The 51155-nt window shown below is 38.9% G+C and overlaps 4 protein-coding genes across 5 annotated transcripts; 2 read left to right on the top strand and 2 right to left on the bottom strand.

The window, feature by feature from the left end:
• Positions 1-278: 278 nt before the first annotated feature.
• bpifcl (BPI fold containing family C, like) lies at positions 279-9484 on the top strand. Of its 2 annotated transcripts, none has more exons than XM_018688900.2 (16): positions 279-439; positions 539-672; positions 854-956; positions 1153-1284; positions 2434-2589; positions 2674-2737; positions 2883-2943; positions 3093-3184; positions 3438-3614; positions 3706-3765; positions 7945-8112; positions 8196-8263; positions 8379-8421; positions 8525-8585; positions 8922-8998; positions 9089-9484. In XM_018688900.2, the coding sequence occupies exons 2-16, from the start codon at positions 573-575 to the stop codon at positions 9146-9148; spliced, it is 1422 nt and encodes a 473-aa protein (XP_018544416.1). In that variant the 5' UTR covers positions 279-439; positions 539-572; the 3' UTR covers positions 9149-9484. The 2 variants fall into 2 exon arrangements, with proteins under 2 accessions (XP_018544416.1, XP_018544417.1); XM_018688901.2 differs by having other exon boundaries at positions 297-439; positions 542-672.
• Positions 9485-10046: 562 nt separating this feature from the next.
• Positions 10047-15007, bottom strand: LOC108891683 (PRELI domain containing protein 3B). The gene is made up of 6 exons (XM_018688949.2): positions 14852-15007; positions 13383-13551; positions 13176-13265; positions 12773-12843; positions 12516-12618; positions 10047-12391 (listed from the first exon to the last, which is right to left on the bottom strand). The coding sequence occupies exons 1-6, from the start codon at positions 14881-14883 to the stop codon at positions 12275-12277; spliced, it is 582 nt and encodes a 193-aa protein (XP_018544465.1). The 5' UTR covers positions 14884-15007; the 3' UTR covers positions 10047-12274.
• Positions 15008-16058: 1051 nt separating this feature from the next.
• Positions 16059-17810, top strand: atp5f1e (ATP synthase F1 subunit epsilon). Its single transcript, XM_018688956.2, has 3 exons — positions 16059-16161; positions 16508-16635; positions 17607-17810. The coding sequence occupies exons 1-2, from the start codon at positions 16130-16132 to the stop codon at positions 16632-16634; spliced, it is 159 nt and encodes a 52-aa protein (XP_018544472.1). The 5' UTR covers positions 16059-16129; the 3' UTR covers position 16635; positions 17607-17810.
• On the bottom strand, positions 17649-49714 carry si:dkey-11f4.7 (piezo-type mechanosensitive ion channel component 2). Its single transcript, XM_051071137.1, is given in 56 exon segments — positions 17649-18936; positions 19097-19322; positions 19431-19510; positions 19790-19906; positions 20480-20649; positions 20893-20985; positions 21304-21492; positions 21600-21747; positions 21951-22109; positions 22635-22849; positions 22977-23124; positions 23381-23513; positions 23635-23854; positions 23945-24133; positions 24961-25219; positions 25356-25706; positions 26339-26500; positions 26679-26878; positions 27331-27497; positions 27651-27722; positions 27932-28052; positions 28214-28326; positions 28452-28517; positions 28793-28890; positions 29047-29136; positions 29877-30036; positions 30822-30918; positions 31038-31281; positions 32878-33043; positions 33163-33264; positions 33717-33921; positions 34026-34226; positions 34792-34959; positions 35075-35251; positions 35445-35471; positions 35473-35621; positions 36257-36369; positions 36637-36669; positions 36890-36931; positions 37395-37559; positions 37747-37895; positions 39132-39191; positions 39721-39842; positions 40042-40150; positions 40796-41062; positions 41904-42058; positions 42272-42404; positions 42591-42632; positions 42837-42935; positions 43324-43501; positions 43867-44432; positions 44527-44686; positions 44954-44999; positions 45167-45268; positions 47883-47978; positions 49635-49714. Coding segments are annotated over 56 exon segments (8439 nt in total). The 5' UTR covers positions 49699-49714; the 3' UTR covers positions 17649-18680.
• Positions 49715-51155: the final 1441 nt, after the last annotated feature.

Raw genomic sequence — 51155 nt, 5'->3', positions numbered from 1 at the left:
TAAAAATGCGTGCTCCTGATAAAATGGACCTAAATCAGTTTACCTATGAAAACACTCATGGCTGCTACACTTTCAGTACATCTGTATATGAATATTTCTATGAACACTGAAGTTCCTATCTGATTTTGTTGATGATTGTAGTGAGGTTTTTTTGGGGGGGGGTTACACACTTAAGCTCTACCAACCACTTGGTTAAGAGACAAAGCAGAATCTAATTATTGTTCCTGTTCCTCATACCAACACACAAACCAACAGTAGCAGTCTATCCCAGGCCATTGTCAGATGTCAGTGAGTTTCACTTCTCAGCGATACAGGAAGCAAAAGCTGCACTATATAAATCAACAGCAGAGAAGCAGAGAAGACATTTGTTCTCATGTAGAACAAACGTCAGGAGCCATTTTCATCTTGGCAAATACATCATCATTCTGCAGTTATTCAGGTATTCTATATAACATCACTACACAGGGTTACAGTGAATAAATGTCTCAGTAGTTCTTTGAGTTTTGTTGCTACAGTCATACTCATTTGTTTCATTTAGTAGCTGCTGCTTGCACCACTGGGGACCTGGCAAGATGCTACAATCTGTGATAGTGGTGCTCATGCTTCTCCCTTGTGTCTGTGGAAAAAACCCTGCAATACAAGTCACTCTCAACGACAAAGGACTTCAGTACGGTAAGGCAAAGTGAGATATGATTCACTCATGTTTATCTCAGCACAGAATAATAGTTAATAAATAAATAGTTAAATTGCTTTGGAGCTGCACAAGTCTTTTCATAGAGTAATGGTGCAAAATCTCACTGTTGAGATGTGTTTCATTCATCAATTAAAACTTTATGCATACTGTTTATCGCAGGAAAACATGCAGGCACAGACTGGATTCAGGAGAAATTGGAGCGTGTCACTTTCCCTGACATCACTGGTGATGTCTTAGGCTTCATACACTACACACTAACAGGGTAGGATTTCATTTGACATTCTTTTAAAAATCAGTTCACATCCCAGTTTAAAATGACCTCTTTACACAGTTTACTCCTTAAAAGGAACAGGCTGCGATTATTGAATTTCAAGAACTGATACTGATTATTTTACTTGATTCAGATCTGTGTCACCCTGTCCTTTAACACCTATCTTTGCTCTCTTCATGTGCTCTAGCACCAGAGTGAAACAGTGTGACCTTCCAGAGCCGTCTGTTCAGTTCTACCCTGATGCCAAAGGAATCAAGACGTCCATATCAGGCCTGAATATTGCACTAACGGGGGGGTGGACGACACACTGCGGCATAATGTGAGTTTTCCCTAACCTCTGCCTTACATGTAAACTCCTTGATCATTTCAAGTCAAGTCAGTTTTTATTTATATGGCTCCAAGTCACAACAGACATTATCTTGAGGCACTGTACATACAGAGCAGGTCTAGATCATACTCTTTATTATAGAAATCAACAGAGAAATGTGCATCCAGACTTAATGAGGAACTGAAATCAAGGCTCAAGTTCAAAGGTACCTTTGTGTTAATTTGGGGTCAGTTAGAAAAGGAAGTGTCTCTTTAAAGGTGTCATGTTGAATGTCTTTAGTGCTAGTCCTGTGGTCTTACAGCTATGCAAAATCTCCTATTCACTTAAATTCACTTGCTCTTTAAACTTAATTTATCTTTATTTTGCTGTAAAATTCAAGAAGATATACAAGATATCAAACATTACACTGTAGGTGAATATTGTTAAAACCAGATCAGACCATACAATCCTGAATCAAATGCAAATGGTTTCAGAAAAGTTAGTCAGCTAATCTGTTCATGGCACACACCAGCAATATACACTTAATCTTAAAAATGATTGGGTTGTCTAGCACAAAATTTATAAGGCATATTTACATGACAGAAGGAATAAACAATGATTTTGGTGACTTCCTGTTCTTTCCCCAGGCCTCTTTGGATATCTGTGTAAAAACAAATGTTGAAAGTGAAAGTAACAGCTAACTGTGGGTATTGTTGGGCCTAGGCAGAGATCTGCAGTCTGCACACCACTGAGTTGTTTTAACATGCATAACAACATTACGGAGCATTAAGGAATAAAGTGACATGGTTATATTATCTAACTTGTAACTTTTCTAACTCCAGATTTACATGTATTATTTTCTTACAACTCAAGTGCCTAGAATTATTAGTAAGTTGATGTGCCTGTAATGATAAATTACCATTTTTTGAATGTAGTGTAAATATGTATATAAGGAAGGGGAAGTGTGAAAGAGAAGTAACTGAATATATTACTGATTTATAATCAGGAATAATTGTCAATAAAGAAAAGATAAACTTTAACTTGGACAAGTCACTCGGGTACAGTTTGTGAGCTGATTTTATGTGAAGGCACAAATACACACACATTGCAGAGGGTTTCTGTGGCTTTGGTGCTGTGTGACTGACTTGTTTGTATTTTCAGACATGATGGAGGATCATTCGACATGGCTGTATTCAGCGTGGATGTGGCCTCAGTGGTGGAGCTGGGGAATGATACTAACGGGCATCTGTCTGTCACCAGTGTCAAATGTGATGCTCAGGTTGGAGGTGTGGATGTACAATTCCACGGTGGAGCCAGGTACAGTAAAACAGAGAGAGAGAGAGAGACAGGGGGATGATGCTGATGTCGAGGAATAAACCCAGCATTTTCATTTGTCAATAGTTGGATCTTCAAGCCATTTGTGAAGTATTTCAAGGACCGTATCAGCAGCGAAATACAAATGAACGTGAGTGTTTCTTTACCTTATCATGTGTATCAGTGGAGGCATGGTCTTTCCTGTGTGATCATCTGATAAGGCTCAGGTGAAAGATATAATTAACATTTTCAGTGGTGAACATTGCAGGACATTTACCTTGTTGTTCTCTCCTCAGATTTGCAGTAATGTGAAGAAAATCATTGAAAACTTGGAGCAATACCTACAGGCCACAAATGGTATTGCAGCAGACTACATTTTCATAAGGGCCCCATTTACAAAAAAGAATATAAACACTGATAGGAGTTATGTAGTAAAATAACAGGCAGGAATTTAACTTTATGTATTGATAATAAATACATCTACAAATGGTTTCTGTTCTTTTCAGTTTCCTTAGATTTGGATCGAGTTCTTACTTTTGACTTCCCTCTCACTGGCTCACCTGACGTTAATGTTTCAAGTCTACATCTGGGTTTCAAGGTAAGGATACACACATAGTTTTGCAGTTTTTGCATATTATGGAAAACTCCTAACTTAAGCCACATCATTTCCAAGCTGTTCTTTCACTTCTTTGAAAAAAGTATATGCATTCAATCACATATCTTTAGATATACGCCAAATATACTCAAGGACTCATACCTTATCATGAGGGCTTGTGCATGTGAAAAGGAGTAACAACAACAAAAATGTGATCAATAGCTGCAACTGCTCATTTGCAACTCTTTATTTAAAGGGAGAATTCTACAATACCAAAACTCATGTGGAGCCTCCATTTGAGGCCCAGCCTTTCACCATGCCTGACCAGCAAGGCTACATGTTGTCGGTGGGCCTGTCTGAATTCACTCTGAACTCTGCCTCATATGCGCTCTACTCAGCTGGAGTTTTTCAGGCCGTCATCAATGACAGTATGGTAAGTAGACCTGAAAGGGTAAATGGATGTATACAGGACAAAAGCAGAGAAAAAATGTCTGTGGCTAAGATGTGTTTTTTCACTGTCACAGATTCCTCCAGGCTCACCTGTGCACCTAAATACCAGCTTAATGGGGCCCTTCGTTCCTGAGGTACATTTATCTGTATTACAGTAACATTTGGCTACACTGAAGACTTTTCTCAACTCAGTATATGAATGGCTTTATGTTTGCATACACTTAGTGTCACAGATCTAATGTCTAGCTATCCATACACTTGATTAAAAGTCAAGGTCAAAGGTCAAGACAAAACAGCCCTGAAAAGTAGCTCTTGCCTAAAAATGCCTGGTAAGAACAGAGCTGCATAGTAATTCACACTGTATCAGTGTTAAGCTTTAAACTCCATTGTGTTGAATATTATCTGGGTCAGACTCAGCACAGGTCCCTTGGAAGTTCTTTTTTAAATGTTTCCATGACTGCTGAGATACCCAGAGCAAAAGACAGAAAATGATTCTTTTTGAAACAATCCTGCTGCCACAACATGTGATTCACAAATTATGTCAAGTACATAAAAGAGGGGACATAGTCAGATGTCTTATTAACTCAAAATGTGGCTTCCATCATGAATAGGTAAGTAAAATCAAAAATGCAGGGCTTATTGTATTTTTTTAAATGTAACTATTAATTAGAACATCATTATATTTATCATATCAAAATTCAATGTCCATGCATGTGAAAAAGTTGTAAGTTGTAAAAAGCTGTAATGCCAAAGCCAGTAAGAACACCCAACTCAGCTTCCAGCCACATTTAGCTCATTGTTTTGGTCTCTCTGAGTTTCCACTCCCTAATGGCCTAAAACAGTATTTACTGTTACTAGATCATATTCTTATATTATAGAGCTCAAATGAGAAATGTGCATCCAGACTTAATGAGGAACTGAAATCAAGGCTCAAGTTCAAAAGTACCTTTGTGTTAATCTGGGGTCAGTTAGAAAAGGAAGTGTCTCTTTAAAGGTGTCATGTTGAATGTCTTCAGTGCTAGTCCTCTGTTCTTGTGTGCTTTATGCTGTTCCAAATGACAGCATAAAGAAACAGTCTCAAACAATCAGGTAGACAAAGCTTTGGTCTGTAGGAAATCAGAAGGCAGCTCTATGTTAATGATGTTAGCACATATAATCAGTCATGGCATGGGAACAGAAACATTTTACACAGATGTTGGACCTTTTTGAACTGAAGTCAGGAAAATGGACTCAGCTGATAATTAATTCATAATGGTGCACAACACAAAATAAACAAAAAGCATTAGAAACCTTGAATACAGACCATATGGATGATATGGCATATATAAAGAATTCAGAACTTTCTGTATTGTCTTGTTTTTGCTGATCAAGGAGCTGATTCAGAAGTTTATATATTTCCACTGTGCTCTTCTCTTCTCCTGAAGAGCTCGGCATCACAACATTGACTTTTTGAGTCACCACCCTCTTTGAAAAAGAAAATAATTTCCCCAATTAGCAAATATTTCTAACTGTTTAGCACTGATATGTTTGAGAAATAATTAGGAAAATGTAGTACCTCTAGAAAAAAGACTAGAAAGAAGAGAAGTGCTGCCATTACAATGAGGAAAACTGCAACTTCAAGTGGTGAAGCCACATTTTTCTCGCTTTCTTTTTTAGATGAAGTCTAAGAGGATACATGAAGATTAATGTAATGATCAATTGAAACTCACAAGTATAATTTGTGATTGATGAAAAGTATATGAAGTGACCAATCGTGGCATATTAAGTGTAATCAATACACACCAATCAACAGTTAAATATATTTCCCTCTGAAATATGCTCTATATTTACTTCTTTACTATTTGCGTTTCTCAACAAGGCCATTACATTTTTAGACAATGACAGAAAAATGACATTTATTGAAGAAGTGGGGGTTACATTAAAAAATCAGGTCCTCATCAATGACAGCACGGTATATTGCTGATATAATCACTGTAGTCCTCAGGGATTAATTTAAAAAATGCTGACATCTAAGATAATACTTCTTAGTCCTACACTTGACTGCAGAGAAGATCCTTACCATGGTGGTACTGTTATCCCTAAACAGGAAAAGATGATAGAGAAAAAGTTGATATTTAGTTCCAAAACAAATTTTAAAAGTTACTCTTAGTGTTCAAAGTAAAAGGTGTTCAAACTCTGGAAACCACTTTATATCTACAACAAATTGACTACTGCTGGCTCTGTTTCTATACATCCCTTTCTCTCTAAACCAAATGTTATTTCAAGAACAACTAACTACTATAAATAGACATGTGTGCCGGCTTTGACTCTGTCAGTTCTCATTCAACATCCTGGAGATAATGTGTTTTGTTGAGTCAGGAAGTTCATTTTTATTTTATTATTCAACAGATGAACATGTGACATTTATATAATGAATAAACATACAGTATAATAACAGACAGATAATTCATCTTCCATAGTTGAACATCTTACCTCATTGAGTCTTCTCTAAAATATGGAGGTCAATCTCTGGACCTGTTGCTCTCTGACCTGGTGTCCTCTGACCTGTGTTGTTGGTTTTTACTCTTCAAATGTGAGGATTTGCTGGTGGACAATGAAATAAGAGGAGCATATCTATTCTGCTGCTTTTTGGATGTGGATCATTTACACCTGCTTTTATTTATCTTAAACATGTTATGAATATGATTGTAGAAACAAAAAACAAAACACTGATGGATTCAAATTTGATTTGCACCTATAAGTCTTCACATTTTCTTATGAATATATAGAAAAACATTATCAGATGTTTAGTCTTGCTTAGCAGTGACTTGTCAATTTATATCCACTAGCATAGACAAATACACAATATAATACAGCTATAAATCAACATACTAGTACATTGACTTTTAAGTCACATCCACAGCAGAATAGAATAACTTTAACAACATAAAATAGACTCTTTCAACTATTTTCTCCTGATGTGTTGTGGATTTCTAAATAGAAGTCAGTGGGTGAACCTGAGGGATAATTTTAATTCTAATATCTTATCACTTTTGTATAACCACTTCAAATGAGAATATAGAGAATACAGACTGGTAGTTAAAACATTCATATCACATGAAACAGCAACTGCAGTCTAGAGTATGAATTCATACATATAATTAATTGTGGTGCTTAGGACATCCAGGACACTTTATAACCTGACCTTGTTCGTTTATTCCTGCTGTTTCTTGACAATAAATCATGTTCCATCTTCTCTTTTCAATGTTGACAACCATGAATGAAAAGAGAGAAAGACAGATACGATAGATACAATATAAAACTTTACATGTTTGTAGCCTAAGTTTGAACACCTCTATGGACTTTTATTTGTTATGTTTTTGATATTTCAACATTAGCTTTACTTTGAAAAAGTTGGTCAACTTCAGCATAATGCAGTAGAATAACCCAGGCTGAGTGGAGTGAGTGAAAAGAGGAACATTTTTACTTTAAATATATATATATAATATAACTGTAGCTTGGTCTGTCGTCTATTGTAATACAAAAATACTGTAACTAGCTCCATCCAATACACAAACAACTGAAGTAGAAACTTGCCATTTTGTTTTCCTGGTGTACACACTGCTCTTCTCTTGAAATATTTAGTTTTTTGTTGCTGCAATCATATTCATAACATATTCACAATCAGTACAAAACAGGTTTAACCAATAAGCAGCAGAGTCCCACAGGCAGGCAGTGTGTAACTGTGTAGCCTGTGTCCCAAGAGACACAGAGCCCTGTGTCTAGTCAAGTTAAACCAATTAATGTTTGAAGTTTCTACCTAATAAATCATTCAGACAATTTATCCATTAACAAAAGTTTTAGATTAACTTTCTGTCAGCTGATAAATTAACTTATTTGACTACACAGTATCACTGGATGAAAGCTGCCCCACACTCACAAAGGCGTTCAGCTAAGTACTATAACAAACAACTCTGATTCAGATGTAACAATATGGCTACATGGATAGTTGAAATACATAGCATACACTATCTATCTGTATTAAACTTCCTGATAAAGAATCTCAAAGTAAATCATTTCAACAGAGAATAAAACACAAGGTTTTGAATTATCAGACGTTCCAGTATACCAATAAAGATTCCAATTTTCTTACAATTGATTTGAATTAGACTACAACCTTTGTGAGTTCTGTTGATTTGAGTATTGTGATACATTTATGTATTTACCATGCATCACAGAGTCCACCTTTTTCCCCGCCCCTCTCCACTGTTGATGAAGTCACCAAAATAATCAGTAATTAAACATTTACCATCAGCGTTTCTGTCTCTCTGCAGCTTCCCAAGATGTTTCCAGGGCTGATGATGAATCTGCAGGTTTACGCCAGAGAGGTTCCAGTGTTTTCCTTCCAGCCTGATGCTGTTAAACTGAGCTTCCAGGGTGCCGTCAAGGCCTTCGCCATTCAGAGAAATGGTACCCAGACCCCACTGTTCAAACTCAATGTTGTGAGTAACTTCTCCTCTCTGGCCTATAGATATAACCCAGAATTCATACATACAAGTGTTTAAGCTATTTTCTTTTCTTTCAGGACTCAGAATTCAGCAGTAAAGTGTGGATCGCTGGTGGAAGAGTGAAAGCTTCAATTTCAATGGACAAGTGAGCATCACCACATTTTAAGACACACACACACACACACACACACACACACACACACAGACCCTGAGTTCACAAACTCAGACTTAAAGAAATGATGCTGTTTTCTTTCAAATAGTTTAACACTGACGCTGGCAGGAAGTGAAGTGGGAACTGTTAAGGTACATGACACATGACAACAGCTACATCCCATTTTCTGTTTGTGTGCACAATCTGAGGAGAACCAGACAGTGACTGTAAACAATCACATGTTCCTCTTTGCAGATTGATGCGTTGGAAAGCCTTGTGAAGATGGGAGTGAAAATTGCTTTGGTAAAACTGAACAGTGAGTCTTAGTTATATTTTTATTCATTTTTGTGTTCATGTCTCACTTTATGTTTGTTACTCCAGTCCAACCAGTCAGTGCTCTACTAAAACTCATCTTTCATTTCAAGCTTCCTCTTCACTCCACTGTATCCTGCTTACCAAACTGTGATACCATCTTTGATCATCATCATAGGAAACTACAGTAACACGGAAAGATACAAAGCATCTTGTCCTTCAGAATGTGACCATAAAACACTGCGCTGACCCAACATATTGGGGGATAGCTAAATGAAAAAGTGATGTGCACTGTGAACTGTACATTGTCCTTGTGTTGACTTTCACTTTTCTGTTTCAGATCAGCTGAGCGAAGGTATTGTTTTACCCAGAATGAAATGGGCACAGCTGGTGAACTCAGTTCTGAAGGTGGAGCAGGTCAGTATTAGTTAAGAAGATAAAGACCTTTGGAGCAAACTTTAACCAAGAGTAGAAAGAGTCTTTGACCATTGTCTTTGTTCCTAACAGGGATTTATAGCCCTCGCTTCAGATGCTCAGGTACTGCTAACAGACGGAGGATTCGACTGACAAAACAAACAGACACACAGGCCTGTGTAACTCTGGTACATCAAACATGAGTGCTCTTCAACTCAGCTCAAATTCTTAAAAGTAGTATCTGACACACACATGGTGAAAGCACCAGTGTGTTTCAAAAGTAAAATTACCCCAATCTGGGTCCAAGACTGGAAAAGGTACACGGTACAAAATTAACTCATAATTCACACATTTTCAACCCTCATGTCAAATCAGCACTGATTAAACCTGCACTTCAACTTCAGAACTGCTTTTAAGTGTATATATACACAGCTTAAAATCTGATTTCCTCCTACATAATAATAAATAAAATATTTTTATGTTTTCAGACTCAGACTGTCTCATTTACAAAAACAATTGTTCAGACTTGATTAAAGGGCTTGAAATCTAACTTTCATCAAAATTAACCATTTCAGAATCATGTATATCATGAAATCAATGTTTTTAAGATTTCTTCTCCTGTTTTAGGCTTTTGAACAAAAACTAGACAAAGCCAGCTTGGAGCAGCTGTACCATTCTTTATACAGCCACTAGGGGGCTCCACGTTTAAAAAATATACAAAAACAATCTCAGGAACTGTGGAGTAGTTTCTGGTCTCAAGAGTATCACTTCATGTGGCCTTAAATTCAAATGCAGTTGAACTTCAAAACAATCACAGGAATACTATCATCTTGATTTAACTGTATTTCTACTTAAGACACAATATAGTGGCATTGCACATATAACATTTGTTTGGTTTCTGACACATCCCTCAGTATAAACCCATGTACATACCCTCAGTAGAAAAAAATTCCACAGACAAATATTACCAGTTAAACTGTCTGTTGTTGTAGATCTCAAACTGTTAAAGTGGAAGTCATGTCATTTTACAGAACACATCAGTACCACCATGTTCATGAAACAATGACATCTCTTTATTTTGAAACATTTCAGTGTGCACCATTCAGATCCTGTTACATGTTCACATTCTTGGAATGTAACACAACCAAACTATAAATATAAACCTATTTACAGCCACTTGTTCTTAAAATGTTCCCCATAGAAAAAACATCACACTTCATTCACGAAACGAGATGCTGTGTGGATACAACTGACTGGCTGATGGGTCAGTTGTGCAGCAGACCAGGCTCTACACAGAATGATCCCGAGCTGGATGATGCATGATGGGATGGAAAGTTAAATTATAAAGAAGCTGTTAAAAGGAAGCTCAGTTGAACTGGAAGCAGGTGTGAAAAAGACTGAACTGAGACCATGACAGTAGAGCAAGATGCCGATTGTGGAGCATCTTGGAAGACTTGTGATGCTGCTGAGATTAGAGAAAAACTGTAGCTGTAGCACAAACCTCTTAAAAAAGCAATGTATCATTTGTAGAACTGTCCTTATTACAATGTCTAGAGAGAATAAAATAATAAAATTGGAGAGTTACAGGGTTATTATGTCACCTACATCTCAGTGTGGTATTTGTAAAACTGAATCAACATCAGCAATGTTGCATGCGGGACCTCCATGGAGTAAGCCTGGCTAGGAAATGTAATATAAAAACTGTACTGCCACTTGCAAAACACCACAAGCTAACAGCTTTTAAAATCGATTTAACAAGCCTTTGTCAGTGTTCACCAATACAAATATACCATAAATATCACCATGTATCGACAGTATGAAAAGAATGGTCAGAGCATAGAGAGTAGCTTAGTTCATAAACAATATCATAAATAAAGTTTTTTAAGTGTTTTGGGTAATTAATTGATAGTTACTTTAATCTTTACATGTCATGTTGGCACACTCAATGATCCTGAACGTAACCCTGTAAGTGCTCCTCCTACAACACTGGTGAGCGTCCACAACACACTCAACACTGGGGTGAATACTAAGGTGTTGCCCGACTTGTGTATTTTAAGTACAAATGCTGAAAAAAGTTAAACATTCAAGTATGCATGTTCTTATGCTGTAACACTTAACTAAACAGCACAATACCAGTTAAACAGGAAAGACCAGAGAGACTTTAAGAAATCAAGTCATTCTGACCAACATGAGACCAGAATGACCATAAAACTACATCTGAGGACCAGTGCACCACACTGACAGCTTTAGCAGACAGACCAGCATCTGCATCAAAGGTGAGTTAAACTAAAACTGCATCTTCCACTTTGTTTAAATGCTTTGAGACTTTGAACAAATAACAAGCCTGAGCTGGCCCTCACGGCCGTGCAGAACCTTATTTGCACCGCCCCCTGCTGCTGAGCTGTGGACCTAAAATACTCTGGATTACAGACACTCGCTCAGAAAACTGGCAGACTTCCACCTGATGGCGACAAGACAAAGCTGTGTTGGTTGTACCAGACCTGGATGGGAACCATTCGTGTTCCAGCACCATGCCACTAAACCCACAAACCGGCTTTCCTGTCTGGCCACTTAACCTGCACTCGGATTGGTCTGTCTCAACTCTCTGTTTGGATCCTTGCACCGTGACAGAAATTCTGGGATTTAAAAAAAATATTTCCATGATACAAACTGCTCAGTTTCTGACCTCACAGGACTGTGGAGAGAAAAAAATCCTGCTTCTACATCACAAAGACTTGTTGTAACGTACTCCAAGTTACTTTTATACTTTACTACAGCCGGCAAAGGTGAGAAGTGACTTCATTTCAGCTGTTGTCAGTGCTAAACTTGTTTACGAGGATTTGGAAACAGTAAAAGAGAGGATTAGAGAGGGATGAAAATTTGAAGATGAAAGGGAGAAAGGTTAGAAAAGAGGAAATTGATGAGATGATGTGGAGGCACAGTGTGAATTTTTAAAAAAAAGAGCTTTAACATCACAAGACTTAAGTCCTATGAGCTTCAAGTGCAGTACAATTCAACCGTTTGTTTTTTTTTTTTGTTTTTTTTTTAACTTTCATCAGCTCAACACTCTCCGTCACTGCCCACAGAGACAAGCGTCAAACTCATCGGCGCAGACTGCTGAGGAGGGACGATCAGCGAGTTCTTGTGACATACAAAAAAGGATGGGGCTGTGGTTATTAGGCTGTGCTGGCAGATGAGAGGTTCCCCTTTGAGGGGAAAAAGGTTAGAGAAGTCCATCGATTTCATGATGGCAGAAGGAGCAGCGGGGGTAGGCCGGGATCATTTGTCTGCAACAGCTGCTGCCATGGGAACTCGCATCGTACCACGAGCGGTCGCCGCCAACTCCTCGATTTCTGTGTTTAGTCGTCTGATGACCCACTCCATTGCTTCCCGACCCTGAGACAGAAAAAAGTACTAATAAACATAATGCGTAGTGACAGGTGTATTGTTGGGTCATACTGTCACGATGAGTTAAGTGATTTTTAAAAGATTTCATGGTTAAATTGAGATTTTAAGTCACCTTGCCGGCGTTGACAGAGATGGTCTTGGCCATGAGACCCTCGAGGTAACTGCTCAGACTGACGCCTTTCACACTGATCAGAGCTTCCTGTGTCAGCACCGTCCTGACAAACACACGTCAACAAAAGGTCAATGATAAACCTGAGGCTATTTTAAATCTATTGTGGCTTTTGAATGTTTATGTAGACTGACAAGATTTTATAATCAGTCAATCAAATCTATCTTCACAGGAATAATATTCAGTATGGAGTCATTTACTTTTCAGGGTCCTGCGGATGCGGCTTATACGTCAACTTCTCGTCCACAGATACCAGGTTAGTGAAGGAGATCTAGAGAGACAAAATAAAGCTGTCATTGGTCTTTTTACATTATAATGTTTACATGTTAATTCAATAGAAACTACAGAGAGAAGAGTCAGGGCAGAGCCATAAAGATGTCCCTTAATGTTTGCTGTAGTTTAAACACACAGACAACAACTCAAAGTATTTATGTCACATTTTTCTGTTGTGCTTTATTTCTTTTCTAGACCTCTAGGTTTGAGACAAATGTGGGAATGATTAGATCTGCTGCTCCGACTGGAAAGCAAGCATCACTTTATGCCAATGTCAAGCAACAAGAGCTGTTACTGAGAGTGTCTGATCCATACGTCACTGGTACTCACATTTGTGGATTTCAGCTCAAAGGTCTTCTCTTTAGGGTCGACTACCGAATGTTCCTGAACATACGTGCATGTTCTTGTTACCCCAATGATCTGCAGGAAAAAGGAAACACAACTCAGGCTTGGTACAGAGAAAACCACTTTAACATTACAAATAAAGAATATATAAATATACACATTAAAGCATCCCTACAACATGATCTAACTTACAGACTTGGCCATGGCGGGCAGACCCCACTCTGTGCTGAGCAGTCTGGTGCTGTGTAACCGTCCCTCTGTGTCCACACTTCTGTCCAGAACATCCACACCAAACACACTGGGGTTCATAGGGTTGGGGTACTTCTGCATCGCTGCCTTGGTCACCGTCTCCCATGGGTGGCTGTCAAAACCAATACTGATTTTAGAAACAGGAAGTTCCTAACAGGGCATTTAACACTGTGGCAAGAGACTGTAGATGAACATTAACACATACACACAAAAACCTATATTAAAAACATGAATAAGTTAATGTGGTAACAACATGTTGGAGATCAGACTGATAAATAATGTGTTACCACGGAGGTAGGTAAGTTTAGTATGCTGGGCGAATCATGTGAAGGTGCATGCACTTACAAAGTATTGTAACTAAATTTGACTTATTACTAATACACATCGCGGTGAAAAACATTAAAACAGCAGAAACAATAAAATTAGCTCGTTACATAGAAGTACATGCTTTACTGTGTTGGTAGAAAATGTTTGACAGTTGTTGCTGTTGTGACCCTGCAGCAGCAACATTAGACTTAGATCATATGATTTCATTTGAAGCGTGCAGTAGTTGATGAGCAAAAGTTGATCGGACTCTAACATACAATGTATAGAAATTATTTTCCCCGATTTCATTTTCATAATGACATTACAGCAGAAGTCAAATGAGCTACATCTCCACAGACCGACAGGAGGGTAACGCCCCCTCCGCACATCATCATTCTGTATTCATATGGAAACTTCTGGAAATGGTCAAAAATGTTCCACCTAGCACTACTCCACATTTATTGTCGACTGAAGGAGCAAAATTACGCCGAGGATGGTCGGATCATCGTATCGTTTTTAATCACAGAGTACGTGATTAAAAAGCAGACAGGCCGTTATGTAACGCGGTACGTTATGTCACTTTCAGGCAGATTTAGTCTTTGTTACTATGACAAAAATAATAAAAACACTCGATTCTCTTCCCTTTCTTGCCGTTAAGGTGCGCCTTAAATGTTGCCATCAGCTTTAAAGTTAAAAACGACAAACTTGGCTGAGCGACTAACATCAGATTAGCCGAAGTTAGCTTCCAGGCTAGCGACATAAAGCTAACATAAAAGTTAATTCGGTTAGCTATAGTGGTTTATTACTAGCGCCCAAAGACCAACAAATGTAGATATTTGTTGGAAACCTTCAGAAGCGGGGGTGACTTGGGGTTGGATTTACAAGGTTTGCTAAGTAACATACAAAACAAAGGGTTAGGTAACTTAGCCGGCGGCTCTTTGTGTGAAGTTACCTAACTTATGTGCAACCTTAGCGGCTAAAGGAGGCTAGCAGCTGCTGCCCGGACAGTGTGGAGGGAACCAACAAAAACTGGTTAAACAACAGAGAATCAGTTATTTAACTCCCATATGTATATAAATCATTATCACAGATATAAAACCACTCACTTGAAAATGTGCTCTGAAGCCCAGATCTTCATTTTAACAGGCGCTTCTGTCAGGGCTCGGGAGCCGGCGACTGATGACAGCGTGACCGGAGTGAGTGAGGAAGGGAGGGACTGAAGGAGAAAAGCTTTAAATGGGGCCTCAGCGCTGACACTCCCCCTGGTGACTAGAGAGCCCTGCTGCACCCTGACATCCAGAACAATCCATCTCTTATTTATTTATTTCTTAAATCCCAGGCAATGCTCTCATTTTAAAAGCTCAAGTGGTGAAATGTGGAACTGTCAAGTGTGAAAAACTGGTTCGTTACTTAAAAGATCATTAAAAAAAAAACCCCACTTTGAATAATATGTGTCTTTCCATCAAAAAAGTTTAATTAATTGGCTGGAAATTCTACTTCACTGAAGAGGCATTTAATCTATGGACAAATTATTGTGAATAATTTATTTTTTTGTGTATTTGATTTGCTACAGATCTGTAGCTCTTCAGTTTCATACTGTGTCCAAGTATGAACATAGTTTAGGAACATAGTTTTGAGTGGAGGCGGACTTTAGTCATATCAGTTTTATATTTTAGTTGTAGTTACTTTACCACTTAATATTTTTAATGCATACTTTATCATCAGCTTTGAATAACTCTGCATGTGATTAAAATGAAGGTTAATTCGATCACATTCTGATCACTATATTTCTATATCTATGCTACTCTGTTTTACATTCAGTCTACATTCAGGCTAATGGTAATATCATTTTATTACAATATCAAAATGTTGTTTGTTGTGATTATTATTGCCATATGGTGATCATAACGTTTAATGATTTTTATAATATAATGGCTAAGATAGGTTGCCACTAGGGAGCCTGTCTCTTTTACAACTATAACTGTATAAAATCTCCTCAAGTCAAACATTAAAAAGACAAATTAAATAAAACCACAATACAATTAGGATGATATTGTCATCCTTCAAATTTCCCCATAGGCTATTTGAGCTTATGGTTAACCTTGTAGTTAAGTGATTGTGGTGGTTACTGATATATTTGATATTGCAAAGGTAGTCTACTTCAATTCGTGTCACAGTGTCATGTAAAAAAAAAAAAAAAAAAAAAAAAAAAAAACATATGACATTAAATAAAAAGAAAGAAAGAAAATGTTCTTTGGGGGCGGGTCGAGCTGTCAATCATGAATGTGCACTGTTCTTATTGGCCGAGGGAGAACACCAGCGTATCTCAAATGACGTAATCACGCACATATTCGACCTGTCCTTGAAGCCACAACACAGGCAAGATGGTCGCATACTGGAGACAGGCAGGCCTAAGGTAATAAAATACAGAAAAATGTTCATCTTCTGAATTTGTTTTCTGGTCAGCGTTGACCACGGCATTCTTGATAAGGATTGGTTATCATAACTGAAAGCTTTCAAATAGTATTTGTCGTTATTTCGTCATGAAATCCCTCACAGAGCTACATGGCTCGCTGCTAGCCTGAGTTAGCTTTTCCGCCCATGCGTTACAGCGATAACGTTCACAATTTGACTCTTTATGCGAATGCATTGGATATGTAGTTTGTTTTTACGTAAGCTGTTATGCTTGTCTTTTACAGGCTGATCATCTTCAGTATTGCTTGCCTTTTATAATGTGGCTAACAAGTGTGTCCTCTCTGCAGCTACATCCGCTTCTCCGCTATCTGCGCTAGCGCGGTGCGCGCTGCCCTGAAGCCGCAGTACAAAACCGAGGCAATAAAGGCCGCAGAAGCCAGCGTCAAAGTCCTCAAACCCAAAACAGCAGCATAGCGTAAGTTCATCACATAGTACATGTTATCAGTAGTTGTGAGAGACGGAGTCATATCTGCAGGTAAATTCATCAGGGCCACCGACAGTCTGTGACATTGAGTGAGCGGCTTGTCATTCCACAGTGGTGGAAGACAGTAATACTCCAGTGTTGTGATAGTCCACTACAAGCAAAGGTATACTATGCTTAATTGTATTAGAGCAAAAGTATATAAGCATAATCTGTTAAGTTTAGATTGTACAGTATCAAAAGGGAATTCATGGTTGAATGGGATGGTTATTACTAACATTTAAGCATCATTTTAATGTGCTTAGTTGACGTTACGCTAACTAATCACTCGCATAACTCATGCAGATGTATTGGGTAATTAAATGTTAAATAGCAGTGCATCATATTTTCTACCTGAGTTCTGTAAAGGCCTATATAATAAGTATGTAAATTCTTAATCTGCAAAGTATAAACTAACTACAAACAATTTTATAATCATAATTAAGGGTACATTAAATAAGCATTTGATTGTAGTTGCTTTCCATCAGTGGTCACATACTTTAGCAGGTGATGTCTCTTGTGTTAAAGTTCTGGTTTGTTAATTGACCAGTTGCACGTGTTGAATGAACGTTGTACACTCACAGCAGTCTTGATACTACCTTTCCCTGGTGTATTCAGACAAGGTACTTTGCTGCTCAGTGTATTTGGATAAAATTCTTCTAGATCTAGCGTCCTCTAACTTTTCACTCCTTCCAAACTGATACATGTATATAACATCAGAGTTATTGAGCATCTGCTGAAATTTTCAAAGCTCCTTGTCCAAAGCAGGACCAAAACTGAAAAATCAGAGTATTAGGAGTTAAAATGTCAACATATATGAACCTGAAACATGCAGGCATTGATATGAAAGTTTCTTACGTTCTGTTATAGGGTACAAAAGATATGTTTAATAATGTCTGTATTCCCCTGTTCCGTTTTCCCCCCAGGATGAGACCATGATGTAGATAGTTTTTTCCCTGGAGTTATGAGGTCTTGTAACTGTCCTGTCTCGCACACCATGGAGAAGGGCAAGAAAGATGGATGACATCAAGATGCGTTGTTGGACTGGGGACCTGAACAGAATGAAATAGCTGTTTTTTCTCCTTTCATTTGTAATTAAAATTGTATTAAAGATGAATACCGGAAATACATTTTGTTTCCTTGTATTCTTGTCCTGTTGGTGAATATCGTATTTGCAGACTGAGACACTGAGACATTTTTTTTTATCTGTAACTACAATTTTTATTTTGATATAAATAAATCAGTGCAGTAGTCTAAGTAGACATACACATAAACATGGTATTTACAGAGGTATGTGTGTGTTGATCCATGAGTAAATCAAGGGTTTGTTGAAATATTGTTGTTCCTGAAACTGTAAATCAAGGAGTAGGATGTTGTGTGAACTTGACATCAGTAAAAACTGAATCAAAATAAGAAATGCATGCATTATCAAGTGGACCGAAAACTACATTAATAGCAAATAAGTAGCAGGCACTTGATTCATTTAACTGCAGCCCAGATAAATTGGTATTACAATTAAGTGCCTTCTAGTATTGTATCATTATTTGCCTGGAACAAAGACTTTAAAAGAAAATGACCCTCTTTTTTTTTTTGCTTTTTGCAGAGAACTGAACACAAGTGTGAGTAAATGAACTAACATAAATTTCAGACGTCTGAATCCAACATTAGCAACCTCTTGGAATTTCTAATCATCATATCAGGAAAAGTTATTGTCAGTATGAATGCTTGTAATGGAAAATATTGGCAGATCCACATTTAAACAAATAAGCCATGATTCACTGAGCCATGGTGAAAAAAACCCCTCTTCCCTTGTTCAGGGTTCTTGATGATGGCTGGATTGTTTTTAAATCACAAGTTAACCCTTTTCCCAGTGACCTAGCTTAAACTACATTCATGTTGAAATTACTTTTAACTACTGCACCAAGTTTTATTTGCTCTGTAATGTGATGCGATGTGGCACTGCACCCTCGACTTCCCGCACTAACGTATGTTGCCAAACCCTAGCTGTCTTTCTTCTCTCTGGTCATCTTAATCATGGTCTCCGGCGATCGGTAGAGGAAGATGAGTTTCTCAAATAGCGTCTCCTCCAGCTCCATCTCTCCAGTCTCCCGGACCACGAAAATGTCCGTGCAGAGCTTCAGGACCCGGTCCACACATGGCAGCTCTTCAAACATGATGGACCTGGAGATCCCGTTGAAGAACTCCCTGACGAATTTCCCGATGACCAGCACCACTGACATGTACAGACCTACGATGCTGTGGAGAGAAGACACTTTTACATCTGATCAACTCGCATTGCACTCTAACATTTGGTTTGAAATGCTCAAAGAGCAAAAAAAGTTTTACTGCATTTTTAGGTTAATATCTGTCTTTTAGGTTAATCAATAGCGCTGATCAAAGGCGTCTTGTTACCTACCCGTGTCCGGCCAGAAAGCCCAGACTGGAGGGGCTGACTTTATCATTGAATACCACTATCTCTATGCTGTGACACTTGAGCTCAGAGGAGGTGAGAACCGGGGAGCACTCCTCCACCACCCACCACTGGTCTGGGTCTTTCTCCGATGTCCTGTTGACCTGTTGAAGTTTGATTGACATGGGCCTGAAGAAAGCCAGTGAATGGAGGTCTGGGCGATCTGAGAGGTCTAAGGGGAGGACACGCTGGGGTTAAATTAAACTGCAGGAGTGATATGTATTAGAATTTATCAAAGACTGTCTGCAGTATTGTAAACGTAAAATAAACTGTAACTAACCTACTTTCATCCTGGTTGCCATTTTGGACTCTGGTCCTTTGGGACCCCTGATGAACTTTGGCAGCAGAGAGTTAATAATCCTACAGGACAGAAAAACATGGTCGAACACATTTTGAGCTTAAAACAACCTGGAGACAATATATGCACTGAAATATATGTGATGTAGCACATGAACATCTGGGCTGTAAAAGTGTTAAGAAATAATTGATAACATAAAGTATTTCAACTCATACAGCTTCGTGAATATTTAGGTGTGAGTTTATCTTAACTGTGAAAGCTGAAAAGGAAACTGCATTTTGACACCTGAAGAAGACACAACAGTAAAAACCGGCTGGTTGTTTGTGTTGACTGAGACTCACACAGGTTTGCTGCTGCTGCCTTGAAGCATGCTGACGATCCCTTCCCTCAAGGCCTTGTCCTCAAACTTCACAGTGTGTTCTCCCACCGTCTCTGCATTCATTGATATGGACGCATTCCTGAGGAGGAGCAGGAGAGGAGTGTCAAAGTTAAACATGTGATTACATTTATTAATCACTGAGATCACAAAGTAAACAGAACCTGTACATTTCAGTGGTAATGGCTCTCTGAGAGGTTAACATGCACCATGTTCAGTCTCATATAGTACAAGCAGGGTTGATACATTTCTGAATCCCCAAGAAATGAATATGACAGTATATAAGTAGATGCACATTTAATGCACAGATTCACACATTCATACATGTAAGCTCCATGTACAACTGATAACATCCATTCACACATTAACTATTACTCTGGAGTCTGTATCTCATGCACTTCAGAGATAATAATTTTTCCTTTCTTTAATATGTAAAACAATGTAGGGCCAAAAAACGGACCAAAATACAAAGCATTGTAAACAAACATTGTAGAAAAATACACGTATCAGTAAGCCGACACATCTATGTACACCTGTTCACTTGAATTTACACATAAGCTGCCATGAAAACCCAAAACGACTTGAACCCTCCATGCTCATTGGTCCTGTTCTAAGGATCTGGACTGCACTATGAAACACACAAACACACACTGACCTGAGCAGTGTCCAGCGTAAGGTCATGTATATGTGAGAGGAGTTGCTGAGCTCCTGTATCATGGCCGCTCGACTGGCTGGGCTGATGCTCCACAGCAGACTAGCATCACTTTTGATCTTAGCGACAACAATGTCCTCTGCAAAGTAGTTCATTATGAACTGCATAGCAGACTGAGAGAGAGAGGAAGAGAAGAGGATAAAATTTCAACAGTTGTTTCAATTAATGTCATCCACCGCACTCTTGATGAATAAATCACAGGCAGAACAAGAGACACCTTAGAGCGACTGATAGAGAATAAAAGGATGCTATGACACACAGTAAACTATACAGAGATACTGTCCTAGTCCTTGTGGTGAATGGTTTTGTATTTGGTCTTCAGTTTGGTGTTGACAGTAAAATAGAGTGCATCTTACAGGATGAGTGGCGTAGACCTTGGTGAGTCGGTTGAACCTAGCTTCTGTGTAAGGAACCAAGTTCTGCTCCTGGGCGCTCATGGTGAACAGAGGCTGTGAAAAGAGGGAGAGTGAGAGTAAAGAGGGAGTAAAACATACATCCACAGAAGAGACGGACACTGAGCTGAACTGCACGGTCAGCAGGCACGTAAAAACCATAATCACTGGTGTAAATCACGATGGTTAGTTGCAGGAAAGCAGTTGTTGCGGTTGCTGTATTTGGCTACATTAGCAGAGTGTCCCTTGGGATGACAATGTAGGTCTGTCTCGAATATAATCATTCAGCTAGCTTCAGCGTTTTAGAGTATAAGCACACAAAGGCTAAAAGTTGAAAGTCAGCAGGCAGTTTAATGCACTCTTATCCGTCCTGACCTCGTATCCTGCGATGCTGAGCTGGATGGAGACGTCCACCGGCTGATTGGTCACTCCGGCTGCAGATTGGACCAGTGACATGAAGAGGAGTGGGAACCAGATGATGCTGATAAGAGCAAAGATGATGAATCCCCCCATCCCGTATTTCACCACCTTCTTCTTCTTCTGGCCTGGAGGGTGGGGATATTTCTGGAAGAATTTAAAAAAAAGAAAAGAAAAAGACAAACGCCCATCACAGCTTATCAGAATGATGGTGAAGATACAACAGTACACATGCAGTGCACGGTCTCACTTACTTTCTCCGACTCCCTCCAGCACTTGAGGATGAATATGTTTGCATAGATGTCTTCAACACAAATCCAACTGGACAGAGACAGAGTGGTGTCGGTCCAAACCCAATCCATCACTGCCCTCAACTCCGTCAGGAAGGGAACCAAACGAAACCTGGAAGAGGAGAGGAGACAATAATGATGACGATGCTACATTCATATAAAATGATCAGTAAAACAGAAAACTAAAAACAAATCAGAAACACTCGCAACACTCTCTCGCACATATTTATAGAGTAGAAAATACGTCTTATACATTGAAATTACAATCACTGCAGGCTGTTGGTATTTGTATTTATTAAAGAACCATTTTCATACCCTTGGAAGAGGAAGAGGTTTAGGTAATTGTAATGCTTGGTGAGGAAGTTGCCCAGGATGCGGTTTGGGTAACCACATTTGATCTGGTAGGCAGACAGGCCGAAGTAGATGCATTTTACAAAGTACCAGAGCTGAGCGACAGGGTTCCTGTTGAACCTCCTGTTGAGAAAAAATAAATAAATGGAAATATCTCATCAGTGTTCTCAGATCAGATTAAGTTTTTAATTTTTAATGTGACTGGAATTAGTTGAGAAAGTTTTGAGAAGTAGGACTGCATATGTTTTATTGTTTTTCAAGTTAATATATTTCAGAACAGAACAGATCCATTGATTTATTCACTATCCTGAAACTGAGGAGATGATAATGGAGAGGTCATGAGGATAAAGCAGAACACAAATAAATATCACACAGGTTCTCATTATGTAAGAGCATCTGAATAGATGTTCTTTTTTAGTACTATGAACATATTAAGTAAAGATATATATCTTTACAGTTAATGTAAAGACCCAGCAGACCACAATTAAAACTTATTTAATACACATATGCACATACAAATAAGGGCTGAGTGGCAATGTGGTCTCAAGATTGAACAAAATGAATGAATGAACAAATTTAGATTTACATAAACAAATTCAACAGCCAAGTGTACGAGGAGAAAAATAAATTAAAGTGATGAACTCTGACCTCTCAGTGACCCCGGGGAGGATGAAGAACATCCAGAAGTGTATGCCGAACACCAGAACCACCTGGAAAACACACTTTCCCAGGAGGGACTTCTTCAGGTAGAGAGCCCGGTCCACTATCATGGTACCGAACTGGATGAGCAGCATGACCAGGAAGGCCTCTGGGACCTGATCCTCCGACAGGGACTCTGTGATGTCGGCTGCTGCAGAATATTTCTACATAGAGACAATGATCAGCCTGGTTGTGTCATATTGTACATAAACAAACATGCATTTAAGTAGGAATGTATATTGTTGAGCGATATTTATATTTGGTTTAACGATAAACACAGCAGAGTCGAACCCCAAAAGCCCAGTATCCATATATGGTGACAATGAAGTTGACAACGTCGATGAGAAACATGAGGGCGTAGACGTCACACACAGGACTGTAATCTGGGTGGATGATGTCATAGAAAAACTGCCTTATGGGTAAGTAGATGTGAAGGGCGCTGAAGAAATAGAAAGGAAAGTACAGTTTCCGAATCCCACATCAGTATAAACTTTTCAAACATTCACAAACTAAACATTTAAGATTGTTAGGAACAACAAGGTAAGATTCTACACAATTATTATCCATCTGATCAGATGGATGTAAAGCAACAGACAAAAATAGAATTCATCTATCACAAAGCACAGATACAGCAGTCTGCAGCTCATTTTAGATGTCTCATCTGAACCAAAACAAAAGACAAGAAAACAACGTACACTTCTATAATGGTGGCTTTGGCCTGTAGCATCCTCTCTCTGATCTGCTGTCTGATCCTCTGCTTCCTGGTCAGTGGAACTTTGTTTCGCTGCCGTCTCTTCTTCTTGCTGTGCTGCTTCTTGGGCTTCATCTCTCCAGTAAAAAAAAATGAAAGGGAGAACTGTTAGTCATATGCGGTGATTCAAAGAAAAGAGCAGCAGAATGCTCACAGTGGATTAACTCAAACCGTATAGTCAGATTATAGAATATTCACCAGTATCAGATCCCGCAGAGTCGCCTCTCTTTCGTCTACAGAATATGGAGGTGGTGGAGGCGTGGAGAGGGAGGAACTTCAGCCGGCGTGAAATTTTCTCTTGTTTGTCTTTGCTGCCCATCTTATCTCCACCTGTCATCTTCTTCTTGTCCACTTTCTTCTTCAGCTTCTTGAAGAAGTCAGGCATCTCAACCTCCTTGTTGTCCCACAGTCCATGGCACTGCACAGTCACAGACACAGAAGCATGGCAACAGTGGTCCTTTACAAGACACACATAAAGCGGCAGGCGGGTACTGTATAAGTAAGTTACCTTGAGGATAGACCGGTGGAAGAACAGCGCGAGCAGCTGAATGAGGTCAAAGAGGACATAGCCGTCTTTCTTCTCCACCCCGATGATGTTGGGCAGGGCAAAGGGCCGGTCAGCGTTGATGCCTCGGTAGGCCGAGGTGGTCCAGGGGAAGAAACCAAACTGGAAAAAGTACTTCACCACAACAGTCAGCTGAGATAAACAGAGGAGAAAGAGTTAAGATTTCTGAAGTGTACATAAGCTGAAAAAAATAATTCTCACCAAATAAGGGACAGTGAGCACCTCCAGTCTTTACTTGTACTTTACATATTTACTGTATTTTAGAGTAAGCAAATGACAAACATCAGATTAAGTTTTCACCAAAAAAATTCTGTTCTTTTTGAATATTTTTCTCTAGTTGATGTTCAGATGTGTAACAAAAAAATACAATGCTAGTTGGACTATAGATGTATACTGAAGGACCAAATGTCATATCTGTTTTTATATAAAGTGAAATAAACACTTTAATTTGTAAACAAAATTATACGAAACGTCTGCTCGTGATGTTGCCCCTCAGTGTGCCCTTTGAGCCCTTCTGAGCAGTGAGAGATCAAAATGCAACTTTACATTTCCTTACTGTCCTTTCCTTCCTATTAACTCTGAGAAAGAGCAATTTCACTGTCTCATGTTTAAAACTAGAATTAAATGCAGATTGAATAACTGAGGTTTAGTCAACTAACTAAACAACAAACAACAACTAAACGAACAACAGCTTTTGATAGCATTAATGTAGTTAATTTAGTTAGTTGACTAAACCTCAGTTATTCAATCTGCATTTCAGGCTGTATGGTACAGCATTGTGAAAAAATGAACACACAATCAGCTGCCAAGTAAATGTAGAAGATATGCAGAATTGTTAACAGTTCTCGTTATGTTATTGTGCAAACAGGACATTATTAGCTTTGTGTGAAATACTAGGTAAAATAAATAACCCTTTGTTAAACAGACTGCAGAATGTCGACCTACACAACCTACTGTACCTCTGTGTAGATTATAGCGGTCATCCAGAAGCGTTTGGTCGGCCGGGGCACAGACAGCATGGCCCAGAGGAAGATGAGAATCGGTAAGATGAGGGAGAGGAGCGAAGCCGACACGATGTGGTTGAGGATGATTACAAAATAGCACAGCATCTCTGACTTGGACACCATGGTGTTGTAGAGGGCGAACAGCAGCTTCAGTGGCCTTGGCAACATCCTGAAAAACTTATCGGACTCTGAGATCTCGTCATTTTCAAACATACTGCAGGCAGCGTGGAGGGAAAAGAAGAACAGACAGACAGAAAGAAAATGAGATGGAGATTAGCAGCATTCTCTTTCAAATGATAAAAAAAAAGCTCTATAATCTTGTTTTTAAGCAGTATCTTGTGTCCACTGACTTGTTTAGCAGCAGCTCGCTGGCAGTGAGGTTTCTCGTTTCCTGACTCAGAGGCCTGGGAGATTCCGGGAGGTCGAGACTTTTCTCTCCATCACTCTCCCTGAAACCCAGAGAGATGCATTCTGGATCTTCAGCTAGTTCATCATCTTCTTCTTTCTGCAGTTGTCCCTCGTCCACCTCCTCTCTCTCGACCTCATGATCCTCTTCCTGCTGCTCTTCCTTGTCCCTCTCCTCCTCCTCCTCCTCCTCTGCCTCCTCTTGTTCTTGCTCAGGTTTCCTCTCACTCTCTGGGTCCTCCCTGCCATCCTCTTCTTGTTGGTGATCCTCCATTTGAGGGGTGCCATCTTCACTGCTTCACAGAGACAAAGACAGAAACAGAGATATTTTACCCTCATGAATCAAGGAAAGATTTATTCTTTGACAAAAAGTCACAGAGATTGGTAGACGACGTCTCAAGTCGCAAGTTCCTGCATTTTCACTTAATGTAGGAATGGTAAATTTAAAAGATATTATGTATACTGCAATAATTTAAGGGAGATAAGTGTTGAAAAGTTGGGGACATTTTAGACTTATCATACTTAATTGACTGACATCTAATTTATACATGTAAACTCCATGGCCACTTTATTAGGTACAGATCTGCCTCAAATTCTACATTAAGGAAACTTATGTTCAGATCTTGTTAAAACTTTAAGGTGTTGATTTAACTGTACATTGTTACTAATATTCTTCATTCTTCATGTTTATAAATGTGGAGAATGTCAGTGTGAAGCAGTCAAGCTCAACTCTGCTGCAACATCAATAATAAACGTCTAGTTAAATTAACACCAACCTGACAGTTTCAATCAAAACTGAACATTATCAAATTTGTAAAGATAGAATTTATGACTGAATTGTGTATAACTTCTGTATTTATTTTCTCCACATATCTTAAGCAAATGAACTTTTTTGTCTACTTTCCATAACCAAGGATTTCTCCTTCACCTTGGTGAAAGTTCATCAGTGTCAAAGGAGGTCAGGTCAATGTTGGTTGTTTTCAGGAGCCTCCGTCTGAGCTGGTTGGCAGCAGGCGACACAACAGGAGGCTCGTCCAGCTCCTCCTGGGTCGGCTGCCGTGAGACCAGCATTGTCTCATCTGTCATACAGCTGAGGATGAGCAGGAGACAGAGCAGATGAGTACACATGGTCTAAAATAGAAATAAGACTCTGAATGTAATGTGTGCATCTGTCTGATTGGTTGGCAGTTGTAACTTCAGAAAAGACACTGGAGCCAAACTGCTCTGCTAAATGCACACTCTTTTGCAGTACATGTACGGTGACCTACCTGGAAACGCTGCTGGCCCAGGATACTTTGGAGGCTTGGTTCTTCAGCTTGGCATAGGCATGGCGTGAGGAGGGGACAGAGGGTGGTGAGGAGGGAGGAGGCAAGGAGTCATCTAGGTCATCCTGAGACGACAGCGTGTTCTGACGGGATATCCAGTTCTCATAAAACTGCTTTACACTCTCCTGGCTCACCTCTTTGCCCTGACGAGCAAGAAAAAGAGGGAAACATGATGCTAATGCTGTCGAACAGGGTCGAGCAGAGTGGAGAAACCGAGGCTGTATCTCACCCAAAACACAGTGTGTGTGGAACTACATACTGTACCATATGTTTGTGTGTGGATTTATACTACTGTACACAATACACATCATATTTTACTTTATGTTTTTTGTTGTTTTTTTGTTGTTGTTTCATTTTAATTTCATCAGGTAGTCTCACTGAGATTGACAACATTCATTATCTTAACATATTTTTCAGCAAATACATGTTCTCAGTGGAAAATCAAAATCTTTAATTAGCTGATATTAATTTGATACTAAAAACAGAAAAGCCATCACATAAAATCACTGATACTTAAGTATTTAAGAGTTTTTCAACAAGACATTTCTTAAATTTATAATTATCACTTTTACTTGCTTTCTTGATTTCTTCCTACCTTCTTTTGCTGCTGGTTGAGTAACGCTCGCTCGAAGCGCAGCACTTTGGAAATGTCCAGGTTGTCTTTGCAGAACGAGTTCAAACCCTCCGTCAGGTCGTCAAGAAGAGACTGAACAAACACCCAGCTGAACTTCAGGGTGCTGACGACGCGCTGCAGGATGTTTTCTGTGAGGAGAGGACAATGAAGGTTTTCCCTGCCTTGACTCACAGTTTTACTACTGCCTGTTTGTACCACAGCAAAAACAACTAGAAAGCCATTCAGTTATAAAATAGTGGTAGAAGTTGTCAAGAGTAATGTAGTGATTCACGTGTATTTACCTTTTTCTTCTACTACTTCCTCCACAATGCTTTCCTCCAGTTCATCCTCACTAGAGTCGGTTCTATCAATACCTGGAAAAAGGATTTATTGTTAAATCATTTTTTTTTGTAGCTGGTGTGTCTGGCCAGACCTCTCAGTCTCACAGCATTTCATATAATCTATAACTGCATGAAACAAACCACTCTGATATTCACATTCAAAGACAGACATGATTAAATTAAGACTGACTACTGAGGGAGATTAGATGCTGTTACATTAACACCACACGTTGCTCTCTCACCCTGCTGTCTCTGCAGCTCTCTCTTTTCTCTCTTCTTCTCTTCTTCCTTTCTTTTCTTCTTCTCCTTTTTCAGGTCCTTCAGAGCTGTCTTAGAGCTGGTGACCCAGGCTTCATAGGCCAGCTGGGATATCACAGACACAGATAAACATCTTGACCAATGAAGTTACAGTGTAGAGAAATTGGGTGTACGAACATTCAGTGTTCAAAGTGTTCACTTTTCAAGAAGGAACTATTTTCATTTATTGTATGGAAAACATTTAATGTATCTATTCCAGCTCTTACCTGGAAAGCAGATTTCTTCTTTGGTGGTTCCTCCTCCTCTTTCTTCTCTGCAACCTCTTCCTCTTCCTCCTCACTGTCACTTTCAAACAGGTGGTAGCCACAGTTGTTTTCCACTGTGTTAAACAGAGCAGAGTCATAACTACATCACCATGCATACTGCCGAGCCTCTGAGCAGCTATTCTGAGCTTTTCCAGTACAGCAGCTCAGTGGCCAGTTGTCATTCTTCCCCGTTGCTCACCTCCAGGCTTAGAGACCCAAGGCTTCCACCATTTTCCTGCGTCTCTCTTTGCCTTCTCATCATCACCTGAGAAGCACAGTTCAAGCTGTAATTTGTTGTTTTTTTCTCCTCGTGGTGTTAAAGATTGATGAGCTGATATAGTAGTCAGTGAAAAATGCATTATAACGCTGGACTGGAGCTGAATATAACTAAATATGTACTGTAAGATCTCTTCTGTCACAAACATGTTTTTTATCACAGCCATGACGTAATGCCAACAGACTTTGTATCTAAATTATTGTCTATACAGTTGTTAGAGCCTGTTCACACTTTGCTGTGTTATTTGCAGAAAATAGAGTCACCTGTGTTACCCAGTGTCACCTGCTCCTGATCAGCAGGAGGTCCTGGTTCACCTGCTGGTGCGGGCCGACTCTTCTGTTTAGATTTGATCTTTTCCATCCTACAGGCAGAGGGTAGAAAGGAAAGTTGTTTACTTAATGTTTACTGTTTTCAAGAGAGGATACATGGAAGACAGGGAAGGACAAATTCTATTGGTCGTCATTGTGAACTGGATCCACTAATTCATTTCATCATTGTTTAACTGTGTGTGTCTTACTGTTTCTTCAGCGTCTCCACAGATTTCTTCTCCATTTCCAGTCTGGCTGCTACGAGTTTCTTCACCTTGGCTTCAAACAGCTCAGCACCCCTGGGAGATAGAGACAGGTGAAGGAACAGAACGTGACCTTACTCACACACTATCATTTCATTTTATCATTGCTGCTTGTCTTTTTACAATTTCTCCTGTCTGGTGTTCTGTGAAACACTTTGTGACTGTTTTAAGGGTTTCTGATCTCTTATTACAGTTATTAGTTATTATAGTTATTATATCTGTCGTAACAACACTGAACTGAGTTGTGTAACCCACCTGACAGGCTGCATTAGTGCCATCTGCACAAATAAAATCAGAATGCTAAATGAAAATAAAAGGACTACAGACTGTGAAATTTGACACTAATTATAGAGAGAATAGAGTTCTCTATTGGCACATTTCCAATGAATTATTTCTAACTAACTGTGAGCAGTTATTCAGTCCACAGCATGTCAGCTGAACATGCAAAAATCTGAAACAGTATTGAAAATAATAATAACTGAACAATGAAAGAATATTTACTTAGGTTTAAATTGAGCTTCTCTTTCTAGGAAATTCCTGTTTTCTTACAATTAAAACCATACTACATCATTTTAAATGGTTCTTTCCAGGAAACTACTGAGTGAATGTTGGATGTTTGTTGATCATTTCCCTTTGGCTTTCATTTACAAACAATCAGGGAATCAACATTGACATTTTCAAACATTTACCTCTCATTGTCATCTCTATACCCTAAGGCTATTTGTACACCCATTATTTGTAAACAGTAGGTTGATGAGTATCTGTATTGTACACACCTGGAGGCCAGTATCTTAGAAGACTTAAGGTCAGACACCACATAGAGGAAGTAGTAGCTGAGGAAGACCCTCCTCTGTGCCAGGAGGACAGTGAAACAGATCGCATCCCAGACGATGCCGGCCTCGCCCTCCGGCAGCTCACACTCATCATCAGGATCAGCTGAAACACACACAGGATAGAAGAAATATACTGTATATGTGTTTGAATAACTCATCAGTAACTTGACAGGACCATTAGGAGACATAAACAGATAAATAAAATAAATATGTACATTGTGTAAACTATATGAGCACACTCTGAGGGAGACCTTTTAACCTAAGTGAGACCTTTATGTTGTTTGTAAGAAAATAAATTAATGCTTACTGTGTATTGTATGCTTATGGAAGACGTGCTTTAGAGTAGCACTTTTTTTTGTACAATTGTTTTTTCTTCAACTGCTGAGTTTTAGGTTACAATGATAGTACTAACAACTGAAATCATCATAAGATATCTTATTTTTCAGACTCAAAAAAATGTAACATTAGTGAAATTAATAAAGTAAAAAATAAAAAATAAAACAGATAATACAACAAAAACACACAACTCAGATTAACTTGAATTAAACTAATAATTCTTGTCATATGATCTTGTACATTAACTTTTTAAAAACTGAAATCCTTATTCCAATTATCATACAACCTTTGCAGTTAATAATGTAGCATACTGTAAAATTTACTTATTAGTTTCTTTTTCTCTTCTAATACCAAATTATTAAAGTAAATCAAAGTTTATGCTGATCCCATTTTTTGGGATTTGTCAGTGAGAATTTGCTCTGTCAAATCTTATGTAAACACATTATAACATTATTTTGTACAGTGTTTCTTTTCTTTTCTCTTTAGCACACGCCATACACTATGTATGCAAAGACAAGGAAGATGTCAGTTATTGTTGTTATAGACACTTACGGACGTCGTAGCCTTTGATGGTGCAAAACATACTGAAGGCCTGAATTAACCAGCAGCCATTCTTCAGCAGGCTGTCCAGGTAGGCACAAGAACCGAGCTGATCACAAAAGGTACAGGTGAAGGCAGACAGATGAAAAAGCTAAACAATAACAACGCTGCATGTCTTCAATTATTTTGTTCACAAATACTGAACTTCTTCACTGTGCGGAAACTCACAGACAGCAGGTTCTTCATGGCGATCACAAAGCAGGTGTAACCGATGAGCCAGTCCCACAGACGCAGGATGTATCTGACGGGCTGCATCAGCACGCTGCCTCCAAACAACATGAAGTAGAAACAGGCCACAAGGTAACCCAGACAGAAAATGTTGATCCGAGTGGTGCCAGTGATGAATATGAGGCACAGCACCAGCCAGAAGAAATAGCTGAACACAAACACCTTCACCATGTCAAGGTAGCACCTGGAGGCAACATAAAGGGCAACATAAAAGGAAAAAATCATTTCTTATCTTTCTTATAATTTCATACTGTGAAAAATACCAGCAAAAACTAGAGGTTCACAGCTTCCAACAGTTCCATATTTCGCTGTATTTACAGAAAAAGAAAGATTTGCAGGGTTTTGGTGAGAAAAAGAAAATGATGCAAACCGGGATCCAATTTATTTTTTAATGAAATGTCACCAGTTGCATAAGATATAATATATGTTGAAAATGTATTGTCTAATACAAATTCACTTTGTATCAACTTATTCAAAGTATTCAGTTATTAGAAAAAAAAAACTAAACTTGCAGAATTTGACTAAAAGAAATAGTTTGACTTATGAATACATTTATTTGCTTCTCTGCAAAGAGTTAGATGATAACGTAAATATGACTACATCAGTATCAATGTGAAGCTACAGCTAGGAGACTCTTAGCTTACAGCTAGTGTATCTCATAAGAACGACAATGCAAAATCAACACGTTGTGGTTTCACAGGGGGTTAGTGTATTTCTTGGTGAACAGTAACTTGGTGTGGTTCACCAAGGCTCGCTGTTCCCTCTGTTTCCTCTCTTTCAGTCTTTATGCATCCTCTAGCCATAGCTTCATATATAACATTCAGTCATGTGAGAGGTGAGATAAGTGGCTTCTCATCAAACTCTCTGCGAGAGCAAAGGAGGGTATTTCCTAAATTGTCAAACTATTCCTTTAACACTTGTGTTGGTGAAAGGTTGTTGATTTCTTTTGTTGTTATTTTATTGTTGTAACAGGCTTTTGCCAATTAAATTGATTATTTGATAGAATATCAAAAAACTTGAAAAAATTTAAAATGTCCACGGCAAGTTTTAAAACAAAGGTATTCTAGTTACAAAAAACTGAGGAAAGTAGTAAATCCAACATTCGAGAAGTGGAAAACGAAAACAAATTCATTTTCATCAGTGCGTTGTCCGTGAATATGACTAATGCCAAATGTCCTCTGTGTAAAATTTTGGTTTCACTTTCATGAAGTTGTAGTGAAATATGTTCTGTCAACAGCAAGATGGCAAATGTGGATGAAGGTCTGCAGAAGAAAGTGAGAGAAAACCCATAGACAAAGGCACTACTGTGGAAATGGGAGATGTCCATGAGTGCTTATCCAGCAATTTCAATTTACCAGAACAGCTTTCATGAGTCTGACAACAGGCATAAATTAATGATCTAACTCAACCTCTTAATGCTCCTAAAACGACCACAAAACAGCATGATGGACTTCCAACTCTCCACCTGCAGTTTAACCTACAGAGCAGGAAGCTGTTTATGTTTATAGTTTAGGTTTTTTCCTGCTCTTATTCAGAGTTTATAAATTCACTTTGAAGGTCGTGTGTATCGTGATAAGAAAATAGATCAAACATCAATTAAATTACATATGTTTTGACACTATAGATAGCCATGAAAATTCTAAGACAAGTCTGCGACATAATGGAACTGGGACAAACACTCTAATCTTTAATTTCCTCAAATACTTCTCCAGAAAATGTAAATAGATTAAAAAAAATTAATTAATTAAAAGACCTGAAAAGCTGGGTTAGTATTTCTGACCTGCAGTGAAGGAAGTTATCAACAGGTATGAACTGGTTGAAGGAACAAGGATCCAGACTGCGGCTGATCTCAACGTTGTCTCCAGCCAGCAGTCGCACCGCTGCGCGGTTCTCCTCCTCAAACACCTGCCACTGCAGAGACGAGCACAGCAACAGGAGGTGGTCATCTGCAGAGAGCAGGAGAGAAATGACCTATCTAACCTGAGGAATTACAGAGGAGGAACAGAAGAGTAGAGGAGGAGGAGGAGAGGAGAGAGACAAAGGAAGAAAAGGAAGATAGACTCACAGAATATGAATGAAGGATTGGGTCTCATGGCGAAGTCAGGAAGATAAAACCACTTAATGACATTAGAGGTCAAAGGTTGAGCTGCAGTTCTCCAGGGGTAATCTGAGTAAATAAAATAGAACAGAATAGAACAGCATAGAATGAGACATCTATGCAGTGTTTTGGCAAACAGTGAAATGTTGTGTGAAATAGTGCTGGAACAATTAATCAATCAATCAATTAGTCAGAAAACTAATTGCCAACTTAGTCATTTATTGATCCAAAATGACCAAAAATTCACTAGGTTCCACCTTTTCCAAAGTCAGAATCTGCCGGCTGTTCTCTGTTTTATCTCATTTTAAACTTAATATCTTTTTGAACAAATATAAAACTCTGAGAAACTGTGATGGGTTTTTGACATTTTATAATCCATTAATTGAAAAAATAATTGACAGATTAAATTGCTAATTTAAATAGTTGCAGTCCTAAGGTGTTCATCTGCAGTCTTCTTTTTCTGTTTGTTTTGATGTTGATTTTGACATTTCTCAAACCACAGTTTAGTCAAAATTCCATACCAACACAGAAAGCAGGTGGGATGCCGATGCAGAGCAGGTACTGCAGCACCATGAGCCCCGCTGTAAAGCAGCAGTATTTAGGCCACACCTCTCCAATAGCCTTCCTGCGTCTCCGTGACAAGACAGCCAATAAGGCACAAGAATGGAGCAGGGCATAGAAATCCATCCTCTGACCAATCACGTTGACAGCCACAATTAAACTGATCTAAGAAGTGCATGCATGAGAAAGAAGACAATGTCAGACCTGCTAAACTGTTCAGATACGCATGAACAGACGTGGACACAAACACTTCAGTCCTTAAAAAGTACCTCCAGTCCAAATCTGTAGTAGAAGAAGTTGATGAAGTACTTGATGCAGGGCAGGACGCCATGATCCAGGTGCTGCCTGGTGATGCCCTGGAAGATGATGCTAAACGGTGGGAGCTTCAGATCATTGTGGAGACGGAAGTAGAGCTGATGGCGATGGACTGTCACCTCAAATGCCAGCAGCCCCAGCACCATCAGATGATTCTATGAGAGACATGGAACACAAATAAACTGAACTGGGACATAATTCAAAGGTCCAACTGCCCGGAGACATCCTGAAGTAAGCTCCTACAACGTCAAGTATGGTTATTAATATTAAATAATATTAATAATGTGATTACTATAAGGTTCACAAAAGTTTGGTAATAATGTTAATAACAATGACATTTAATAGCTCTTCATACATTTCTAATTTTGTGTACTATAAAAATATATTGCTTGTCATCATTATAGTAGGGTTAGGACATTTATACAGCATATTTACAGTATTTTATTTTGTAGGCAAGACCAATTAAAACCCCTGGACAACACTGATATATGTCTCTTGAAATAAAACAGGTTTTCCCTGGTCGTAAAGAGCTATTAAAAGTATCTGCAACTGAAGTTGTACCTACAGTAAATGGTGAGTGCATTTAATCCTTGTTGAGTGGACTTCCTATTATTTATATAATGGAATGCAAAGGCAGTTTTGTGTGATGGTTGTGGTTTAAAAGAAATGCAAAAGATATTGAGCTTTTCCTGGGACCAGAGTTGGACAGATGTGTCATACCCTGAGACAGGGGAGGATCCTGCCCTCACACTTGCGCAGCGCTCCACACCAGTAGACAGGGTCTACAGGCTCAATGTAGAGAATAGACCTCCTGAGCAGCTCCACCATGTTCCCTCTCAGCTCCACTTCACCATCATCCATGCTCGAACTGTTGGAAGGTACCAGGCCCTGAGACACAAAAGACTAACGTGTAAGTCGGAAGGTGATGGATAATGGATAAATATGATGGATAAAGCTCGTACTGTTTTTATTTTCTGTCAAACACACAGTTATTCACACTCACAGCTGTGCAGTTGGAGGAGTAATCGAGAGGTTTGATGACTTTGAGCTGGTAAAACATCTTGCACACCACCATGACGCAGGCCCACACAGCAGAGATGCTGGATGCCAAAGGTCGTAACCGTGGGAACGGGAGTGCAAACACCCACAGAACCAGGAAGACTGAGTTCATCAGAGAAACCTGTGAAAATGGAAATCACAATGTTTCTCTTATTTTTCGCTAAAATGTGTGAGTGAACACTGAATTCTATACTTGATGTAAAATATCTGGATAAGTTACAGTGATTATCTTCATTCAATACATTTGCATACATAGACATAACTATACTTTTTCACACATCACCTCGCACTCATGCACAGATCAAACATCCCACCTCCTGCAGTGACACCCAAATGATGCCAGGAGGAAACAATTTTGAGGCTGTGGAGCTCCAGCAGTCTCCAGCTCAGCTCCTGGAACTTGCAGAGTCCTGACAGAGCATGAATGATAAGCAGGCTCGCCCGGTCCACGATCACAACCCACTTGTCCTCAGGACTGCTGGGGACAGTTCCTGGGAGAAAGACAGAAGTGAGGATCCATCAGACATATTTTGAATATCACATCTCTCCTACGGCTGATTAATGGAGAAACAATCATCCCTGATACACTGAGATATCTGTGTAACTAAAGAGAAAAACAAAACCTAGAAGACTGAAAAAATAGCCTTATTTCATGTGAGTATAAATTCATCTAACACTAAACTGTGTCAAACTCTTTTATCAAACAAAACCCACATGCACGTACGCCATCATTTAAATATAGAACTGCTAGAGACTGGAAAAGGTTGATTTACCAAGAAGCAGAACAGTTTCAGATAAAATGTCTGTAACAAATGAGGGAAACACTTCTGTCTCATAGCAGGTCAATGTTATTTTATTTTTTTGATTTGTGGAAAAACCTGTTTAACACAAAAATAAAAATATTAAATTACTACCTAAAATTTATCAACTCATTAACTCATACTCACACTCATAACAAAGTAATGCTTGATGCCACAATATGAATATCATACTTTATGTCTATATAGATAACATATTCTTGTTGTAGGAGAGCCCATCGTTACATAATATCATATCAGTTGTTTCTCTCACTCCTGTCTGACCCAATAAAATGAGACTGGAGAGTCATTTTGTGTCCTGTAGTTACCCTCTTCTGTTGTCTCCTCTTTTTCCTCAGCTCCTCTGTCCAAGGAGCTTTGTAGTCCGATGCTGTCCAGAGTCTCCTGACTTTTCGCAGTTCCCATCTGCTCCTTCACAAGCCTGCAGTACAATAGTGAACATTTCATATTTTTATGCAATTATCAGAAACACCTTAATCAGAGAAACTTTCAAAGACTGAGCAGGAGTACAGTGTCAGGGTCAGGAGAAGTTTTACAGTTTGACGTGTATCTATGCACTGGTTGTAACAGGGTACTTGTCATTATTTCTAAACACATTAATTATATTCCCACTAAGCAAAATATGTAGACACAAATTGTCAGTCATTAGACAAAACAACAAGAATAAAGAGTTGAACAATAGTCTTACCTTTTCTGGAGCTTTTCAATGTTTTCTTTAATGCTGTGGATTAAATTAAAGACAGATGTGTGAACATTTCAGTGAGTATTACTAGTATTAATTCTGTTATTTGTTTTATTATTCTCCTTTTAGGATACACAGGCTTTGAAGACTGATTATGACCACACCAGTAAAGTAATTGTGTCGGGTCTTCACACATTGTCCATGAGTCTGAAATGTGAGTGCAGCGAAACATTAACAGAGGGATAAAATCATCTCTTACATGTCAGATATCATATTGACTGAACTTCGGAGTTCTTCCTCTCTGGGCGGAGAGAAGGACAAACAAGACAAACAGAGATTCAGGGTATGTTTACCAGTCAGCCTGAACTTATTAAGTGTACATACAGTAACCACAGTAAATTTTTATGTTAATATCCCAGAAACATTTTACTTTCATTCATTGGTACAGGTTTATCTGAATAAATCACTACAGTTAATTAATTTATTTACCCTGTATATAAAATCATTTATCAGTCATCATTTATCAAAGTCATTTTTACTTTCACTACAGACATTTTGCCATATTGGTCCTTGAATACTGGCCAAGTATCTATTACTCAGAGTATTCTTTTGTGGTAATTTAGTACTCTTTCTTGACTCACCTTTGACAAAAGTGAGTTTGTGTTTACTTAATATATACATGTGTATATACCTATGTCAGTTGACAGTGGCTCTATTTGAGTTGGATGTCTTTTCCCTTCCTGCACATATAATTCCCAGCTCACCTGGAAGCCTGTCTGACAGGTACATTATCGAGGTCAGTGAGAGTCAGGAAGTCTGCATTGAAGTAATGCAGCTGGAGGATACAGGCCAATAGAAACGCAGCAGGAAGCAGAATACGTGCAAACAGCTCCACCGTTTGGTATTGTTCCAAACCCAAGTCACGAAGACTAGAGAATCAAACAGGAGAAACAACATGAGGCCAACTCTGCTGAAAGATTCTTACAAAATTCAATCAATCAATATTTTTTTTTTTGCCTCATGCTCAAAAAGACCCCTACAACTAACAGTAAAACATTAACTAAATTAGCAACTATTCATAAATTTAGGGGAATATGTGCAGACACAGAAACTCACCCCTCCTCTGACATGCCCATGATCTGTCTGAACAGCCCCGACACACTTCTGAACTGGTACATGTAGATGGCTATCAACACCACCATGGAGTAACCGACCACCACTGCCCAGAACGTTTTCAGGATCCGACGCCACATGTCATAACGGATCTAAAACGGGGGAGAAAACAGACAGAATATATTATCCCTAACATATTAACATATTATTGACCTTAAGATGTTTTAACAACTTATTTTTCTGTTACACTTATTGTAATTAAATTTCTTGTTTACATATTAGCATAAGGATGGCACAGCATGGGCCACATGGTGGTGTAGTGATTAGCACTGATGCCTCACAGAAAGAAGTTTGCATGTTGTCCCTGTGCCTGTGCAGGTTCTCTCCAGCTTCCTCCCACAGTCCAAAGACGTGCAGGTTATGATAACTGGTGATTCAAAATTGCCCGTAGGTGTGAATGTGAGTGTGAGTGGTTGCTTGCCTGTATGTCAGCCCTGTAATAGAGCCAGGGTGTACCTCACATCATGCCCAATGTCAGCTGGGACTGCCTCCAGCGCCCCAACTACCCATAAGGATAAGCAGTATAGACAACTGATGGATGGATTTACTGATGTGTTACTCAAAGAGAACACAGCTCATGAGTTTGCCCCCTTGTAAAGAAGACAAAACACTGCATGTTCATACATAACATTGTAAATAACAGTGTTGCCTTTATTCCTCACATCACACACTGTAAAACAGAAGGGTGTTGCAGATGTTTTCCAAACAGACAAATGGTCCCGTCTTGTCTTACGTCACCTCCACAGCCATTAGGCCTTCCTGTAAGTGCTTGGTGTATTTCTATAAGGTCAGCAGAAACATAAGATGGGCAAAAAATAAATAGGAAAACTGCAACAAAAAACGCCTGTGTGTGTGTTTATGAGTCATTATCAATACTTTCAACTGTAAAATGGTATTGATGAGCCACAGACAGTGTGTTTGGGTGTGTGTTTACGTAAAAGCTAGACCAGTTCTGAACCTTTTCATGCACAAACACCAGCTAAATGATCCATGATGATAATTGAGGAGTCAACACATTACAGTGTAAGATGAACCTGACACTATGGTGGATTTGAGACTTGCGCAACAACATCTAAACTATATAAGCGGATTTCCTCTCCACTTATTCGCCTCTGCCATCTCAATATCAAATTTCCAACATTCACCTACTCAGAACATAAATGTATACATAAAAGTAACATACTATAACATAATTACTACTCAGGATGTCCTCTAAGCTACCACTTCACTGGAGACTGAATAACAACAGTCCTACATCAGGCTGCCACAGACAAAGTGGTGTTCAGCTAGATCACTAACATCACAAACCTGGTGGAAAAATCACTAACCTGATAGAGGACAACACAGAAGAGGAAGAGGACAATGTAGAGGATCTTGTAGACGACCACCTGAGAAGTGAAACATGGTAAAGAGTTAGTTAGGTAAATTTTCAAAATATGATGTGTAAATATGATGCAGTTACTTCAATAGCTTTTATTTTACTAATTTGCTTGACAGGCTGGAGATCTACCAAAGAGTACTGGACTACTAAAATTCCTGCATGCAGATATTTCATATATCTTTTACATATATATATATATATATATATATATATACACACACACACAGGAAATTTAAATCACTGATGAAAAATTTGTTCATGGCAGCAGATGAAATGGTAACAATAAGGCAAAACAAACAAATGCCCATCCCAGCAGGCCTCAGCAGATCAATTCAGACATGCAGCTTATAATGCTGTTTGTATTACAGTGAAATTCAGCATAGTTTCCTGACTTCAAATCAAGCCCACATTACTGCTGTGGGATGTCCTTTAAAATTCATCCAACAGAATAAGTAGCAGTGTTGGGAAATCTGATAAGAAACATGTCAGAAATAAGACATCTCCCACAGTAAATTTTTATGTCTGTCAACTGATACCTTGCCAGAGAAGCTGACCACAAAGAACATGGAGCAGCAAAACAGTATCCAGTATTTCACCAGTGTCCCTTTCACTCCTGAAATCAGCATCGCTACCAGAGGTGATGGCTGACTCTCCTCCACTGATATGGAGAAAACCGAGAGAAAAAAAGACGAGGAAGGAGGGAGGTGAGAAAAGACAGAAAAGGATTAAATGACAGAAGGAGAATTCGATGATAGGATGGTTTTTATGACTACAAAGGTTTTCCATTACTCCAAGCTAAATGTTATTTTCTAAAACAGAAGCCATAAACTTTAGAAAACAATCCAAAAATAAATTACGTGGCTCGACTTTGACTTCATCTAGAGATTCCGCCTTTAAGCTCTGCTCCTCCTGTCTCTCCTTCAGCTGCTGACGAAACATCAACCAAAAGCTGAAGGTGTAGAAAACCTGCAGCACACACAGCTTGTCGTGAGTATAAAACATGTAGTGTACATACACAGTTCTACAAATCTGCAATAACACACTTACGTTGTGAATAATATCTATGTGACAACTGTAATACAGTTTGGTATAAAAACAAGAAGAAGAAGAAGAAGAAAAAGTTCAGTGTCTCTAAAGTTGGCTACCAAAAGTATCAATAACCTATCAATGCATCATTCTCAGTCTCTGGTCTGTGGGTGCGAATGATAAGCAGTGAGGTTTAAATTAAAATGATAAACTGGCAGCTGTGTTAAGAGCTGGTCAATTTCTGTAAACCACAGTGCTTCCTGCAGCAGTTGGCCTTTAAGAATCAAGAATTTAGACTTGTCATTGTAGGAAAAGTTCAGGTGTTACTAATTACATTAATGACAGTGAGAGTGTGCCAGCACGAGCAACACCAGGACTCTGAAACTGAAGCAGTTAAATTGATCAGAACATCCTTAATGTTAGTTTACCTGAGCTGATCCTACTGTGACATATCCTACTGGTTTTTGTCTATGGAAACCATGGACTGTAAACAAGTGAAATGTTTACAGTAGGCTATATTATCTAATTTCGAAGCCAAGAGCTAGTGTAGTTGCATTGCATCATGAAAGTCCTTCTCCACCTCACCTTTGCTCCCAGGTGGACGCAGGGGGCAGGGTGGTAACTGTTCAGGTCGAAGTCCACTATCACGGCCGGGGGCAGACCAGGGTACAGCTCAGCCCGGCTCAGGCGCAGCCCGCTGAGGAAACCAAGCACCACCAGGACGGTGCCGTAGATGGCCAGGAACGGAGCAGACATCATGGCGTACCGCCGTCGGTCTCTCATCATCCAAATTATACAGGACCACACCAGCATGGCAAAAGTCAGCCAGTTGTTGTAGGTGATACTCCACACCTAAAGACACACATTATGGATATCGATACACTATTACCTCATGCACTGAGATGTGCCAGTGAATGCCAGTTATTATTAAAGCTAATTACCGTTGTGCTGTTTTTACTGACCGTTACTACTACAATTCTTGCTAAACATTCAAAAAAATATAACTTTAACACGATGTCTGCGATGTTATCACCTAATTCACTGGATATTTGTTCAGTCAATGTCAGCTAGTTAGCTACACTAACAAACATGTCGAAAATAATAAAGACATCGTTTAAACTTCTCTCAGTCAGCTAGTGCAACTAGCTAACCGTGACCGTATGTTAAATTAGCTTGCTGTTAACTTGGACTTAACTGTTGACAGTTGATCAAAGAAAATTCATCCCCAACTATTCTGATAACTAAATAATCATTTAAGTCATTTTCAAGGAAAATGCAAAACATTTATCTGGTTCCAGGTCATTTTATATAGTTGTAAGTCGCATATCTTTTGGGGTTTGAGCTGTCAGATAAAAATAAGCAATTCAGAGATGTTTGACTATGGATGCAGGGGAACTGTGATGTTCACTTTTTGCTATAATCAACTAAAAGATAATCTGCACATTAACAGCTGTAAGAAAGAATTGCAAGTCACATTGACTTTGACAGTTAGGTTTTCTGAGTATTTTATACTGCTGTATTTTCTATCTGAATCTTCCTTATCTACCTTACTTTGTATAAATTCTGTGCTAACCTATGGTACACCAGTAATTTTTCTCTGTGATCGCACAAGATGTGATTGAAGTTAGGTTTGCTACAAGACTTGCCACACCAACTCAAAACCTTCATAAATGAATATTAGTGTGCACTTTACCATCATGATGATAAGGGCGCTGACATAGCTGTGTTTTTGCACCAGCCGTCCAAAGATGACTAGACCGCTTGGACCTGAGGGGGGAGGCAAGGTCTCTGTCTGACTTTGTGGAGCCTCCTCACTCCTCTCCTCTATGTCTTCTTCGCTTTCGGTCTCTACCACAAGGAAGAGACAAAGGAAGGGATGAAATGAGAGAGCTTACTAAACAGGTCAAACAAAATTAGGCTGATGACACTGAAAAAGTCTACTGCACAAGTCAAATACCTGATGATTTGACAGATTGCTGAAGTATTGCTGAAGTTTCAGGACCCTACACAGATAGCTGTAGTTATTGAGGTCATATATTTAAAAAATTTGAGTGTGATTACCATGTGATGGCGAGTCCTTGTCTTCATACTGTGGTGGAAGGACACAGTTTGTGTAACCCGTCCCTCCTAACAGAGATCCCACATCATTTCTGTGGAGATCTTGCCAGGAATTGCTTGCCATTAAGATCATTGGCTGGAGAAAGAGAGCACATCCTACTGAAAGTTTAGGTCTGACACGTTCATATAGGTGACACCAAAAAACAAGGTGATAGCCACTAATGCTTTGTAAATGAGTGCACCCTACTCCCAAAATTTGATTGATCTATCTGTAAGAAAGTGATTAATCTTGAAAACAATATCTATGAATAAAAAGGCTTACCTCATCAGGGAGATAGGTTTCTTCATCTGTACTGCTCAAAAGCTGAAAAAAGAAAATCTTGGGTTGGTTGTGTCTTTTGAAATGCTGACATTTGCCGTTTAGCTGATGCTGTGATCATGATGAATAAACAATCCCCAACATAACAACCAGGACAATGGTCAGAGCCAAAAACATAAACAGTATTCCTGTAACACTATAATTAAGGAGCAAGAAAAATGTCCATGTTTGTAATGTTGTCCATGTTACCTCCTGCTTATCTCCTGAGATGTAGATGACCCTGGAAAAGCTTGGAGGAGCATCTGGACTTTCTATTGGACTCTCACATTCCTCACCATCAACAGTATCCTGAGAAGCACAGTAACCATGAAAAGCTTGTCGTGTAAGTTAATACCATCTTAATAGTTAATAGGTAAATAATAGATAAATAAGTAGTTGATGAGCCTGCATGCAGGGGTCATTTTCATAGTGCAGTAGCAGTGTGGCACCAATAGGAGCTGTGTATAGTAGTAGCACAAGTTGTCGCAGCACTAATAATTTAATTTACCAAAAGCGGCAGTTGTCATAGTAGCAGCAGTAAAGTAGTGACTAGTCTATGTAGTGTATGTGCAACTTAATATAAAATACCTTGTGAAGCACACACCTCACATACACTCAACAGCTAATGTCTGTTTCTGAATATAATTCCCCTGACATACATGGGTGTACACACATGTATACACACACACACACACACACACACACAAACCTCCTCTGTGATGTGGACCCATTTGTGCAGCAGAGCCACCAGTGTGTAGTACAGCAGCAGCAGAACCAAAGGGTTGGTGAAGTCAGGCCAGCTTACATGTGGGTGCAGACCAAGACTGTGCCGGTCTGAAGCATTGGTTCTGATCACACCTGTCATACCGAACAGTCTGTGCAGAGGGATGAATGAGTAGGACGAAGATGGAAGGTATGTAAGGAGAGAGGGTGGGAGAGAGAGTTAGACTTAAGAGAGAAACATGCAGGTCATTAATGAGAGAAAATAAATCTTTTCTTGACTGGCAATTATATTAATTGAAGATAAATTAAAGCATTTTCAGCTTACTGTTAAAAGGGTGCAAGTCAAAGATTTCACAAAATGTTTTAGTGCAAGGTGTAAAAATTGACAGAAACAGAAAACTAGAAGCTGATCACTTTTATTTGTGTGAAACGTGAAACTGCTCATACCTCATATTTATAAAAACACCAGATCAGTCCACTAAGTTAGTCTAATCCTACTTCATAATCACTTTTGTACCTGGCATAGACATCTTCTGGTGGTACTAGCTGCTGGGACAGGGGCAGCTGGTAGAGGTACAGAGCCAACAGGTGTCCCCCGCTGAAGATGGCCATCATCACACACATGGAGCTAAAGAGGAGCAAGCTAATGGAGCGGCTGAACACCCACCACCATACTAGTCCAAGAAATGCCCCAAAATACACACCTGAGGTGAGGGAGGGCAGTGTGATGCCTGCACACATACACCCACACACACACACACACACACACCACAGTGTGACAAGGCAAAAGAGGGAAATCAAAGTGACAAAATGTATGGACACTGTAAAACTGTGATACACCTGCATGCACACCAGCTGCTGTAGTGTACCTGCCAGCCCCAGCAGTAAGGTGACCACCACTTTCCCTGCTGTGTTCATGATTGTTGACAGCAGCAGCCTCAGTCCAGCTGCAAACACTATCAGCTTCTGGACAAACTGGGGTGGACCTGTCTGAACCGGCACCGTAGTCTCATCTGAGCTGTCAAATGACGAGTCCTCTGTGTCACTTCCTCCCTCAGACTCAGTTTCAGAGGTCTCCACTTCCTGCCAGACCCATGAAATAATCAGATTGATCATCACTGCACAGGTGTTAATGTAGCATGATTGTATAGCAGTTGATGAGTGTGTCTGCAGTTACCTCAGGGGCAGAAGGGGGTATTCCATTTTCATGGAGACTGACTTGGGGTACAGGGCGCAGTAGCTTCTTGCAAAGCCTCAGCACAAAAAAGGAAGAAAAGACAAGACCCACGTCTGGAGCTAGAAGACGCACAACATTCCCTGCATCCACCGAGCTGAATCTGCAAACACACGAGCATTATGTTTAATCTTCTCTGATCTACCAGATAGGTATTAAAATCTTTTTACTGGGGCTTGCTTGGGATGAGTTATTCATCACAATAAACAATTAATTGTTATTTTTTTGGTCAGCATTATGTTGCTGGTGTTGTTCTACCATGCAACAACAACGGGTAAGGAAGATGTTATTCAAAGTTTTTTGATATAAAATCATTCTCTTTGAAAATATATAATTCCAAATTGTAAAAAAGGCAAATGTGCAGCCATACCTTACGATGCCCACATGGTAGAGGAAGTCTTCCCAGTATCCGCTAACTGTTCAAAAATACATGGTGATCAAAGCTATGTTTTTAGTTCCTTAACGTTATACATTTATATGTGACAACAGTCATTTGTCACAGCTTACAATGTGTGAATTTCTTTGTCGAACCTGGTGACATTTTATTTTACCAAGCTCTCTAATGTCATAAGTTTGCTTTTACCATGAGGAGGGATGTAGGCGAAGGGGATCTGCATGAAGCACTGCAGGGTAAGAAAGATCAAACTGGTATAGATGATAAGCCGCAGGAACTGCCCTGTGTTACCTATAGAAAGCAGCAAACAGTGACAGGAATCAGGAGGAAACAAACATGAAAGTGAACAAAGAAATTTCAAAGTCATGTCATCGATAAATTCTGATTTCATGTGAAGTAGAGGTATTTTTTAATTGTTAAATAATTATTCTTTTTTTCCTAAAAATATATTCATCAGCTCAGAGAGACAACACCACCGTAGTTCTATCTGAGATCTGATTGCACACACATACACACACATACATACACACACAATAACTGATGGATCCCCAACTTCTCTCCAAAACATTTTTCAGTAGAACATTGTCACCTAGATACTTTTAAAGTGAACTGGTTCTGTCTGTATCAGAGCTCTGTTACTGATCAATAAGCCAGCTCAAGTGAGATATGTGAGTCTGGGCATCCAAGTGCATTCTAGTTATGGAATATTTAAACTAAAGTTTCTTATAAAGTGACCAAATATTCCTCTAAAACGATCCAGGACCAAAGTCAGTCAGTGCAGGTCCTCAGATGAAGTGATGCCACACACACCACTTTTTCACTTCGATGAATGGCAGTCACTGAATGTTAAAGCCGGTACAGAAGTTTCCTAAGGTGAAGTTCTTCTAGGGGACACTGAAGATGATGAAGGAGAAAAACTCTTAAGATCTCTTTAATAATACAGAGTCAGTAAATTTAATCTTCAATTCACCGGCTTTAATTTGAGTCTTGATATTCATTCTGAAAGTTGTTTTACAATTAAGTCGATGTCAAGGCTTACAGAGGCGAACATTTAGGTTTGTGACTGACATGTATTGGATTGTATCACAGGTAGAGTTAGTGGTTTTTGCCTCGACCCCTGGTGGATTTTATTGTTACTCCTGTAGAAGGGCATGTGGAAATCAGGAGGTAACTGCACCAGCTGCTTGAAATTTCAAGGTGTTTGCAAAATGGAGATTTACACATCACAAAAATAAAATGGGCTGCGCTTAGGTTTGAGATATTGTTTGTCTGCAACTGTTCTGTTGCTTTAGTGATGAGTGACCTCCCTTTACATAATTGATTGCCTCTGATTGATCAGCGATACTCATTTTCCTAGAAACTGATTTAGTTTAATTAGACTCTCAAACAACTAAGAATAAGCATAAAAGCATAAACTTTGATTTGGTAAAATAATAAATTACCTCTGTCTTTGGTAGATGGCACTTATCCAGACAAGCTGGATAAAAATCTCAATTTCTCTGTGCCATACATTAATTAGATTTCATTAAAGATAAGGATTGAATGTTGAAAATGTAAATGCAAATACAATGAATTTGGTGGTTTTCAAATAAATGCACCAGTTCATAATCTCAGAGTTCAACACTTGTAATAAAAAGAATGGCAATACAAAAGCATTAACAGCTGATGTGGCTCAACATTAGCTGAGCTGGCAAATGTGCTATTGATGTTCAGGATTTTTTACTAAAAGCTTTGTTTCACTTGAACCTCTCTGCTTCCCAATAAGACAGCTACATAATCACATACATATACAGTATACACACTAGTAGAGGTGGACGCACAAAAACCCATGAAGCAAATGCACATGCACACACAGGATGTACACACACTTGACCACTTAGCCCAAAGAGAGCGAGCTCATATTAGGGAGATGAAGATAACTGTGGGACCTGTGAAGCTTTCAAAGACAGGCTGAAAAGCAAACAGGTTTTAGATGGAGGGATGGAAAGGGAATGAAAGAAAAATTGCTGTCACAATGCTGACATCACATCTTTTAATTCCTCACTGTAATTACCAGGCTATGTATAATTGATTTGACTGTTCCGACCACATCCCCTTTACAAAGTACTTTGAGGGAGGGGTGCAGATACTTTAATTCATCAGAATGTAGTGATCAATATAGAGAAAGCACATGCACGCGCACACACATGCAGCAGGAACACACATACACACCTTTTGTCTTACTTAAAATAATCTCCCGTGTTTTGTCTCTACTCTGGCTTATTTTTCTTCACATCAAACTTTGACAACAATTAAAACTCATCATTTTTCTCACCTCAGAAAGTAATAAATGGGGAGCAAGATAACACGGAAATGCATTTTGGTGTTTTGTACTGTGTCGTGTTTATCTACAGATTCTTTACACACGAAAGCACATATGTGCATACGTGCACAAAAGATAATAGAAAACAAATGTATTTTTACCACTGAGTATTAGTCAAATGCAGAACAGACAGTGCTGTGCAAAATATGCACAACCTTGATTTTAATATAAAATCTTCCCAATTAAATGCTTACTGTACATACAATATTAAATAATTAAACAACACTTAAAACAACATTAAAGCTTTTATTTATATTACTTTAACAGTGAGGCAAAATATCATTTTTCTTTTTAAGAATTTTTTGTACATGATAGAATGGTCTAAATTGAATGTGACCGTGTTGAACTGCAGACACAAATGACTGAAAATGGGGGAACTACAATGAATTTCAAGCCCAGCATTTAGTATAGATGTTTGTATGAGCAGTTTCCTGCTTTGTAACTCTGTAATCTGCAAAATTATACATTTTGGAAAAAATGGGTCAAACAAAAAATGTGTAAAATCATAAATGTGATGTCATTTGTCTTTTGAGCCACTCTCACCTTTCATGGTGACCAGGCTGGGGTTCGGCAGCAGCGGTAAGACAAGCAGAAACAGGAAATACACCACTGACAGACCATTGTAGCGGAACGAAGAAGCTGAGGTGCAGAGGAGAAAATAATATACATACTTCATCTGTTTGATAGGCACAGTTTTAATTAACTCTATTAACCTCAGAAATCTGACTGTGAAATTGTTTATCACCTTTTATTTTTAAATCTTTTTCACAAAAAGGTCTCACAAACAGAAAACTAAAACAAAGAAATGCAAAAGTTTTAAAATTTTCACAGAATCCCTAAAACACAAAGTGATATGCCTTAACCTTTTTAAAAAGTGAAACCTATACTAAGAGAGAAATTTCAGGTGACATACTGTAATGTTCTGAAAGCTACATAAGATTTTCATATTGTCACCATACAAGTCACCCGGTTGAACAAGTGGACATAAGAAAATTCTTACTGACAAGGGAAAATTGTACTTTCATTGTACATCATCCCTATTGTCCATGAAAATGTACAAATTTTCAGGCTGTATTATATATATGTAGATTCTGCATTTATTCTGTATGAGTTTGGTCCAGCCTCTTGTATTTTGACTGACATACATGTTTTTGTTTTTTTATAACTGTACTATTACATCAAATGGAAAATTCTTGACGTCCTCATGTTTATATTGTTAATATTTAATATTTTCCCCGTAATTCAATCCTTTCCTTCTAGCTCAACATTTTTAAAGTTGTGTGAGACTGAACAGTGCTTGGTTTTAGGAAAGCTCATCTTCTTACTCTGGTGAATAAAGAACAGGAAAGGCAGAGGATACCTTTATCCATTCATCTCAACAACATCACATTAACAGCAACCTATGTCCGAGGGTCTGAAAACACATAGCAGCAAATTATCACCATCTACCTTAGCACTTAGTGAGAAAATTCACTTTGTAACATCATACACAGGCGTCAAACTAAGAATTTTGCAGCACATACGGACAAGCACAGACTTCACATTGTGTATAAGCCAACAGTTAAACTGTTCATTTCACTATTCAATCACAGATACAGAAATCCTGTTGAGGTAAATCTGTTTCTGTCCGAACACATTGCTTCTTGCAAAATGCTGGTTCAGTAGCACCACTCAAGACCCAACTCATGTATCATAAGATATGAATGCACCTAATAGAAAGCCAAATTAATCTATGAGACTGAATTGATGTTGTGCAGTTCCTCTGGTCAGTAACTCCAGCTCATTCAAACTCCACCTTCAATTTAACCTGTGTCCACCAATGGGAGGAATTATAACCTATTTAATAATATAAACCCAACGCTGATGAAGGAATAAAGGCCACCACAGAAAGCAATTTGTGGGAAAAGAATTAAAGACCAATTGGCCGTAGGGGCAATAGCCCCTACAAATGACACCCTGACCAATTGGCCGACAGAAGAAATAGTAAGACTCAGATTTATTAAAGGTCTTAAGATGGTCTGTGGACCATAGCTTCTGTCTATTCAAAACCACAAATATTTAATGTCAGGCATTTTCTGAAGTATTTGAGATGGAACAGAGACAGGCCAACTAGTCTGCTATTAGACAAAGATCTGGGGCACAAACACGTGTTTTCTTTTTTGTGTTTACTCTGTTGCCCTGAGCTTTTAAGCAGTTTGTAAAACACTTAATTATGCTGTACTCAAAAGGTTTAATGCAAATCATTAGATTTAGTTGGTTTTTTCTTTGCATATAAATAATCAGACATCAACTCACCAGCCAGCAGGAGCAGTGGTAGTAATAAGTTATAGAGCATCCCAACCACGAGGTCCCCTGCCATGTCTCCTTCTCTGTGTCAGAGACACACACACAGCTACCTCAGATATCACCCTCCAGATCTCTGCACAAATAAGTAGATGTCTTAGCAATGTGGAGGGAAACTCCAATCCTCTCACACATTTCTCTGAAGAAAATGTATGCAGCCTCGGTCAAAGCATCCTCCAATACAGGAGTGAAAAGACAGGAAAGATATTTTGAGTCCAACTCACTCAAACTATAACAAAAAAGATATATTGTCAGTCCTGAGACGAGCAGCACTGTGAAGAATTAGAGGAGAGAGAGTGAGAGAAGAATCTTGATTTAAAACTGTGTGAAGAAGATGACTCCCTCTGCTCTTTGCTTGTGTTTCTGTCACACCCTCCCTTCCCTCCCTCACCTCTCTCACTCTCTTTGTCTCTCTCCCAGACATAATGGGTTGTAACCCAGCATCTCCGTTACTATGCTCATATTGAAGCTAATCTCACTCAGGAGAATATCCCCATATTATTACATGAAAAAACATGCCTCCACCAATACATAAAACCAGACAAACAAACTGCAGCAACTTAGAAAAACCATGATATTTCACGCAATATTATGATGACTTGGATTGACTGTGCAAAGTCTTTGTTGAAAGTTGTGTATGTTTCTGCATGTGCTTGCAGGCATTTTGCCTCCATCCACAAATTATGTTGAAACCACAGTCTGAATTCTTTATATGTGAAACCCAGACAGACACTCACACAGGACTCTGTTTGTTTCCTTACAGCCGCGTCAGCCTGGCTCATCACATTTGTGCTGTGGGGTGAAGGGAAGTGTATCTAATATTCATGGCTGTGAGGCCATTAAGAGCTGGTGTGACTACAGAGGAATGATCAATGCAAGGACTGAGACTGGCAAAAACATTAACTTTATTTAAAGATATAGAAGAGAAGATGAGAAAAACCCAGTTATGATGTTTTTGTGTGTCAAATTACATTTTTGGCGACACCAGCTTACAACATAATTCTGCTAGAGCCGCAGCAGTGACTGTGTCTGTGTACGATCGTAAGAGGAGTGAGTTGGAGAAATCACTTAATTACTGTTTTATTACCAGTGAAAGACATATGAACAAGAGTGTGTTAAGTTAATTAACAGCAGATTGAACAGTTAATTTATGTACTGGGTGCTTATTCAGTTTAAAGATAAAGAACTGCTGATTACTCTGTGTTGTATGTTGTAGTGTGTAGTGTTACTGTGATTAAGAGAATTTAGAGCAGCAGGACAATAAAACACAGGAAACACTCACCACTGCTTAAGAAACAAGAAATCGCTTATGTCATTAAAATGAAATAAGATAAGACAAATATTCTGTCTTTGGAGTAAAATAATCAACAGTCCAGGATAAACGTTTACGAAACAGCTATCACACATTTTTATTAAATTTAATTCAGTTTTTTCAAGTTCAGTTTAAAGAACCTAAAAATTCATTTTGTTTTT

The sequence above is a fragment of the Lates calcarifer genome, linkage group LG6 (assembly GCF_001640805.2).
Source record: "Lates calcarifer isolate ASB-BC8 linkage group LG6, TLL_Latcal_v3, whole genome shotgun sequence".
Taxonomy (NCBI): Eukaryota; Metazoa; Chordata; class Actinopteri; family Centropomidae; genus Lates; species Lates calcarifer.
This window is presented reverse-complemented; position numbering and strand designations above follow the sequence as displayed.

Excerpts from the sequence above, each read along its gene's own strand:
- bpifcl (XM_018688900.2), top strand. The coding sequence starts at position 573 with ATGCTACAATCTGTGATAGTGGTGCTCATGCTTCTCCCTTGTGTCTGT. Across the intron at positions 673-853 it reads CGACAAAGGACTTCAGTACG|GAAAACATGCAGGCACAGAC; the intron begins GTAAGGCAAAGT and ends TGTTTATCGCAG. Across the intron at positions 2,590-2,673 it reads CAATTCCACGGTGGAGCCAG|TTGGATCTTCAAGCCATTTG; the intron begins GTACAGTAAAAC and ends ATTTGTCAATAG.
- LOC108891683 (XM_018688949.2), bottom strand. The coding sequence starts at position 14,883 with ATGAAGATCTGGGCTTCAGAGCACATTTTCAA. Across the intron at positions 13,552-14,851 it reads GCTTCAGAGCACATTTTCAA|CCACCCATGGGAGACGGTGA; the intron begins GTGAGTGGTTTT and ends TGGTTTTGACAG. Across the intron at positions 12,844-13,175 it reads TTGAGCTGAAATCCACAAAT|ATCTCCTTCACTAACCTGGT; the intron begins GTGAGTACCAGT and ends TTGTCTCTCTAG.
- atp5f1e (XM_018688956.2), top strand. The coding sequence starts at position 16,130 with ATGGTCGCATACTGGAGACAGGCAGGCCTAAG. Across the intron at positions 16,162-16,507 it reads TGGAGACAGGCAGGCCTAAG|CTACATCCGCTTCTCCGCTA; the intron begins GTAATAAAATAC and ends TCCTCTCTGCAG.